The following is a 72089-nucleotide window of genomic DNA, read 5'->3' as shown; positions in this document are numbered from 1 at the left end:
ATTCAGCCAGGCGGAGAGAGGAGGAGATCTCTTATGGGGCTTGCCATCCAAGCATGCAGGTGTTGAAGATACAGATAAGACACGGGGAGAAACTAACAGAGTGGAAGCCAAGGAAAGTGAGAAGAAAGGCAAGACAAGGTAGAAGCGAGGTACAGTGAAAGTAGCAGAGGATTGGGGGGGGGGGGGTAATAGCGGTAGACCGGGGGAAGCTGACAGAAGAAGGAGGCCTTCAGCTCATATCTGTGTGCAGTGTTTCATCCTATGTAGGCCTCAGTCTCACTCAGGCCTCCTCCAGCGGAGTCCAGCTTTGAAGTGATAATGGGACTTTGGATAATGCTCAATTGCAGGTGTCCCTGGCTCCTGCTCCCTCCCAGCCTCCCAGCACAGCCCACACAGATGAGAGGAGATGGGAATCCTTTCAGACTCTGCAGATGAGGCCAATCTTTATTCTTTGTGCCTCTTTTTCTTTCTTCCCCTGTATCTGCCAACCTCACTTACTTCATCCCCCAAACTATATATATATATATATATATATATATATATATATATATATATATATATATATATATATATATATATATATATATATATATATATATAGGACAGAATATAATGAAATGTTGATAATATGTTTTGTATTCCTCTCCTTTCTTAGATTCGTTCTGCTCTCCAACTTTGACTTCTGTCTCCATTTTATTTCCTTTTTTTTTCTCCAATCGATGGTACCCCTTTCCAGTCTTTTGCTCTATCTGAGGTTTCAGATTGGTGCGGTGGCACAACAGGTATAGACACTGCACATGCACAGGTCTGCTTGCAGATTTCATTTCCAGAAGCGTTGGTAGAATGGGGCAGGTGTGAGTATACAGTGAAACAGCAGGGAATGGGAATTGATTTCATCTCCAACTGATTTCCTGTTAAACTGTGCAACACTAGGAAGGACAGGCATCTCCTGCAAAGAACATCTTCCTCACCAGGGGGCAAAAAAAAATCTCGTCAATAGGTATACAAACACACAGCGGGTCTAATGAGATCACAACCTCATGCCAGGATATCAGTAGGTGAGTATTGTGAGAAGGAGCCAATATTGGAAACAGATCGGTTCTTTCAACTGGTATGGATGCAATCCACTAAATCTGAGGTTTCTTTTTTTGTTCACTGTAAAATAATACTGTGCAGAATGTAGAATATAGATCTACAAGACAGCATGGTCTGCTTGGATTACATTTCAAACAGATGTGTGTTCACTCTCTATTCTCCAGGTGCTGCATGTTTGCCCTGGTTTCACCAGTCATACTGAGAATGTTTACCTGTGCACATAACTCATTTGAATGGATAAACAAGTCTATTTCAGTGTTTACATGAAACAAACAGACAATTGTTTGTTTGAAAAGCACTATAATGTCCAATAGATTTCGGACCATATGCGCATGTTTAATGTTTACGATCATTCTGGACAAATGAGCATAGAGCATACTTATATGTTTGCATATATTCTATAATAATAGTTGTGAATCATTATAAATCACACAGAATTTGAACAGATGTAGATGAATAATTGGTCGCTTTAGTTGGCATAGGTCTGTATGACAGTGTAGTTGTTGGTACTGTGGCCTCACAGTGTTACGAGTTCCTGGTATGAGTTCAGGCTGTGGAGTGTGCATGTTTTCTCTGTGCTCGTGTTGGGTTTTCTTCCACAGAAGAAGTGGATTAAAATCCATGGTCTTGTGTAGTATGGGTCAATGCCTGTAACAATGCCAGATATTCCTGGACATCCAACACACGACACTGTACAACTACCACCTACAGCTACTCACCAAACAATCAAAATACAGGAAAATATGATGCAATGATCAGGAAGATTCAGGAGGGGTACAGCATTTCGCACAGGCATCAGCCCATCATAAGAGACAGAGATTTGAATCAATCATATCACAATGACACAATGATCACAGGCTTCGCCCAATTAGTGACACAAACAAAAATTAATCATGAGCGAGCAGGAGAAAGTTTCACGAATAGAAACACAATGACAGCCGGTGTTCCCCTACTTCATATTCGGCACATGAAGCTGCAGGATTTTCTCTTTGTAAGGCGCAATATTACTTGCAAAAATAGTAAAACAATGAGTGGCTCCCACACTTTGGCAAGATTTGCCACCATACTTATGATTCCGTGGAGGTTGACATAACACAACAAACCATGTTGTCACACCCAAATATAAGAAATTAAATTAAGTGATGAACTTATAAGACTGCTAAAATTGTAAAGTCTGACGATAAAAATTTACTTCACAACAGCTTTGGTACTGAAACAAATTCTTCTCATAGATACGATGGTATTCAATAGCTGATGTGAAACAAGGTTAAAACAAGCTGAAACATTAAATAACTGGACTACATTTCACGCAGTGATGTTAACTTTAGTTGCTTAAGCTTTGAGTCACTGTACTCATTGGGACACTCAGCTGTTTCTTACGTAAAACACACACTTCTGCCATTCCAACTATTTGTGTGGTGTGTGTGTACAAGTGTCGGGAAGTGAAATCAATCAACATTTGACCACATTACTGATCAAAATGACTGCCTTCCTTCCCTCAATTAGATTTGTATAAAGAAAATAAAATTACATCCTCGGTGTTTCATGCAGCCTCGGGATTACATCACCGTAAGTGCCGATGTCATATCCTCTTTTTTCTATTGTGAGGCTTTGGGTTCCAAAACAGCTGCAGCTCCTTCATCTTCTGTTCATTAGCCAAGACCCAGCTTTCTGGCCATTTTGAAAACACCATCAGACATCTCACAGTGCAGAGAATCATAACTCACAAGTCCAAATGTTGAAAACTATGATCTGGCACATGGCAGTGACATGACATTTATGATAGGTTGTTTAAAAAGTATAAACCCATGCTGTCATTTTCAAGACCAGTGACAGATAAACGTTTTCGTTTGCTCAGGCGCTTGTGCGAAAAGGAAGACTTATGTAACATCCACCTGTAAAGAATTAAATGTTGCATCAGATCTGAGTCTTTAGGTTAGTAACTTCTCAAATCTATTGAGATTGTTTGACTCATACATTTAACTTGAAAATACATTATCACATATAACTACTGTTAATCAATGATGCCCAGTATATTTATTTGCTTCTTTTTTAATAAAAATCTATTGAGAAATTCATCCAAAATAGATACTTTTGTTGAAAGAAATGAACTATCTGGTCAGTATAATGTCTTTGAACAGATATTCAATGTATTATCCTCTGCACATTGCACATGAGAGTGTTTCACACTTTAATCTCTCCTTTGCATCAAGTGTTGTTAAAACATGATGACATGCTAATTTATGGCAAGATAAATCGAAGATTAAGTTAGTAAGTTAAGTAACTTTATTCTCTCAAGAATTATGTTTTATTGGCAGACGGATTAGAGAATACTTTGTTTAAATGACAAGTACATGTAATCAAAGCGTTATCCACGCAGCCACAATCAGCTCTGTTGGCTATTTTTAACAAAGGCAGTGGCCTGTTTATGGGCAGCTCAACATCAGCAACAACAAAAAACCCACAAACACTGCCTCACCAATCTCCGAGCGGACAATGAGGACTTTCTTGGCTGAGAACCAAACCAACAAACGTGTTGTTACAGGTTTGCCTCATACACCATTAACCTGCACTATCTTCACCTCATTAACCTCAAGGCAAACATAGCGTCATCTCTGTGCCATGAAGGACCTTTGAGAAGCAACTTTAAAGTCTGTGGAGTCACTGAAAACAAAAGCCCAGAAGGCATGCTGAGTTAAAAACAATAGGAATGGACCTGCTCACTGCAGACAGGCAGGAGACGGAGTCCAAAGTTCTCTCTCTCGCACGCGCACGCACGCACGCACGCACGCACGCACGCACGCACGCACGCACGCACGCACGCACGCACGCACGCACGCACGCACGCACGCACGCACGCACACACACACACACACACACACACACACACACACACACACACACACACACACACACACACACACACACACACACCAGACAGATATATAGCCACAGGGATGAGGAAGGAGTTCAACTAAGTTTCTCCTTCCAGAGGATAAAGGGATGCATCGAAAGCCTATAATTACGCACACATGCACGCACACGCACACGCACACATGCATGCACAACTAAAAATTCAGAAATCTCTTTCCATCCATTACACCACACTTTTCCCAAGCAATAGGATCAGTTTTCAATCAGAAAATATGAGGCGCTTTTTGAACTCTGTCTTTCGCTGTGTGTCTTCCGTTTGCTCTGAAAACATAAACAGCCCCACGAGTCCGGGCCCTGAGCATTGGTTGCTACAGCAGCACATCAGCAGGAGGTGGGCAAAGTGGTGTGCGCAGTGGTGACTGTGTGATTGTGTGTGTGGAGGCATAATTTTCCCTCCAGTTTGTTTGCTCTTTTTAAATCTCAGAATCAGAGACAGAGCCCGAGGCCACAGGATAGGGCTGGAACAATCATTTACTGTATGTGTGTGGGTTTGCCGGGCATGTCTGCTGGGCAATTCATGCTTGCATGTCTGTGTTTTTGTATGGGTAAAATTTGTGCTTCTTTGCAGGATGTTAGCAAGAGTTTTCAAACTTGCCTTCCCTCCCCACACTAGGGATGAAAGTTTGCGTTTGGGTCTGATTGGGTAACTTCCAATGCTGCGCTCCAGAGTCTCAAGTCCAGACCCTAACAGCTCATAACTAGAGGTTAGGCACAAATACTGTAGTCTTCCTGCTAAGCACCTCACAAATGACACTTTCATATGAAGATCCAGTGCAGATAGTGTTGATCGAAACCCCAGATCTTGAAGTTAACTGTAACGAGATGGACAGACATACTGAGAGCGGGAAACACCCAGTGCAGCAAGATTACACTCTATTGTGACTGTGATGAATGAGCTGCGTTTGTCAGCCTGATAGCTGCATTCGTAATCCACACTGCCTGACTGTACAAAGACTGTTACACACACATTTGACCACACGCTCATAAGCGGGACAACTGAATGAGCGCTATATGGGTTGTTATTCCTGGACCGGGACTGCAGCATTCCTCAAACCCTAGCTTTGAGATTCCAGTGTGTGTGTGTGTGTGTGTGTGTGTGTGTGTGTGTGTGTGTGTGTGTGTGTGTGTGTGTGTGTGTGTGTGTGTGTGTGTGTGTGTGTGTGTGTGTGTGTGTGTGCGTGTGTGCGTGTGTGTGTGTGCGTGCGTGCGTGCGTGTACATGAGGGTAGCCTTTTTCTCCCGTGTGTCAATTCCAATCTGAACCGTGCCAAGCCAGCCGTCACAGAGGAAAACTGTCGGCAGTGGCACATAGCGAGGAGGAGGAGGAGGAGGAGGAGGAGGCCTCCTTCAGCAGCTCAGCAAGTGAAATCCCTATGTGTGTATACTCATGACGGATCTAGACCACACTGTGATGTCTTATTCATACCATATCAATTCATAATGACCAGGCTAGTCCCTGATGTGAATACGTACGTACATGCACGAACACATGCGCACAAGTGAGCGTGCACATGATTGGGACGGTCATCCAGAAGAACTTGTGTGTGTGTGTGTGTGTGTGTGTGTGTGTGTGTGTGTGTGTCTGTGCACGCGCACGCTTGTTTGCTTGTGTGGAAATTTAGAGCAGCAAAGACGGTATAAGTATGTAGAGTAGCATGTACCAGACACTGGACACATAAGCATGCACGCACTTCACATCACATGCACGCCCGCACGCACGTTTAGACACAGGGACCACTGATGTCCCAGCGCCTTAGTGTGAATATTTAACAAGCCCCCAATCCATCTGTTCAATTATTCATGAAGAAGGACACAGAATCGTTAGTAAATATAAACAGTGCTGTTTCCGTCTTGCTGCATCTTTGCGCTTCTCTTTTGCACCTCTGACTCTCACTGGCTTTCTTTCTCCTTTAACTTTGTTCTTCCGTCTCTTTTTTTTTGTCCTTTCACTCTTTCTCTCTCTGTCTCTCTCTCCTGTTGTGCTGCGGTTGTGAATATTTCAGATGGCAGAGTGGTTTTTAAATTATCCCCTTTTGGCTTCCGCTCTCCTCACATGGTTTGGTCTGCATTTCTCTCTCACACACGGTCCTACTCGTAAAGAAAACAGTGACAAGCCATAAAAGCCACTTTTACCCACCGAGGAGTACAGGGGCAGGAAGAGGGACTGGAGCAAAGAGTTAAAGCTGGCCTGATATTTTTTTGGGTTGCCACCATGTCAGGTATTTCATTCAAATACAAACGTCAAGGCTCATGCGCAGCCTGTGGACTGAAAGTTGCAGGGGAAAAAAATACTCCTTGACTTAAGTTTTGTGGCAACTGGGAATTGTTGGTGTTGCTGTAACCAGTAATAAAATAGATACTTTCAATTAAACTCACAAAATGTGTCTCTGCTGAGAAACAGTAACCTTATGTTGAAATGAAACACAAATGCAAGTGAACTTGCTTGAACTTTTGGAGGTGTTTCACCTTCCAATGTCAATGAAACATTACCATGATTTTTATGGATTATGAGTTATTGTGAGCAACTTTTACTTCTTAAATCTGTGCAGCGACGTTATTTTACAGGCGGGCACCTCAATCTCCAAATAAAGCTAAACCAAATGCATTTGCTGCCGATGTAAACTGGGGAGCGGTCATTAATTTCAGTGAGCTGACCCTTTCAGAAGGTATTTTTTGGTGAGTTACATATTTTGCTTTTCCTGTGTCTGAGGTTTGCTTAATAACCGAGTCTGTAGTGTCAGCGTTTACTTCAGACAAACCACAGTCCAGGAATCAGGGTATGTGCCATTGATGGCAGAGAAAACCCCTGATGAAGCTGGGTTGCCATGGGGATTACTGGGGTCCAAACAGTTTTGCGAGAGAGAGGGAGAGAGAGAGAGAGAGAGAGAGAGAGAGAGAGAGAGAGAGAGAGAGAGAGAGAGAGAGAGAGAGAGAGAGAGAGAGCACATGGAGGCAGGTCATTCATCAGTTGAGACAAAAAGAAGGAAACGACAAGACCAGCTCAGAGCATTAACAGTCTGCCAGATGCACACACACATGCATGCAATGCCTCACACACAGATCCGTATTAGACAAACACTTAAAATCAGTCACAAAGCGAATGAAAAGGTGCATTCACATTAGTCTTTCATGCAGTCATACACACAAAGTCAAAAGTCAAAAGAGTTAATTTGCTTGCTTTGTGGCACAGAACCTTTTGGAAGACCAGAGCCAGTTTACAAGCCAATCATTGTGAGAGAAAATGAAAAGGGAGGAAAATACTATATACTGAATGACAACAAGGTGAAAAACAAGTGGGGAACACTGTGACACGGAGATGATTTATAGGTTTAATGATAGTGCACATTATTTATTCTAAACCTCCTTCCCCCAAACAACTCTTTCTTCTCATAGCGAGCTACCGTTCCCTAAGCATCCAGCTATCAACAAACACAAAACACTGCATCCCTCCAACTCAAACACAGAAATGCGGCTCCGCGGCAACACATAGTTGAAGCGGCTCTTTTATCTACACCCAAAGCCATATAAAGAACACAATCCCTTGTGTGTGCATGCCATCCACACATTAGCACACACAGATGTAATTATAGTGTTATATGGTGTGTGTTTGTGTCTAATTAGTGTTATTTACATTTCCCTCTTTTTTTCTGTGTGTGTGTCTGTGTGTGTGTGTGTGTGTGTGTGTGTGTGTGTGTGTGTGTGTGTGTGTGTGTGTGTGTGTGTGTGTGTGTGTGTGTGTGTGTGTGTGTGCATGCCTCTGTCCCAGCCAGTATTTAAGTGTGTCGTTGGAGTTAGTGCACATTGATACAACTGTCAGCCAGAATGAACTACAAACCAAAAGAGATTTTATTTATTTTAATATACAAAGATTTTTAAGAATGATCTCTAGCTATAGTTTATTCAGCTCCCCTGCAGTGCACTTTTTACCGCATCAATGCCTCCATCAATCCCCCCTGGGGAGACGCCCAAGGGTACATTTTAGCCATCACCTCACCCCACCTGGTGATGTGGGGGGAGGGTAAAGATACTGACCAATAATGAAAGTAACACCCTTTTCAAACAAGCCTGCACTGTGGCCGGTATTTGTTTGTTCACCCCCCCTCATTGCCAACCTGAGCAAAAACCAGATGCTATTCCCCGGGGGCAGCCATCAGGCTAACAGCTCTGCAATCCTCCAACTAAGCTCACCTATCCCTCTTTTTTCCATCCATCCCGCGGTCCTTCCTTCCTCCCGCTCTCCCACTGCGTAAAGACACTAATTACAAACACGGATGAGTAGATTAGAGATCTGAAGAGCGGTGGAAGTGGGATAAGGAGAAGTGAGGGGTGGCGGGATAGGGGCAACAGGTCTTTAACCATGATGGATGTAACTCTATTTTCACTGTTATTGTTCACTTATGCTGTGCACAGTGCCCCTCACCTCCGTGCCACAGTTCCAATTGCATTCTGGCTGGTGCAATCATTCATAGGCAGCTTTAACTAACTCTTACAATCTCTAATCCTTTCTAATCAATTCCAATTATCTTTTCACTGCTCCTCATGCATCAGTGTCCCTCGTATCTCTCAGGCACAGGAAGAGACAGAGGAGCGGGGGTGAAGATAAGAGGGTAGAGCTTCTGTAAACAGAAACCCCTACTGGTTTAGCAAAATACACCTCTTCAAGATGAAATTTCTATTTTGAGCACAAGTTAAAAAAAAAAGAAACTGCTTTGGTCATAACTTGTTTCAAGCTCAAGCAAAATAATTTCTTCAAGATTAAAAAGAAGTACTTCTCATTTTCTTCTTGAAAGATTTCAGTCAAACCCACCTGTGTGCAGGCTCTTCATCTTCCCTTTGTAGTGGAAGCTCATTACCCTGTAAACTTAATGACTGCATGGGATCAAGTGTTTAAAACTCCCCACAAAACAACACTCCTCTGCTCATTTAACCATCAGCCTTTTATTAACTTGATAGCTTTTCCTCTAAACTTTAATGAGAGCAACCATCTCATCTGGTCTTCTTGCTCCTCTGCCTCGCTTCCTGTTATGCTCATGACCAACAGCCGCAACTACCTTTCTTTCAAAAACCCCCTCTCTCCAGAATGAGCAAAAGAGAAAATGGAAAGAGAGCACGACCATAGGAGATGGACAGAGTCTTAAAAATGAAGAAAACGGGAGAAATTAATCAGGTTTCCAAGAGAGTGGGAAACCATCTACGTAAGTGATTCACCTGAAGGCAGGGGATTTTCACGTTAACCTTTCCTCGTTGAGATCATAACGGCAGACCCTAACAAGCTACTGCAAAGTCTCTCTCTCTCTCTCTCTCTCTCTCTCTCTCTCTCTCTCTCTCTCTCTCTCTCTCTCTCTCTCTCTCTCTCTCTCTCTCTCTCTCTCTCTCTCTCTCTCTCTCTCTCTCTCTCTCTCTCTCTCTCTCTCTCTCTCTCTCTCTCTCTCTCTCTTGCTCTCACTCTCTCTCTCTGTCTCTCTCTCTCTCAGTTGTCCGTAGATACACTCAAAAATGCACACGTAAAATAGCAGCGAAAGTCTTCCTCTGGGAGATGAGGACCTTTTAAGTCCATTAAAAGCTGCTGGCGAGAGCAGGACACGACTGTAACCTAACCGCATCCGACTGCAACCAGAACCCACGGTGTGGCCCAGACACAGCACTTGGGGATGGGGAAACATCTCAGGAAAAACCTTTGTCTTCCACTGATGTTCCAAAACTCTCCTCATTTTTTAAAGTCTTTCAGCTAATATTATCTGTCAATGAACCTCTGGCACCAGAAAAATTGCGTTACTATCAATTCCATGGCTCTGGATTGTACATTTGTTTAACTTTTAAATAATGAGCAGTCTGCCACACCTAAGAGCTTCAAGGTTTCTCTTTATTCCTGCCAAGAATGAAGAACAAATGAGTGTATACACAGACGCATAACAAATCGATTAAGAAATGTTAAACAAAGTCTCCTTCTCCGTAAACGTGGCAGAAAAGCCCGTGTTGGGTTCAGAATAATGACCATGAAGTTCGATTGGATGAAACAGGGGCGCTGTGATAGAACAATCCTCTGGCTTTTGGCAAGGCTCGCCCCTCCAGATGGACTAATCACGCTTGTTCAAGGCCATCCGCTGGTCTGGAAGGCCTTGGTCTGCTCGATGTCTGTTCCAGCAAGACAGGCAACTCAGTGCTGCTCAGTGTTCGCCAGCCACAAAGAGGTCAGCCTTGCCTCAAAGGATGAGGCTTTCCCCTAAAACCCGGGAGGGTGACTTTGGCATAATGATAGGTGACGCGAGGAGATAGTTGTGAGGAAGTGACAGATAGATTCAAGATGGTGTTAAACATCAAACAAAAGATAAACAGATGGAGAGCAGAGGCTGGGATCATGGGTTAGTAGTACCACGATGTGGATATAAGTGAGGGAAATTATTTTTCCATGTCCCACTGTTTCATTATTCCCAGATGCTCCAGGTAATCTGAACTGCAATAATGGAAGCTGGAATGATCAGCGAGCAACAGGGACACTGATTATCCTGAAAAAAGTCAGAAAAGTCTGAGCCTTGCTACGGATGAGAATAAAAGTTAAGCATTACTTAGGGATGGTCTTCGCTGCATGAGGGCGCACAAGTTGAAAGCTGCGCGAGTGTGTGCGACACGGCGGGACCAGTCTTAACGAGAACGAAACCAAAACTGTGACGACAAAGTCTGAGTGCACTGGCAGAGTGAGAGTCGGGAACTTGACATAAAATGACCTTATTATGTAAACCAGACATTCTTTTACCTGGACCCGAGTTCAAAGTCTGATGTGTCCCAAAACTCAAGTCTCACTGTCACATCAGCTTCCTGTCACCAGACAGTCCGACGGAGAAACTGCAGATGACTTGGTTTTAGATGTATGAAACCCAACATCGCATTTTTTCCAACCTATATTTAACCAGATGAGTTCCATTGAGATTGCAAGATCTCTTTTTCAAGATGGCGACAGCACCAAGATATACATTGTAAAATATACAGCAATATTTTCGCAAAGCAAGGCCTAAACATCATAAATTGGCGAGGAAGGAAAGCAGTTACACGCTCTAATAGAAATCTGCCTCCATTCCTTTCATCACGTTTTCAAAATTCATGATCGGTATCAGCTCTTGTAGCTGGAGTTCAGCCTCCTAGTTATTCCAGGCTTGTAGGGGCAGAGAACATAAAACCTTTATTCACCAAGAGCAGCGCAAACCTTGGGGACAGTCAATAAAATGATGTCATTTGAGCACAGACAATAAATGCTGGTTCCGTGTAAAACATATCTGCAAAGGTAAGAGTGTGTGAGTCTGGTCAGGGAGGGCCACTCAACTGTGTCGTATAAGATGCAACGGTAAGCTAGAACTTTGCAGCCTGGGACAAACCCATGGAGCTATGGTATACAGTGTCCAGGCAATGCAAGCAATCATACCATAACTCTGGACAAGTCCGGATCTCCAGTCCAGGCAAAATACGCGTGTTAACTAGAAATCCTTCTTTAAATGTATTTAAACCAAAGCCCACACTCATCAGCCTCATATCTCTGAACAGCACTGGTGGCTTGGTTAATACAGACAGGAAGAAGAGGGATGGCATGTGTGCTGACAGAGAGACAAACTGCTCAATTGAAATAAAATAGTGAATGTACTTACAGTCGAGACAGTGCTGGGTTCTTCTGAAAAAGTAACTCAGGAAGCTGCTGCAGTTGATTACGGTTCAGCCGCCTGCGGCAGGGAAAACGTACGATCAACCAGTGAGATTGTACGAGTGTGTCCTTGAGAGTGTAGGCTGTGAATAATTTCTCCTAGCTGCTGTAGAATCAGCTCAGCCGCAGGCTATTGTGTTTCAGTGCGCACTGAATGTCACATAAATATCCAACTGGAAGTTCAGGGGAATTAAACTGCGAGTCGGAGACAGTGCCGTAAATTATCTCGGCACAGTTAAATTACCATGTTGTGTCTACTTGAATTCATAGTTCTGCTGACTTTCACAAAACAACAAAATAGAGGCATTTATATTGAAACAGAAAGGTCACATCCAATAGTTATACAAACATGAATACATTTTAATCTGGAGGCAAACGATCAAAACAAGATGTTTTTAAATAAAATTAAGAGAAATGACTGAGCCTATGCAAGCCCAAGGAAGCACTGACAGGAAGGGTTGGCAAAGGACTCCATGTCAAACGACTAACATCCAAGACTGGCAGGCTTTATGCAAATACAACAATTAAGTCAATGAGGAACAGACTGTTGCTAATCTGTTGGAAACCACAACTCTCTCCTCTCTGAATGGCCCATTGGAGGCACATGGGAGTGAATGCAGTGACTGTGGCACAGAGAGGCTGCGGATCTGAAAGGGAGGCCTCTGCCCGGCCTCCAGACACATTCAGGCAGATGTTGGGATCTGTGCCACTCACTGTATACACTGAAAGGGGGTGCCTGCCCAGCCGAGGTGGAGACTCAGTGCATGATGGACACAAACTGAATACCATTGCTCCGCTTACACTGAGCCGTACCTGCTGGTGGGTTAGTGGCTTTAAAACATTAGAGAAATGAGCCACTTAATTTCCACATTGGTCTGGCACATGGAAATGTCTACCCAATGTTTGGGATCGGTTGAATATGAAAGACGAGGAGGAAAGGCGAGCTGCGCGCGGCCTCAAGTTTGGTTATGTAGATTGTTAATGTGGGTTTTAGATGAAGGGGAAAGACTTTTATAAGTCAACCGCCATGTCTGCATGACAGCATGTGTTCATAAAGTCATCTGCTGCGCAGGTTTCCATGTGGCTAGCACTATTGATTTACTAATGAGTGGGTGGAGGTGTGGTTGATTGTGTTTGTCTGGGTGTTTTCCCAGCCAGTTTACAAGCTGTGAAGGAGTCCTGGTGCTGTCCAGATGAGCCAAGGTCTGTGGTGGAGGAGGTGGGGGGGGGCAGGATTTTAAGCCCACATATCCCACTGAGGGCATTCCTGCCAGGCAAAGCTAATAAAAAATACTCCGGGCCCTTAGTGTACCCTCTCAGCACCATCCAACCACAGTGGAATGACAGGGAAGTGCCTCGCACTTGATACATGATGAGTTCCTCCTGTTTCTGTCATTACTCTCAACTTACACAGGCACTGGAAATGATCAAGAAGAGGGCGGGATTTTGATCTCAGGTTCAAGTTTAGAAAAGTAATACAAATGTGCTCAGTGCATCTACAGACAATTCCGGATGGTACTCACAGTCTCTCCAGCTCCTTCATGTCATCGAAAGCCCCGCGCTCGATCACGGTGATCTGATTCTCCATCAGCTGCCTGCAGAAGAAAACAGAGGGAGAACAATATAAGATATTCATTAAAGCCTGGAGACAGTCAGTATGGTTTTAACACAGTATAGGAGGTGTGTGACAGTAAGTATCTCAATATAGGTGTAGTATATTCAACACTCCCAGCTACACGGAGAGGGCAGTGGCGTGGACTGAGGGTACAGTGTGGAATCTTGGCAAAGGAAGCAGAAATTGCAGCCAGGAAAGTTTCCAAGGTGGCTCAAGTTGTGTGGGTCTGGGCTCTAGTGTGGTCCACAGCAGCAGCAGCTGGGTGGAGACGAAGCGAAAAGTAGGCAGGGGGTCAGAAAGTGTGTGGTGGGCTCCAAGGTTTTTACCACTGGCATCATCAAGTGAGTCCAAGACCTTACGTGTTTGTTTGTGTTTGTGTTTGTGTTTGTGTGTGCCTGCTGGATATTACGACTGACGACTATCGGCGTTTCAGCAAGCACATCAAGGCCATTGGTTATACGCAAACAAACATGCATAAGCACACAAACTAAACAGACTCACGCCCCTTGCCTCATTTATACTGCCAAAGCTAATGTGCAAAAAAAAAAAAAAGTGGCTCAGATAGTTTTGGAAGTGTTACAACAACACAAAGTCAGAAAGGAGAGAAAAGTGTGCAGCGGATTTCGAAGCAACAAGCACTTTCCTTCATTACGTATACAACTGTTCTGTGTTGAAGGAAACCTCTGATGTCTCCTGTGAGGCCGCGGCACACTGCAACTCAGCAGTCTGGGCTTCCTCCCCATCGAATATAAATGCTAATCACAGTTCACACTCCATAAACATGGAGAGAAAAGTGCAATTCACCTCAGATCTCTTACTCATGAATTTAGATGGAAGGGGAAAAAAAAACAACTGATGAGTTCTTTTGATTTGAGAAACATTTTGTGAGGATTGCCTGAAGGCGTATTATCTTCTGTTGCTGTGATAATTCACATTTTCTTTTCTAGTGGTTATTATGTTGCATTTTGTTTCACAGATCAACATATGCACGTGCACGTGCGCGCGCACGCGCACACGCACACGCACACACACACACACACACACACACACACACACACACACACACACACACACACACACACACACACACACACACACACACACACACACACACACACAGCTGATTGAGAAGCACTGAGCACCCCGTGCCAAATGAATGGAGCTAAATCAGCTGTGTTGATTTTAGGCTGACAGGATAGATGGCAGCTGACTGTAAAGATAAACCCCTGTTCCTGTTTCTTTCCTTCTGAGGGTTGCCCAGGGGTCAGCAGGATCAGAGATCAACCCACTGTTAGTCTTAATGCTGCTGCCCCACAGAGACTTTTCCTGGTGGCCCACACAAGCAATTTAGTGCACATATGCCATGTTAATCATGCATTATGTATATAGTTGGCTGACATTTAACAAAAAAAAAAAAAAAAGCAGCCAGGCTGTATGTGTGTTACATGTAAGTGGTTTACAGAAAAGGAAATTTCTTCATTAGAGTGCTGCAAGGAGTTGTTTCCTTCCTACTTGCCGGTGACAAGCTGGCGACATGAAGGCATTTAACCTCAACGTGGAGGCAGAAGGTGGCGCAGAGAAGGAGGCATGCATGAGAAGATGTGAGGTGGGACCAAAGTGGGAAACTGGGAAAAGAAGTAGAGTACAGGGGGATGGGCAAGTAATGATGAGGAAGTTGTCAGGTTTGTAGGAATTATGCTCAGCTTGTGTTACATTTAAAACATGTTGGGGTCTAAATGGCTTCCCCTTCAGCTGTGTTTTAGCACCTATGGCACCGCTCACAAATGCATGTGCACATATGCACACATATAGACACTTTTACAACTACTTTATAACCTGAAGTCACAAGTGCTGTTTAATTTCACCAGAAAGGGAGTCAATGACTTCACCTGAACGCGTTAAATGTGTTGAGAGCCTATTTGGGACAGGCTGCGTGTGAGCACATTTTAGGTTGATGTGTGGGAACAGAGGGCAAGTGTGTGTGTGTGTGTGTGTGTGTGTGTGTGTGTGTGTGTGTGTGTGTGTGTGTGTGTGTGTGTGTGTGTGTGTGTGTGTGTGTGTGTGTGTGTGTGTGTGTGTGTGTGTGTGTGTGTGTACGGGACAATAAATGCAACTACACCAGCCGGAACACAATGAGAGAGAAGTCCATTATATTACTGGCTGCAGTCATTCAGTAGCTTAATGTACTTTGGAGTAGACTCTTGACGAATGTGTTGCCACTTCAGTGGGTTTATGGTAATTCGAGCAGCCAGGCAGCGTAACTCCCAAAACAACCACTTTTGATGCTGCTCAGGTATATATGCAAGAATAAATAAATCCTAATGTAGTCCACAGCTTTAAATGTCTCATGATCACATATGACGGTAAATGCAGGTACTTACAGAACTCGAAGGTACTTCAGTCCAGCAAAGTCACTTTTGGTGACACGTGTGAGGTTATTCCCATTCAGCTCCCTGAAAAGAGAAAGATGCAAACATGCATTAATATATAATTCATTCTTCTCCAGACCTGTTCAGCTTGATGACTAAAGGAGCAGACAGTGACATGGAAACACATTAGTCTATTGATACTAAAGCCAAAATCTTCATAATTCTTCATAATTTATGTAAACTTACTCCCAGTGTAGTACATGCTGAAAATATGTTTGAATGCTGTTGTAACACAATTTAAAACAATTTCATCTATTACAGTATGCTGGTAATGAATTAAAATGGGAAATTTAACATTAAATCTAACTCTTTGGGGAAATACTAAAGAGACCTGGAAAAGTTTTGGTCAGCTGCTTGTTTCTCTACTTTATTCCTTTCCCACTAACACTCACAACAAAGCCCACTTCCCCCTCTGTCTGCCTTGTCCCACAATTGCTAGGGATTAGCAGGAGCCAGTGAAGGGGATTTGAGTAGGGCCACAAGGCCAGAAAGCTAAGTGCTTTGGATATAATGGGAGCCGCCTCCCTGCTGAGAGCTGGTCATTGCCACAATAGAAGGGAGTGATAAAATTTAACAAATTACGACTGGAATTTTGTTAGTTTTTCTATTGCCTTACAATGATCATTCTCAGGCCTGACAACAACATAAGTGATTTGAATTTGATAATGATTCGTCTTGACTTGCATAAACTTGACTGTGAGCCTTGACTGGTTTGTTGGATTCGATTTGGTCACAAAAATGTATTTCGTATCTGCAGATTCATATTCAACCTCAGTAGCGGAGTCTATTCTCATGACAGAGAAATAACAATGCAGGTTAAGCCTGCAACATTGCACAATCTTCCAAGGAGGCAAAAGAACTTGAAATATGCAGTTTTCCCATTCCGACGCACTTCCTTTGCATCATGTGTCCACCCTTCCATGACCCTCCCGAAGTAACATTCCCAAAAAACTGTCTGCAAATCTACACTGAAAGCTTTGGTCTCCCTCGCTCAGTCACTCTCTTGCTCTCTCGTCTAATGACCACTCGAGGGACTGTAGCACTATGCAGTACGAAAGAGAACGGTCATTATAGACAGATGGTGGGCGTGTGTGTGTGTGTGTGTGTGTGTGTGTGTGTGTGTGTGTGTGTGTGTGTGTGTGTGTGTGTGTGTGTGTGTGTGTGTGTGTGTGTGTGTGTGTGTGTGTGTGTGTGTGTGTGTGTGTGTGTGTGTGTGTGTGTGTGTACACAGGTGCATCGACAGGCCAAGGGACAGAGCCACAGGAAAATAAATAATAAACCGGGCTTCATTAGACCGGGCTCTGAAACACACACATGTGGGGCTCATTACAGGTGCTTACGCAGACACACACACATACACCCACACATGCAATCGTTATCTTCAGGGTGGTCATTGCTGATGACACCCAGACGACATTAATGGAGAGAAAGAAAGGAGGACTGAAGATGAGGAAAGAAGTTAATAAACTGAGAGGTGGCATGAAGTTATGAAAAAATTACGCACGCAGACAACTGACACCACAAATTTCTCCCTCAGCACTGATGTCTTGCTTTGTCCTGTAATAAATATCAATCCACGGTGTCTATATGCACTGCAGAGTTGCCTCATTAAAAACACTATACACCAAAATCTCTGCATGGTTGACTGGTTAAATTGTCTAAACATTTGTAACATTTTAAAATGATTTTGCACGCGTCTGGTGTAGGAATCATCTTATTACATGCACCTGTTCAGCAAAGCTGTGACATTTAGGCAACGCTCAAATGTCAGCAGCAGCCTATGATGTTTCACCTCGTCAGAATAGCCATGTTTATGACATATTTTGACCTTTACCAAGACATTTTTGGAACATACACGATGCAGTATTTTAGTAAGACCTTGGAAAGTGAAAATGGAAACTTTGAACTTTTTGCAGGTAATATCACTAATACAGAGTCTTTCTTTAGGCTGTGCATTGTGTGTAACCTTACATACAATCATCTGCAGTAAATGCCACAGACAGCTGCAGAACATGTCAAGTGAGTCTGCACTTTCTTTTTTTTTTCACACAAAGGAACGTTTACCTTATAAATCAAATCTTGAAAAAACAAAACCTATATGTATGGAGTGTTGCAACACATACATCTGATACATGTATACACACTCACATGTATGCACGTACTAGAAAAATGAATAAATGTGTATGACTGGGATGGTCATCACATTAGAACTTCTAATGAGAAGCAAGGAAACTTTCTTAATACAACTGGGATAAAAGAAAAAAATGTATGTAGTCTAGACTGTAGACTGCAGTGCTACATCTAAGAGCAGTGTGTGCCAAAAGCATATTCTTTGAAGGAAAAATCTGCTGTTTATTAACTGCAATATCATTCACCGCTGTTTTCTTTGTTTTCCCAATCAAAGACAGTTAAGAAAATGGCTTTGGAGTAGCAGCAAAGGCACGTTAACTTTTTTCATAGACAGATGTTTTCTCATACGGACTCTGCTGGTTTTCTCATGACGGTACAGCAGTTTTATTTTGGTGGCTGAAAATTATTAGGTATCATTCCGGGGTTCTGCAGCTCAGGATTTCCAACTTCATCTGTGTTCAGTCAAATCTATTCCATCCTTCGGAAACTCTGCAAGAATTCCCTCCGCTGACACACTTCCTTTAGAGAAAGTGGATTTATGACATCACTATGTGATCCTTCGCTGTCCTAAGTCCCAAGCTGATTGATGCCTGAGAGTAATTCCTAGTCTACCTTCCCTCGGGTGGACGCGCGGCAGCTTTGCTCCGCCGCACTACATCTCTATAATTCAAAGGGGGCTTGGAGCATGCCTACAATGCAGAAAAAGTCATTATGTTTATTTCTGCCAGCTGCTGGGGTCCCTGTGCCGAGCCTGTTCCAGACCTGTTTCAAATTGAGAAACATTACATCAAATGAAATCCTGAGACTGGATCGAAAAATACTCAAATGCAGCGTCTCAACAAGGCGTGCATACAGATCACATACACTCATGCACAAATATCCACATGTTTTCTGTTTCTTACTCAGGAACTGATGTGCACCTAGTGCCGTGCACACGTTGTGTTTGGGGAAAAGGAATATGTGTTTTGTTGGGAACTGACCGAAGCCAAATCATCCACACATGAGAGGGAAAAAAAGAAAAGAAATGTCAAATGAATGTAAATGCTTTGGAACAACTCATAGGTAAACAAGTCAAAAACAAGAAAAGGTGACCAATTAAAATTCTGTAAAGGAAAAGAGAAACACTGAAAAAGAACCATAACTCTCAAAATTGGTCTTGTTTAATCGTTTATCGTTTAGTCTTGTTCGTTCAACCAGAAAACAACTGGCACCACATAATTACCTCAGGCTGTGAGAAACTTTTAACACAAACATTTCTCAAAACAATGTTTTTACCCAATCTTGAAAACAGAGCTCAATCTATTAATCTGTCCATCCATTCTCCTTTTTGAGGCAGGAGTTGTTCCGAGCTGAAGGCGACACTGGGCACAAGGTAGGCTGTACATCTTCTATCAAGTATAATTCACTTTACACTGTGCTATTGCAACACTCGTTCTCCCTTGTTTCAGTTAGACACACAAAAACACTCCGAAACCGTATGATTACTCTACTTCAAATATGGGGGTTATTTTATGGATTGATTGTTTATTCACATAAAACTTGAGATGAGACGAACAAGTCAAGTCAGTTTTGATGCTGGAGAATTTACTTATCATGATGCTTATATTTGTGCAGTACAATCACTCTGTATTGCTGCTGTGAGCGCCACAGGACCATTTGTCCTGAACAGCTTTCGCCTGGCAGGGAAGGCAGAATTCAGCTGATGGAGGATCAGTATCGTGGGGCTATCCAAACTCCTCTCTGTGGAAACAATCTGATGACCAAGAGACCAAAGCTGCTGAGCCCAAAACATGAGTGCTCATTAACCACAATCACACACTGTTAATGCTATTTGACCGGACTAGTAAGCACTCTCCCTGATGAATGAGGGGAACAGGTTGCGATGCTGTGAGGAAGCCAGGCATTCCTCCTCCTGCCGACTCCGCAGCATATGGATGTGACAGCCGTGAAGCAGGCAGGTGGAGACTCCGATAAAGTCACAGAGAGAGACAGAAGGAAGGACGAGTTGCTTACACAGTGTTGTTAGCTGTCTAAAAGCAACGGCGTGAAGCAGTGTGGTGGAGTGTTGCAAGTAGCCGTGAAGTGTGAAGAGCTGACGGGCTGTCTGGGATACGTCGATGGCAGGATGAGGCCTCGAAGGCTGGGAGACGAGGAGGAGGAGGAGGAGGAGGAAGTGACCAACATATGATTGGTCAGACAAAATATGGAACAAGTCAGCACCATTTAAGCTCACCACACAGACAGACAGAGAGAGAGAAAGAGAGAGAGAGGAAGGAAGGAAAGAAAGAAAGAAAGAAAGAAAGAAAGAAAGAAAGAAAGAAAGAAAGAAAGAAAGAAAGAAAGAAAGAAAGAAAGAAAGAAAGAAAGAAAGAAAGAAAGAAAGAAAGAAAGAAAGACCACTATGACCAAACTAACATTCTCTTAAGTCCAACTGAAACTCTTCTATCCACAGTCAGATTTCTGCTCAGCTTTCACAAAACCTTTCCTTTCTATTCTAATGTGGCTTTTAAACAAACAGTTAACGTCCTGAACTGTCCATTTTTAGCTTGTGTCTGTGTGTATCATCCATTTCGGAGTGTTTACCCAGCTCCTGGGCTCCTCAAGGGCTAGTTAGTTTTCATTTTGCTCAGTCAGGCCTCGAGAGCACGATTACTGATAGGAAAGTTAAACATCAAGAAAGATCTTGCACACACATGAACCACGGATACCCGGCTCCCCCTCGGAGCCTTGACCCATCGAAAGAGCTTCTTCATCCTAAAGAGCCCCTCTCAGTTTCAAAAACAGCTACAGGTAGAAGGCCGTACACAGATCCATGCAACTGTCTTCTGCTAGTTTTACGTCGCCTTCACACCATCGCTACAACCTTGACGAGTTCACGCGACAGCAACAACCTTGAGAAGGAGATAGCTCAGTTTGTGATATCTCGCCAGTGCTGCTGTAAGCAAATATATAGCGAGGGGAAACTGGGAGACGGGAAAGAGCCGAGACAAGAGAGGAAAGTAGCACAAAGACAATTTCTGATCAAACATAGATAACTTATGACACTCTCTCAGGCTGAAGTGAATCAATTAACCATCTGTTCCCTGTAGCCCTGTGCACGCACGCACGCACGCACGCGCACACACACACACACACACACACACACACACACACACACACACACACACACACACACACACACACACACACACACACACACACACACACACACACACACACACACACACACACACACACACACACACACACACACACACACACACACACACACACACACACACACACACACAGTAGCAGAATCAGATACTGAGGTATTGAAGGCTCTTTCATGGTTTGTACTGTATTTCTGTAGTTTGTTCAGTGACAGACTTTGAGGTTCTATTGTGGCTTTGTATCCAATATGAAGGCATTTGGGCAACATGAGTGTGTACTTGACTGGAAAGCTGTATCGTATGGACCTAACATCTGCTCCGCCACATCTATTATGTTTCAGTTACTCCAAACAGAGGACTATTGAGAGAGTTTGCTTCACAGATGTGCATTGACATGGAGTAATGTGATGGATGCTGCATGTGTGTTTGAATCTGTCTGTTGGTCCGCAAGAATAAGATTTGCTCGACGTTTGAGCCTCACCCCCCCGCTGAGCTGCAAATTCACTCCACTGGCTCCTTCCAGAGATTAAACTCATCTGTTGGCTAGCCAACAGCGTTGCCACACTTACCTTGTGAAAGTAATCCGACTACTGATTACTAGTTACGAGTTATTTAACTGATTATGTGCTTTTAAAAGTAATTACGTTACTTTTTTTCATATGAGAGTGACGATACTACGACTAAGTAACGCGTTGCCAGCATCGCTGACAACCAACGCTACAAAAAATATAATTTTTCAGTCAAAACAAGGTGATTGAGTGCTTTACAATTATTAAGTATAAACTATTGTAATTATCATTTTAGAATAGTTTTTTAATAGAACAGAACAGGCTTCAGTTGTTTAAACAAATCATTTTCTAGTTTGATAAAGTTAAAAAGCTGCAGGCTCTTTTCAAAACATTTGTGGGATAGACACTTCATTAGCCTTCATTGATTTTTAACTGTATCATTATAAATTGAAAAGCTTAGCTCTAAGACGGTCCTGAACTGAGCACTGGCATGGTGAATGTTCAGACTGATGCTCAAACACATCTGGAAAGTTGCCCACAGTTTGCTCTTAGAGCGGTCTGAACAGAAGCGCCTCAACAAGCATGAAATGTGGAAGATGAAGGCGTATCTATAATGTCAGCAGAGCGTTCACTGAGGTGCAATTCTCTATCTCTCTCTCCCTCTCTCTCTCTCTCTCTCACACACACACACACACCCACACCCACACCCACACACACACACACACACACACACACACACACACACACACACACACACACACACACACACACACACACACACACACACACACACACATGCTCACACACCACACAGCATTATTTATGGTCTCCGCTATTTGATACGAGCCACTCACCCCAACATTAAGCATCGGAAGTAAGTCCTAAACCATAATCATCCAGATCCTTAGCCCCAAATCCACATTTTAACCCCTAAAACATTGCGCAGTCCAGCATTTTGGTCTCCACAAGTTACGCTGGACCCCCACACAGGTACTTTAAAGTTTCAGGCTCCACAAAGAGAGTAAGACAGGAGCAAAACACACACACCACCCTTTCTTCCCTTTCGCATCCCAGAGTCTTATGGCTATCCAGGGGGGTTAAAAGCAAAGAGGGTCTTCTGAGAGATGAAAGGTGATCTTGGTGGATTCTCCAAATTCGATTTTCACGGTCTGCTGAGATACTTAGATAGGCGTGCAAAGCAATCATGCCTGTACGCTCGTACATGCACATGCATATACATCTTACTGTATCTACAAATGTCACACGAGTAAAAAAAATAATAAAAGTGGAGGCAGTGGTATCGGATAGTGCTTTTTGACACACATATCATATTAATATGGTAGTTTTGTAGCTCTCCTGGGTGCAATTACACACCGCTATAGGATAGTTATACTCATCAGGAGGGCGAGGCAGTGGATTTGTGCGATGCATAACGACACACAGCAGCTGGCTTTAATGCGCAGCAACTAACCATCTTTCTGCACGGAAAAACAACACACTATACAGGTGTTAAACATAAATTGGTGACTTAATGCTTAAGTGAAATAGAGGATTTACGCAGCCATTAAACTACTGTAGACGGAAGTTGTAGACGATCCACTTCAGTGAGCCATAATAGGAAACGGCTCACAGAACAATAAACTCAAAAAAGCAGCGTTAGAGATTAGCATACAGTACAAGAGAAAGGACCACAGCTGTGTGTACAGGCAGTAAATTGAACTAACTCAGTCCCAGGCCTGTAATTTCACAATCCTCCACTGTGCATAAACATTCTCTGAATGATCTTCATTCCAGGCATTATCACTCCTCACAGGATTACCAGCAACGGCGGATGGAGACATTAGAGTATAACAGTACGTGACTGAAATTCAAGCTGCCCCAGGGCAGGATCCACAACGCTCCTTTATATGATAAATCAGTTAATCTTGTTTATTCATTAATTAGATGTGTGGTTGAGTTGCACCTTCACAGCTCTGCGCGGTAATCCCTTCATTAGTAATTACTTCTTCAGTTACTGTGCAAGCCCAACATTGATGGGTTTTTTTCCTCCTCCTTCTCTAAAGCTATCCAGCTCCACCCTCACCACATTTCTTTGTCTTTTCCCATCCTGTTCTCTCTACTTCAGTCACGTAGCTGGAGTTGGCAGGTAGTGGGCAGGCTGTGTTCAGTCTTGTCAGGTTAAATTATAAATCAGGTGGCCGGCGAGCTGTCTGTTGTACCAGTATGTGTTGGTGCCAAAAACACTGCAGGCATTACCTGGCACATGGATGTACACCTCCTACCTCCCACCCCCCCACCCCCCCAAAAATACATTAATGTGGTTCTCAAATCGACATCTTCAGCCACTGCTAACCCACATATGTTTACATGAATGATCAATTCTTCACTGCACACATGCAAAAAATTTAAAAAGAGACACACATATAAAAGCACATATTCAACTCTATGAATCAACAAAAGTGAACATCAGATTTATCCAAGCATGCACAACACACACATATGGTGTGCAGCCTCTACCTCCTCCATTCTGGAGGAGCTCCAACATGCCTCTGAAATCTCAACGCAAGGTATTTTCTGGCACAGAAGAGGCATTATCGGTACAACAGATTTTCAGCAATTAGATGAAGGTGCACAGACTCCAAAAGAGACACAACTCCTCCCTTTCTCATCTATGCACCAAGATCCTAAACAGCCAGGGTGTTAGGAAGACAAAACAGGGGAGAGAAGGGCTGCAGTTCTGTTTGATAACTGTCCAACCAAAAGCCAACTTAAAACCGTCACTGTGTTCAGCAAAGCAGTTGTCAATTTTGTCTTGACACAGCCTGATGTTAATTATCATTTTGATTTGCATTCTTGGAACAGCATAATAAAAAAATAAAGTCTCAGAGATAAGTGGAATAAGAGGCAAGAAAATTGACGAGGGTGATTGGATGCGGAGAGGAAGCTGAGGGGGAAGGAGCGGCCAGTGGGCCGTACACAGCAGGGTGTGATTTTAACACGTGGAGCTCACAGCCTCATTACAGGCTTCAGTTTGAAGAGTGCAGGGGTCAGACCTGATCCAAAGCCACACTGACAAGTGCAAATGGGATTCTGCTGTCTGTCTCATCAGCCTCCACACACACACAGACACACAGACACACACACACACAAAAAACGGCAAACCCCCTTTTTACACCCAGGTTAAAGCATCACTGCGCAGGAGCACAAACACACACACATTTACAAATATCCACAAACAGACGAAGGAGTTGAAGCACTTTTTTTGGCGTGCTGCTGCCTTCCTGCAGTCTGCATCCGCTCTCTTTTCCAGCTTCAATCCTACATCTTTTTCAGCACGATGCATAATTACACAAGTGATATTTATAAAACCACCAAGTTGATCCTTTGTTTTCTGGATCTGGAGTGCTAACAGCAGCAATATCAAGTTTCATTTAAGTACTTAAATGGTCCTCATAAAAAAATAATAATAATAATCTGACAATTCTTAGTTTTCTTTAACACACTCCCACCTATGGATCCAGATGTTGTACTGCACCATAAAAAAAGTTTTCATCTATAAACATTACTGCAAAAAGGACAAAACCTATTTAACATTGAATGTTAAGGACGAAGGCCACCAACCGCTGGAACATTTGTAAAAAAAAAAAAAACACAACAACGTCATTACTCATCTTTGACCCTCGTGGTGGTTGCGCTGTGTCATTCACATAAAAACAGGTTTTCCAGATACAAACACATAAATCTAGCTATGCACATGGGACCATCGTGTGGGGCTGGGGTGAGCGGTGCTGATTTGCACCAGCACCTTGATGAATCACCCTCCGTAACAACCCACAGAGGAAGATTGTCTCTATTGTTAAGTTCAACCTCTCAATGGGAATTGGTTATTTTCTGCACGACCTACACACACACACACACACACACACACACACACACACACACACACACACACACACACACACACACACACACACACACACACACACACACACACACAAGTGACACATGCACATGCACTAACTGAAAAAAAGGCTAACAACTAAGGAATAAATTACATGTGACCTTTAGGCACGCTGTGTTTAAAATGCAACGTCCTGAGCAAGTGTTTTTAGTTTTTTTTTTTTTTAAGATGCAGTGATGCTAGAACGCTGAGATCTTGGGCTGTACATGACCTACAAATGCACAAGCAACTTTTAACTCAAAAAATACTTCTGAGTAGAGGGGCAGGGAATATTTCCAGTGTGAATGGCCATTCATGTAAAAGGAAACCACAAAATGACTATGTTTCCTCCCCGGTTCACTGTTAAACCGGCGTGTGCACACATGCAACTTGGAAACATGTAGCCCGCCAAGCAAAAAAAAAAAAAAAGGTGTTCTTAGAAATTAAATATGAAAAGCATAAAATATGCAGCCAGCACGGCTCCCACTATACGAACGCTGCCTCTGACACAGGCTTTCTCTCCTCCGTTCCCACCGCATGTTTTATTCAGAGCTGGTATTCTAAAAGCTGAAATAGAACAATCTATTTCCCCTTGCACTCCTCACTTCTGATTTACTGATGAATATTTCAAAGGAATGTCAGAAAAGACAGAGAAACTCCACTCTGCAAGCCAGCGTCTGCCTCACCTCTCCCTCTCTGTCTCCCATCCTCCCACCTTTTTACAAGACAGCTACGTGATCCTCACTTAAGTCGCAGATTTGCTTAATTTTCTACATGATTTAACAATTTGTGGAGTGAGTGTTCGGGGTATGAGAAAGGGAGTCATTGGCCCAGAAGTGAACTTTTTTTTTTTTTTTTTTTAAAGGGGAGAGACAGAAAAAGAGTGACAAAGTACTGCACAGATAGAAGTTATAAAAGAAGAGAGCGAAACACATTCCTCATTATCATGACGAGCTGCGAATCTAGTTGTTTAACTTTATGTGAAACTTTACACACTGAAATTTTAACAAAAAATGTTTTTTTCTATATTTAATTAAGAAGAAAAACTGAACTGTTGTCCATCTGAAATCAAAATTCAGGAGAAAAATTGAAAACTGTAAGGAGCAAGTGTAAATAAGTAGGTTAGTAAATTATGGACACATGTGAAACGCACACATCTGCGCCGGCTCTTTTCCAGTCCCTCATGCCTATTTATACCTGACTGGAATGCCAGCGAGTGACTGACTGACTGACTGGCTGACTGACACACACACGCATGCACGCACGCACACACACACACACACACACACACAGAGAGATAGAGAGCTTTACAGGCAGGGCTATTGTTCTGTTTTACTCTGGGCAAAGTCATGTGCACTACTACAATAAAGCTGAGTGAAAACAGTGGGGGGGGGGAACAGGCGAAAGCCAGAAACGACGCAGTAAGGAACTTTATCACGCACAACCGTACAGAGCAGAGGTGGTACTCACAGTCTTTCAGTGTTGCGGGGGATATTCCTTGGCATGGTTTTGAGACCCAGTCCGTGGCAGTCTACTGTGGTGCCGCTGCAGGTACACAGGGCTGGGCAGGCATTGGCATTGCCAGTGACCAGGGCAGAGAGCATCACCACCCACATCCAGAGTGGCTGCCCGGCCAACGTGCCCATGTCTTCCTCAAAAGAGCTACCTCTTATGGGCATATTCACCACCGAGAGAGCTGCTCTTCTTTAACAAACCTTTTACTTCCTTCTGTCCACCTTTTTTTCTTTCTGCTTCGCCTCTTCCAAAGTCTTGCTACAACTCACAAGTCCACAAGAGTGATTTTATTTGTAGTGCATAAAAATACACAATGAAATATAAATAGGTATGTAGAGAGAAAACAAATGTTAATATGTTCCACTCAGCTGTGCAGCCAAACAAAATCCTTTTTGTTATTGCAGAATTCTTTTGTTGAGGGTTAGATATCCACCACAGTTTGCTGATGTTTAAAAAAAAGAATAAAAAATCCTGCTTTCCTGCTCTTATGTTCTCCTTTGCAAACTCTTCTCCTCTCTTGTCTTTGTGGAGTTGCTGTGCTCTGGTGTGCACACGTCTGCCTCTCTGTCCTCCTCTCACTCAGTCCCGCTCTGCTCTGCTCGCCTGAAGAGAGAGGGAATAGGGAAAGAGCAGAAAGAAAAAAAAGCGAGTCTCTCTTTCTCTCTCTCTCTCTCTCTCTCTCTCTCTCTCACACACACACACACACACACACACACACACACACACACACACACACACACACACACACACACACACACACACACACACACGCGCACACACACACACACACACACAGTCATCCATCACAAGGATCTACAAATAGCAGAGCCCCCCGACTCCACCCCTACCCCTCCTCTCCTCTCCCTCCTCATACAACACCCCCCAGAACCCTGCCTGAACTCACTCTCATTCCCGAGATCTCCTTTTCACTCCCTTGACTCTATTCACAATACAAATCTACTACAAGTATCTTTCTTTCCCTTTTTTTTTTTTTTGGTCTTTAAGTTTTTACCCCACTCACTTCATTTCTTTTCTCTCATGTTTGCCTCCAGGCGGACCCCCAGAGAGAGACCTAACCTGCATGACACTGCATAACCACTGCCCGAAGGGAGAGACTGCGGGGAGACCGGGCACTGAGAATGTATACAAGTAACGAAGGACTATCCACCAGGGAGCACAGGAATCAACACATTGGTCCAGAGAGTCAAAACAACTGCAATAAATAATCAGTAAGCAGGAGTCTGAACCTGCACATCAAGTGAGGCCACACAGACTGAAGCTATAGCTGAGAGAAGGGGGTGAAAAGGACGTACACACACACATTCATGTTGCCTCCGCAGATCATGAATCTCCCGGGGAGGCAAACCACAGCCATAAAAAGTAAGTCAACACTATATTTTAAGCACAGCATGAACACATAAGAACTAAGATTGGAGTCTAATTTATGCAAATGAAAAGATAAATGGCTGCAAACACAATCATGCCTGCTCTGTGTTTTCGATTGAGGAGAGCCACTGGCATGCAGTTTTTCCCTTCAAGCCAGAAGCATGGGTTCCAGAAAATGGACCCTCAGCATCGAGACAAACCGGACCTGATGAGAAGAGAAAACTAAACAATAAGCTGCATCTGCAGCTCATTAGCAACTTTAAAGGAATTCCCAATAAATGTTATTTCTGCAAAGCTTGACATTTAGCCGAAATAATGTATATATCGACTCCAGCCTTTGCTGACAGTGTACTTCTTGCATTCAGGAAACTTTTCCAAATACTGATTCACACTCAATAGATTTTATATCAGAAACTGTGCTGGATTATTACAGATCTGCACTGAAAAGTAGTTTTTATTATGCAGCATTGTTTTTAATAAAGCTAAGCAGGGCAAAACAATGGCACAGCACCAATAACCACATCCGTTATCCACCTCAATCCTGGCTGTGCTCAACTCCAGACTCCAGAGTTTCTAATCTAATTCTGCACAGGGCTTTCCTGACGGGTGGATCCCTCCCAACATTAACATCAGCAAATCACGCAAGCTTATGAACCCTGTTTAGTTTAACTGGCAAAGTACACAGGGAAAGGATAAAAGAAAAAAAGAAACAGGCAGGGAAGATCCCAGAAGAAATATTGAAGTTTGTTGGGGTTTTTGTTTTTGTTTTGTTTTGTGATGCCTCTTGTTTGCTCTGTTGCCGGATCAGTTTACAACAACTACATATGCATTTATGTGCAAATGCAGAGATACACATACCTCGGGGGGCTCCATCTGTCCCAGTAAAACTGTTAGTGCAATGTAGATCTTCCCTCGATGAATGGCTAATTAAAGAGGAGACAGTGGTGCTTAGCAGTAATGGGGGGTCGTAGTGACATCCCTCAGCTCTCACAGAGCTGTGATAGGAATGCACACAAATGCACAACAGGAATGATTCTGCTGCTCAGAAAAGCTGTGGGAGCACATGGCAGCAGCTACAATGGTCTGGGAGAGAAGAGTTGGCAAAACACAGAGACCTCATCCAAAACTAATGCAATTAAGGACTTGCAATTAATGTGGAGTTGGTGTCGCTTTCAATACTTCACAGCTCTTCTGAAGTCTGTGAAGTTGAAATAAATATTTTTGTTGAGCTCATTCTTACTTTAGAAAAGTTAGTCATGGCAACAGGTACAGGACGAACAGAGGATTGGACTTCTTTGCTTCTGTGCGCTTGACAATGGGAGCAAAGAGAAAGAAACTAAATTAGAAAATTCCACAGCATGTTCCAGACAAGAGTTATTTGTATTTCATCCTCAAAGGGCTCTGCCTCAAAGGAGAAAGAATACATCTAATGTGAAAAAAAATAATGTTGGAGTCTACACAAAATTGTATGTGTTTATGTTTAGGGTATTTTATAATATAATCAGAAAGGCTCCCTGGCAAAGGCATTCCACTACATACATAAAGCAAAGTCACATCCAGCGCAAAAGAAAACCCACAAACATATATGTCTGTGGGTTTGAGAGTACTCCAGATAATGTGAAGTTGATTACAGTCGGACAGACTCATTTTACAATCAACGTGCTCATTCTGGAGGAAGACGACTATATAAAACTCCCTCTGGAGCTGGAGCAGTAAAACAATACTCTTCCTATCGTGGAGGCTGCCTGTTGTATATTTACAGAACCTGAAGAGAAGCAGACCCATTCTCACAGATGTTTACAACATATACTTACAATACCGAGCATGCATTGACATGGACACCATAATGACACACTCAGACATTCCTGCTGTTGTGGAAAGTCGTATTCACCCGTCGCTGTGCAGCCTGTCTCTGCAGCCCTCCAACTCCTTTAAAGTCCTCACTTTCTGCATATCATCCACTAAAAATAGACAATCCCGTTCCCATTTGTGATCAATTTATGAAGCGTCTTTTGATTTGTGCATTTGCCAAAAATAGATTGAAACTTACCTTATTTGTAGTTTTGTCAGGCAGTCAAAAACAGCTCAATATCAGAACTCCCGATATTCTCAGACCCCTACTGTGTGTAATCTAATAACGTACATATGTTCAGGGCAATGTGGACGTAAACAAACCAATATGGGATCTTTTCAATGCGATCTCTCTATAAAAATCGATCTCCCCGACTACACGTGGACACCTCAAAAGAAGCCAATTTCTATGAACCTGGCAACCCTGGTGCTTTAATTCAATGAACTCAGCCTGGAGTTTAAACAAAGCTGCTAATAGGAGTTTAATACCGTCTGTCCAGTGAGCGAAAAGTTATTGAAACTATATTTTACACTTACCACGTGCTATATCTAGTGTTTTTTTTCTAAACAAAACAAACAAAAATGTAAAAATACATTTAAATTAAATGTATCAACTACATATATTGGAACTGCGTTTGTCCACCGTTCCCAGTATTCGCAGCTAAAGAGCATCCCCTTGTGGCGACAAATAAAACTACAACACACAACATCAAAAACCCCGGCTGTAAAACATACAAAAAGGTGGAAGGAAAGAAAGAAAAACAAGCTTCATGATACTGTTTGAAGCTAGCTATTCAGCTATAGCAATTATCCCTGCAGTACAAGCAAATTAAAAAAAATTCAACAAAAAGAAACCAGTCAGAATGTGGCTGTCTCTTTTAATGACAGTGAGTTGCATAGGTTCATAGAACACCAGTTACATTGTAAGACAAAGCACGCAGCAGTTGTCACATTATAAGTAAAAAGTAACAGCTTTGCAGAGTATTATTGAAACGGTAAGACATTACAGTGCCATTCAAAAGTGGCCAACTCTCTCCCAGAAAAACAACTGGATACACAGTAGAAGGCAAACATCTTCGTTTGCTGAAACGAACTGAAAATATGTAACAGCAACGCCAATAAAAACACATATAAAAAGAACCTTATAGATTAACAGCATACAAAGTTGCATAGGAATCAAAACGAGCCTGAGAAATAAAATGACCTCTCAATCTTTTCTGCTGCTTCATCCTGAGAAGGTCGCAGTCAGAAAAACAACACACAGCTTAAAGTAGCAGTAGTTTTAAAGCATCACAGTGTCGACATGCCAAATTCCCTTTCAACTACAAAAAGAATGCACAGGTTTGTCCTTTGAGTCTTTCATCATCTCACTTTCTGTTCCTTCATTTTCTTTGTACTGACATGCAAAGTCATTTTTGGAATACAATAAATAAGATAAAGCTAGCCACTCAAAATAGAATCACTTTAAGGCACATTTTGGGAATTAAATTCACAATAGCTTAACTTAAAAAGAACTTTAAAAAAAAAAGGAAAAAAAAGTTGAAAACTTGCATGTCACTTTAACTCATGTTTTGCAGCAGGTTCAAGGCCTCAGAAGAACAACACATACAACTGCAATTAAATACAATTTGCTGAAGCCATTGTAACATTTACTCTTGAAGACTGGTAAACTTGCTAAAATAAAGCATATAAAAACTCAAACTGTTGAAATAAAAAAAACAACGGGCTACACACGACCGTGCAATACAGAACACTGTTCAGTCTTTGATGAAGCCTCGAGATGATCCATTATAAACTCTGACAAAATGTTTCTCCAAGTTGCGTCGAGTCCATTCCTTTGAAACAATCAACTCAGTCCTGGAGAAGACAAAGCAAGAAAATAAGGGGGGGGGGGGGGGGGGATGAATTAGTTGAGGTTGAATCCTTTAAGCGGAGCACAGGCATCAGGCATCATTAGCAATGTAAGCAGTGCGAGGTCAGACGTGCCGGCGGTGAACCGCAGACGGAACGCCCACGAGCCAGAAAAACCTCTTCGACGCCGCGGGGAGGAAAACGACTTGCACACTTGTTGCCGACAGCTTTAGGAGTGAATTGCGCCGTCTCGCAACATCACGGGGGCGTTTTAATTGGCTTCGGTTTGGATAAAAGAATTACGGTTAAGTGTTTCACCAGACATGCAGACCATCATCGAGGAGATTTCCCCCGTCATAAAAGCCTCAGTTCGTCTTCCTGACACCCAAGTGTCAAGGACTGCAGCAGTTCGGTGCAAAAACGTTCAACTGCAACTTGGCAATTGAAGGTTTGTTACACAGAAAATATATATAGCTTATGTAAAAAAAAGAATTAAATAAATAGAAACAATACCTACTACTGCACAGTCGCCGTTTTCTCCCCAGTGGCCTTCAGTGGCGCAGTCTGGTACAAACTCTGTGGTTTGTTTTCTTTATCTGCTGATGTTTGGCTTCCCAACACCTTCCTCTGTTAAATAAGAAAAAAGTGATTAATAAGTGTGTCATGGTACTTTAAGACGCTTTAATAAAACCAAACTGGAGGTTTCTGATTGTCAAGGCAGTCTGCATTTGATTGAAACTAAAAAGTATCCATCACACTTGTCTTCGCCGTTGCAATTCATTGCATGTTTTTACACTGGATGCCCAGAATGCACAAATGTGTGTGTACGATTAAAACAAATGTGTAAATTCTTTCATGAAAGAAACATTTTACATCATTAGTACCAGCAGTTGGAAAAGCACAGAAAAGTGATTTCTATGACGATTGGTACGATTATCTCTAAACTTAAGCTTTAAGTGAGAATCAGAGGTCAGATGCGTTTTATATATATATAAATGCTTATTGAAGGTCAAACAAGCTCATAGATGTAGTGTTGCCACTTTAACCTCGAGAGCAATTTACTCAATCTATTGCCCATCTGTCATCTTTGACATGTACAACAATTTGCTGAGCAAGTTCCTGTACGTGTCAAATCTTCTTCAGGGTCAAAGGAAAAATTGTTTGTTGAAAAATAGAGCACTCAAGTACCCTTTCATTGTGGAAAAAAACATCAGCTTAATTGCCAGCAGAGTGTGGGAATAACTACAGTAAATAACTTCGCTGTGTATGTATCTGGAAAATCAAATTATCAGATTACATAGAAATCAACAAACCTTGATAATTCCACCCAAAGATCGCGAACGCCAGTGGCCCCTGCGGAACGGTGACCCCGAGTCAGCGGATGACGTCAACGCTGGCTGCTTTTCCAACTACAAAAGCAAATACTCACTTATATAAGTTGGTTACGTATGTCGTTTATCTACCCATAACTACCTGTCTGATGAATTTCTTCTTTTTAGTAGACTCGGGCATATTGGCGACTTGCTGGTAAAGCTCTCGGAGGGCAGTTTCAGTGTAACTCTGATCCTCAGACGACCTGCCGGTGCAGCTGCTGTCGGCCTCACCGGGGACCGTCCTCGTCGACGGAGAAGGCGAGGCGGCAGTTACCGCGGCCCCCGGCCCGCCTCGAGTCCCAGAACATAGCGACATGTCGTCCTACGAGTGTCGGAACACAGCGTAATCGTCAAGAGACATTAGAAATGGCGTAAGCTCATTTTAACAACATTTTCGTTTGAGAGAGGTTGAAACAAAAATATGTGGAGATGTGAATGACGACGAGTGTCATCATCAGACTGAGAAACTGCAGCTACTGAGACTGATCGGAAAACAAAGCTTGTATAAAAGGTGTGAAAGCAGCATTATAGCTAAATTAATTTGATGCGGTACCGTCTAACTAATGGCCAACAGTGAACAAGACTCACGTTTGACTGAAGAGTTTTTGAGCCGGTGAAGCAGAAGCGAGCATAGTCTTTTATATATGGAGGAGCCTTGAAGAGAAATAAACACGTGTGATTAAACAAGCAGTCCTGTTTTGTAAACGTGAATACATTTGGTACAAAGTGATTCACAAAGTGAGTCACACACATATTTCCATCAATAAAGACGGGAAGGATTACAGGCAAAACGTGGCATTTTAAAAAGAGTCACCACAAAATCAATAACTAAATGCATTCTGAAACTGGCAGCAGCAGTCAGGAAATCTGGAACGGGATATTTTCGTCAGAATAGTCATGACAACACACGGGTGCTCGCTCAACCTGGACACTTGAAGAAAAATGTCAAAGCAAATGGATGTGTAGCGAAAATGGAGCGCTTTCAAAGTGATTTCAGGAGGAAAACACAGGCCGATTGGGAACATAGTGGCTCGTTATCGGTTTGTCTCTGTGTTTCACAGTGGACTGAACGTCCAGGTACATACAGTGCAGCAGCGCTCCGTTATCAGCGTCTCACCTCTAGAACTCATTGGAAGACATTTCAGAATTCGGCTCGGGGACAAAACCTGAACAGTCGATCAAAACAAAGGACAAGGATACAGACTATGATGGCCTCTTTACCAACTTTTCAAACTTTTAACATGAAGCAATATGCATTTTAAAGGAGCCTTTAAACAAAACTTGCAGTAGACTTTTGTTTTGTTACCATCCCGATCACCTTGTAACCCTAATAATACTAACCTGTGTAATTGCATAGACCTAGATATCTTATTCATAGTTGAAGTTCTCGATAAAGAAACTTTTACCTTGAAGAGTTTCTGTGAGTGCCTGATGAGAAACGCTATCCCAATATTCAGCCTTTCTATGTTTCCCTGAAGGGCACTTGCCATTACCTACAGTGAGGAAAAAAACAACCACAAAAAAAAACTTTACTGAAGAGTTAAGAAAAAAAAAAGCTCTAACTAGGGTTGACAAACTTTCATCACTGCAGATAAATAAACAGTTGGGAGGTGGAACCAAACAAAAACGCGTACATTTTTGGGCCAGATTATATGCGGGGCAAACATTGTCGCTAAATTGATTGCAGACATCTTGTTCATCTTCTGATTGCGAGCAGTTTGGTACAGCAAGTCCAACAGCAGCTTCAACATGCTGCGGTTGGCGGCTGGGAGCAGCATGAACAGCAGCTGGAACGCCTCGATTTGACGCTCCTTGTCCGGTACGTCGCTCTTATCCCCGTTCTCATCGAAATGAGTCAACTCTGTACACAGGACGGTCACTTGTTACTTTTTCAACTCATCTTTTCGTGATTGGACGACAGGTATCTGTGCAAGGGGCGTACCTCCAATCTTCAGGTGAGCGTGATAGTGCCTGTGTGTCAGCAGAGGCTCTGGCAGCTCCCCCAGGTACGCCTTGAGCAGCGTGGCTGCATCGTTTGGGTGGAAGTCACCCGTCTCCAGGTCGATCTCTGCCCCGGCGTTCAGCATCTCTCTCAGGGCAGCCTGCCTTAAGCTGTGACCCGGCACACGGAACAGCCCCTCCACATGGAGGTCTGAGGGCCAACAAGGGGAATAATGAGGAGGGGGAGAGACGGGTGGCAGGACGGTAGACTCAAGCAGGCGCAAGAAGGCAAAAGGCACAGAAGTGAGGAAAAAGACGGAGTGAAGGAGAAACCAGGAGCAAAGTGCTTTCCGATCAATTATTGATGTGAGCACTTGCTCCCAGTGTCCACTTTCAGTGAATGACATCACAATGTTCTAGAAATAAACCATGACCTCATGCTTATTCATTGTTCTCCAGCAATGTGAAAGAACAAGTCGTGCATGTGTCTCGGCACAAATCAAGTCGATTTCCTAAAAAAGTTAAAACTTCAGGTTGGATCATGTTTATCCCTCAATAGTACTTTAATACATTTTCAGTTGATACATAAAGGTGCATGTGTCCATCAAGAAACAATAATGACTATCAAAGAAAAGTTCCCTTTAAATCAATTCAATAATAAAACTATCTATTTGCATTTTAGGTGAACCAGTGGCCAGGCCTTTACAGAGCCTGCACACAATATGTAATAAAATACTTATTTTTTTATGATTATCTCTGCTATATACAACTGCTGCACAACAAATCGCCTTTCAGGGGACAAATAATTAAGTTGAAATCAAAAGTGAAAAACCCTCCTGGAAGAGGTATGACCGTGGTGTTACCAGCAGATTTATATTGACCCAACAAAGCTCTTTGTTTTCCACGGAACTAAACAAACAATAAAAATAACAATTTCAAAATGTATACTTTTTAGGATAAATATCCCAGACCCTAACATTAAAGTATTTTCTAAGATCAATAATCCAATTCCAAAAAAGTCCAAGTGGTGAATTATGCACACACAATGCACTTGTACCTTATTTGCATAAATTACTGCACTACTGCAACATGATCAAGGCAACCAGCAAGTGGTACTGCTGAGACAGCTTTGATCGCAGCATTTAGCTTATCTGTCCTGTAGTTTTCATTGTCCCTCAACTTCCTCTTGATTCTCTGTAGGGTGCAGGTCATTCCAGACCAATCAGACGCTGTTATGGCATGGCGAGCAATGCAGTTCTGAGGAGTCTTGGCACTGCTGGCAGGAGCAGAGTCCCGCTGGAGGACAAACTCATACTCACTTTTACTCAAGTATTCAATGAGCTGATAGATCTGTGCTATTCCTTCTTCGGTTAATGGAGAACCAAACACCACTCCTTTGTCTGAAACACACCAAATGATATCAGTTATATCAGATCCTTATAGCTTCTGGAAATGCCATTCTTTCTATTTGCACTTCCCAATGTTGCGCAACATCAGATCAACAATATACAGCAGGCAATGGTGACATTACATGAACAAAAACTTGAACAACAAGAAATATGATGGCCATTGCAGAATTTTACAGGATATATATTCAATAAAAATAATTGTGTTAATTTATCCACAACTATCCAAAGCCTTAAGACCCAATAGTTTTGCCAAGCAGACCATTAGCACAAGCCACAGGAAATGAGCAAAGTGGTCTTGAGGAGAAAGGAACACTGCCTTGTCAATGTTACCTGTCAACATAATGGATTGAAATAATATAGTAAGAATGGAAAGCACTCATTCCAACCATTTCAGGAACCAATGATTTCCAGTAATCAAACACTCTGTAAATAACCAATGACAAATGATTTATCAGAAACCTTATGGCCACTACTGATTGAATATGAGGTAGTTTTCTTACCAGGACTGTATCCTTTCTTCGTAAGAATGGTTGTATTGTACCAAGACTCATAACATCTTGTGTAGCAGCTGCGTAAGTTTTGCAACAGAAGCTTGAGATACACAGGTTCCGTGACCTATTGCAAAGGCTTTAAAGTATTTGGGATATACTGTACAACTGAACCGACAAACTGGCCGTTAATTAAAAAAAAACACTGGTTCGAAAAACAGGTGCTCACCTTTGCGTCTGAGGAAGTTGAAGGATCGTAGGAAGCCACTGGAGGAGGCCACTCTGGGCTCAGACTCCCCGATGAGCTGAGCAAACTCATCCCCGGGGAGATCGATGTGTCGGGTGATGTTGCTCAGAACCAGCTCGGTGAAGACCTGCGGACGCTCGTGTCTCAGCCTCTCCACGAAGAAGTCCGGGTTAAAGACAACAGAGTGGCTCGGCTTTTCCTGGCTGGTAAACACGCTGCATGTTGTCCCCCTAACAGACAGAAACGGAAGTTCCACTTGAGACTATGTGGAAAGCACAATGCGTCGACACACAGCGGTGCAAATGATTTAGTCGTCGAAGAATTAAATACATCAACGACGGACAATCGTTGAATAACCTGTTGCTAGGAGCTAATGCTAGCAAATGCAGACGAGTGTCAACATTATGATAAAATGGGCAGCCTTGAATCACACTGATCATTTGCAATACAAAAGAAAACGTCTGTCACCACGTCATATCTTTGGTATTCTCACTGAATCGACAAAGAAAACCAGCAAATTGCTTTACCTTCTGTCTAGTTTGTGATTATTTAGGGAACAATTCACCGTCGCCATTTTCGTTTTGAATCTTCCGCTGGTCCGTCCGGAGCCCCACCTACTTTATTGTGATTGGATGATTTGTTTTTTACGTCACAACAATTGCATTTCGTGTTTTTATGCCCACCGGGGTCAAATAAATAAATAAATAAATAAATTACAATAATAATGATACCCACTACTTAAATTATAAACACACAATAAATAAATAAATAAATAAATAGATAAATAGATAAATAAATGTAAAAATTGCTGAGTTCCCTCTTTTTGTTTGGTTTTGTTTGTTTCATATTGTGTGATTTACATTAAAATAACTGATGTGGTGCATTGAAAAACAAATATGATTTGTCTTTTCGTCCAACAACAAGAAGCATTGATACTCAATTGATCTTGTGCTTTTCCTCACCTTACAAATGCGTGTATAATAGTCATTCTTATGTAAAGTGAATGAGGAAAAATCTCATGGATATTCACTCTGATTATTTGAGGGAAATGAAGCATTAACTGTTGTCTCCGTATTGATTTATCATTCATGCAGACTCTTTCACATTATAATTATTCATTTGATGTGGGTTAATGTATGATTAAAAAAAAAGAACCTGAAATCTTCTCAATGTCCACATTGTGTCCTCTTAATCAGCTTCTGTCTAAAAGCAAATGCCCACTGTGTTTATATAAGAGGAATTTTAATGAACGGTGTTGGCCACCTCATTATTCGCCATTAAATAATATTACTAACAGATCTCCTGAATTCAATGAATGTTTTGGCTGTGTGGATTGTTTATTAATGATTTGTTGTTACTGCAAATAACTCAAATGGGAGCTGTGAATTGTTTACACAATACATTCCTAAAGTGGACATGGTTTGTGCAAAAGCCACATTTTCACCAAACACAGAAAGTCTGCAAAGGCAATTATAACAAAAACCTGCTGCAGCTATGCAACTATGATGATAATTCAAAAAGCTGTTCTCCTGAATGGGGCAACAATTAACATGCCAGCAAGATACTTTAATTAACTGTATTTATAGATGGTTCATGTTGGCGTCACATATCTTCCAAAGACTACCAACTTTAATGTCAGCACATTTCCAGATTTGGTCTCCACATTAAAACAAATACAAACACATTACAGATCTGATAAAAGCAAAACATTTGAACAACGATCTTGATCACCATATTTGAAGCACCATATTAATGACATAGTAATATACACGTTTTGTCAAGGGACTTTTGGAAAAGTAACATCATAATGAGCGTAGCTGGTGTTCATGTTGAAAGAGTTTTTCAGGCTCATCTGTTTCTCTGATTTGACAGGTTTGTGACTGTAATCTTTTGCTTTCCAGTATTTTCTCTGTTTGCTTTAGCATCAGTCCTCTCCCTGACTGTTGCACTCGCTTCTTCTGTTGAGCCTCTCTGCCTCAGCCAAGACATGTTCCCATACTTCCAGTAGCAGTGAGGCCTGAGCCTACCCAGAGTTCTCCAGCATGCTCTTCGAAATGTATGGGAAGAAATACAGAACAGGAGCGGGTCCAGAGCTCCGTTGATGTACCACAGGGGAAGTGACAAATAGGATTTCAGGACTGTGTAGACAGAAAGGACTGTGTCCGACCACACAACCACATAGACTTGCATCAGAGATGAGGCGATGTCTGGAAAATTGCAAATGAAAAAAGCCAACACAACTGCACCTGGAAATAAGAAGAAAAAAAAACACATCAGATACTGATTACTTGTTTTTAAAAGTAACTAAATTAGACTACAAGTTATTTTTTAGTTACTTTCAGCAGCTGCCAACAACACCCCTACCTTCTCGAAATAAAAATGACAACTGGTTTAGCTAAAAACTCAGTGCTGATCACTGCCTGGCCTCCTGCACCATGTTTATACATCTTTTAACCTTTGACTTACATTCTTTGTTGTATTTTTGCCTGACTCATGATCAGATTTTTACTATTACTGGTATTTATTTACTTGGCGATGTAGTTTTAGATTGTTGTTGCCCTATTTATTAATTAATTTATTTGCACTACCTGCTGCATTACTGTATAACTTTAATCTGATTACTGGTTTGGAAATAGTAATGCATTAGATTACTTGTTTCTGGACATATGAGAGTAACACTTTTTCTTTTTGTTTACATCACTCACCCATTAGTTTCAGAGCTCTCTTTTCATTCGAAAGCAGTTTTCCATGCTGATGGCACTGGATGTCTCGTCTGCCCTCCGGATTTGGACCAGGCCGCATCAGACCAATGTTCCTCCTTTGACTAGCGTTTCTCCTCAAGTAGAGCAAGATGAGCATGTAGAGAGTAAATATAGAAACCAGTGGTACCTGTAAATAGAGAGGCAAGTTGATCACCAGTGTCGAATGCAAACCTGTTAAAGACAAATTGTCGCACCAGAAAGAAGAACCCTGCTCTGAGCAGTAAAGCTCCTTTGTAGATGTGCGCTGGGTCCGGCTCTGTCATCTCACACATGGTGGAGACATGGAATGCATCTTTGTGGGAAGTGGCTGTGTAATCCAGGATGCAGGCTCGGGCCTGGTCATATACCATAGCAAAAGGTATGGCAGAGATCAGCGAAATTATCCATACAAGGAGAAGACATGGCAAACGGGATTTCTGTGGGAAAGGAAGAAGAGATTAATAGGCCAAAAAAACAGGAGGAAATCCACAATTTTTCAAATCAATTTTCCTTGAAACAAAGCATGTGAGGCATCAGAGAGGGGTGCAAGGGCTTTAACTACCCACACTTGCTACGGCCTACACTTACTCTAATAGCTTTCATATCCTTTGATGCTAACCCAGGGGTCAGCAACCTTTATGAAGTTTCAATTACAATTTAGGATGGTAAACATTTCATTACATTTTCAGCTGTTTTTGTACTTTTCTTTAGAAATCCTTGTCATTGTAGAGGTTGGGTTTTTTTTTTTTTTGTTTACTCACTTTTAGGCTGGAAACGGACCACATGGTGTGGCAAATGGCTGCGTAACGCTCGGTGGTGAAGGTCACAATAACCCAGCTTGTGGTGGCACAGTACAACTGGCGGATCATGAAGTACGCCTTGCACACGGCTGAGCCCAGACGCCATGGATAGCTCTCCCAGTAATACCGGTACAAAGTCACTGGGATGGTCAATAACTGCAGGATGTCTAAAATGTAAATGATTTAAAGCAAGTGAATGATTTGACTGGTTTGGAAATGTTGAAGTGAAAACAGTTTGTTGGAGTACAGTTTACACATTCTCATTATAGTCAAAAAACATTACTGAAATTAATTGAAATAGAAGTGATTCACAAGACTGAAAAGTGTTATTCGCCTGTTTATATTTGTTTGCTTTGTCCCACTTCCATTTTATTTGGTGTTACCTCTGAACACATGTGGTGTAATATAATGTGTACACAGACAAAACTTAAAAATATTTATAAATCATATATAATCACAGCAGGTATGCACAGAATTTATTAAGGGGAAATGTCCATGAAGACACTGCCTCAGCCTGGCTCCACATGCATATTATCTTCCATGGCAACCGCATAGCAACCTTCCTCAAGCAGAGTAAATTTTTCCCAGGGGAACTGATTCATATGACATTTTAAAAATCATTAAAGACTTTCAATATTAACCATACATCTTCCTTGATCATGAACTCTCGTTAAAGTAGTGACAAAATGCTCCAAGAGTATATTTTAAAGTTCAAGTCAGTACAGAATATAAAGTATAGGAATCATTTTAACACAACAATTATTATCAAAATGATCAATGATTAAGGTATTCCATACATAAGGTACGAGGCTAAGGAAGTTGGAAGTAATTGTAATTTTCAGGCTGAATTAAATCAGAATCACTCATTAAGTGCAATTGTGTGTACCTGAAACAACCAGACTGAGCAGGTAGAAACGAATAGCACTGACTCTCATATGCGCATCCATGAGGAGGGTCAGCATGCTAACACCATTGAACAAGACCTGTGGAGAATTTGCAGAGGATTTAGTGGACAGATGATGGTTCAGCATGGTGGTCCTACATTACCTTTCTATAATTACTTTCATAATAATTTGGACTTGTAGTCTGGAAAAAAGAATATTCATACTCCAAACAAGAAGATGATGCCGTAGAAAATGGTCATTGGAACAGCAACTGCCAATGGCTCCCTTTGGGTGACACTAATGTCAAGCGCTGGCATTTCACTTGGACTGACGTTACAGCTAAAGAAGAATGAAATCTGCTCCTCTGAGGTGTCCATTATGAAGCTGCAGTCTTGGCACTAGAAAGATGGTATAAACAAATAATAGATTAATTCATGATTAAGAAGTATTTATAATATAGATATAGCGCTTCACTTCACAGAGTGCTCACTTTCAATGCGAAAAAGAATGTTCTTGAAATGTAATTTGTCAGTAAAGTCTTATATTGTGGTACATTTATGCATATGTGTCAAAGCGAATATAATTGCCTTCTTAAAAGAAACTTTAACTGATCTCTGAGTAATCTGGAGGTAAAAATGCAGCATGACTGTAGTTGAAAACATGCTTGAAATGTTTTTATTGTAGTAAGATCTTACATGAAACATTTTGATCACCAAGAATACAACATTTCTATGATTAAATTGTTTTACCTGATATTAAATGTATACAGACGTCTAATAAATATCTAAGGTCACAATTCAAATCCTTTATTCAATAAGAGACACATCCATTAGTAAAAATGAGAAGGAGATAAACGTTAGAGATCAGCACGAACCCAAATAGTCAATAAAAATTGATTTTCCTGGACAAACATATTTTCCACAGATGTCACAGACAGTCTGTATTATCAAAGCACAAATGATTATGTGTTTATGAAAGGAAATTGACTTGTCTCGCAGAAGAAAAGGTTGTAATTCAGGGATGCAATAATTGTCCATCCAAAATCCCTTAAAATAGAAATCTGGCCATTCTTGATGAAAATCTGACAAAACACACAAGCAGTTAAGCAACCTGCTCAGACACACTGCAGTGGTGAAACTTGTACAACAGAAATGCATGCACACACACTCACATGCAGTGCAACCTGTTGCATTATCAGCTTTGAAATTCTACATTAAGAAAACTCCAGTGTTTGAGTCCCAATAAAACATAATGAAATAATTGAAAGTAGAAGAGAAATTTAGACTCACCTCCTTGAGGGAAAAAGGGAAAGAATACAAACCAGAAGCTTTCTTCACTGGCAAAAGACTGCTCCTTGATTGTCTCCCTGCCACCACTGGTGACTCTCCTAATGCTCACTCCCTTGGAGACCTGCTCACTAGAATCCCTCCCTTCTCCATCTCGTTCTGTTTCAACCTCACACTCACATATATGAGACAGTAGGATGAGCTGCTATTACCAAAGATAGTTATTGACATTTTAATCTGATCTGTATCAGATTCCTCAGGAGCACCACCTGTTTAACAGGAAATGTTCATCATTTCTCAAAACACTACATTACAATCACCAGAATTAACAGCAAAGCTTGAAGGATTTTGGAGTTTTTGACATAGAAGAGGTTGACATGTCATTCACCTTTGTGAACATTAAAAAGACAGCAACTATGATTCCAAAACTTATATCTATTTACAATGAAGACAAATAAAATGTGTGTGTGTGTGTGTGCGTGTGTGCGTGTGTGTGTGTGTGTGTGTGTGTGTGTGTGTGTGTGTGTGTGTGTGTGTGTGTGTGTGTGTGTGTATGTGTGTGTGTGTGTGTGTGTGTGTGTGTGTGAGAGAGATGGATCTACAAAACAAGATGGTGGATCACAATAAACTACATTCAGCCTGGTGGTTATCAGAGAGCAGGAAGGCTGTCCTCAGTCTACACCATGTGGTGGGAGAACAATAGAGAAACTTGTTTTTAGCATCTGTTTCCTGTGTGTTTCTTTTAAAGACCCAGTTCTAGAATGATTTTATGTGAATGTGATTTGCTTTGTAAACCGTCAGGAGTCGTCAAATAGTGTTCAGTGTCATGTGTGATGTTGTCTTTGATGTGATATGTGTAGGATTGCGAGTTAACAAGTTAGTAAAGCAAAGATTGGCATGCAGATCCTGTGTGTCTGTGGCAGAGCTAACATTGGTGGACAGGTTAATAACTTCTAATATCATTATCAATAGAACTTAATTACTGTATTAGAATCAACACATCTTCAAAACAGTTAAACAGTTCTATGCATAGCATCAGGTTTAACTAATCTCAGGTATTTGCCCAGTTGTTTGTTACCACTTCCTTGATGTCTTTGAAGAAGGAGTCTGGTTGTTGTTCAGGCTGGAGAGAAGAAGACGAAGTTGATGATTCAGGAGCAATCTCTGCAGAGTCCTGGTTGTTTCCTTGTCCAGACCGGAGGAGCTGGCCACTCGGGTGTGTGGTGCTTTTCCTGGTTATCGAGGGAAAGGCACAAAGAGGTTCTGTGAGGTGTCGTTTCCCAGGTCTCGCCATGGGGAAACTGGTTGGTCTTCCCTGGTTGATGGGAGATCAGACACTGGGTGTTGGTCTCTGGATCGGAGGGAAGTTCTGACCCTCGTGGTCAGGTCAGAAGAAGAGTTGAGGCCTCCGTTGCACTTCCTCCGTCGAAGAGCAGCAGAAAAGCTTCAAGAGGGAATCTCTCTGAATGCTTTTGGTAAGGTGGGGCATTCCAAGGTGTAGAAACCTGGAAACCTCCACCAATCGGTGACTGACTGAGTGCATGCGGGGGAATGTACGGAAACAGCAGCCCAGTGAAACATTATGGTGATGGCGCACCAAGTGGAGACAAAAATCAAACAACCCTTTTTTTCACACCTTTTTTAAAGGTGTGAAAAAGACGTCCCTGCAGGAAACCATGCAGTGGAATGCTCAGTCACAGTCCTAGGAGTCAGACTTCACATGTCATAAAACTTATATCATGACAAATGAAGATTAGCTTTCTTAGATTATCTTAGAAATTAATTACTTTTTCTGAGGTCTTGTGAGATCCCAACAACATGAATTGACACAAACTCATACCCACTGGCAATTCAGTCACTAGTTAACCTTAATCAAGCAAAATCTTCACCTTGTGGTTCCTCCATCAAGTAGACTAAATGCTTAGAACTTGACACAAGTCAGATTTTCCCATGTTCCCACCCTATGTATCCTTAAGAAAACCTAAATCTTGGCCCTTATAGCACATGGATAATTTGCAAAACTGTTAGTCTTCTACCAACATATATGCGAGTGACAAACAACACAAAATCCAACACAAAGGGTGTGACAAAGACTTTACAGCACCAGAACCACTTTATAGCACCACTTAATAGATTGTTCAGTTTTTTGGAACCACGATTTTGCAGTTTATTGCTCCAAAGAAAATGATGGACAGTACTGATTGTCAAATCAGTACATGGGCCAGTTAGGTCAAAATGGCCGGTTAGGGCAATATATACACACTATAGCTCAAAAGATATAATAACATGTTGGACCACTATTATCAGGTCAGAAATAACTCTTGTAAAGGAAAACGGTGATCACTCAGAACTGTGTATTGATTTTCATCCACAGTTCTCTCAAATAACTGAAGTCCTTCTCGGAAAATGCTTTCTAAAGCATAGCAGACCTGCTTTCATGGATCCATTCAGTTTGGATTAAAGTAGTGTTGAATATAATCAACAATGGCATGTGACCATATTTGATTCCACATTTCTGGAAAATAAGCTAGGCTGTTTTTATTCCAGGGTGCATTTATCCATGTAATCAAGGTTTGTGCACTACAACTCCCATTTCTGTGTCATGGCTGAAATGCTCATTTGAGGTTTCATTCATTCAACATTGACATTTTCAGCTGCACTTCAGAAAGATTGACACTTGTCTTTCCTGAGAGATGGCATCTCTTAGCAATCATCTTCTGCATCCAATGTCGGATAACCGTAGGCTTTTCACAGCTTTAAACACAGGTGTCTCATTTGCATTTGAACCAACAGCCAGAATTTCTTGTGACTAAAACCTTTTTAAGAATAGTCTTTCAAGAATCATGTGATATTCTGCAACTCTTTTTTAATTTTTAATTTGTAAACGTGGCACTGACATCCACTATCATGCCTATTATTGATTGCAGGGCACAACAATCATTATTTTCAGGAGTTGAAATATTTTTGTTGGGAAATTATCTGATTAAAGTTGACTTGTTTTCATTAGCACACTGACGGAGACTCTAAAGGCTGAGCGTTACTTCTTTGCTGACACAATGCAGATAGTCCAATGTCTATTCTGAAGTTCTGTGTCAGTTATCTACTGTGGTTGGTAGGTTCGAGTTTCTGAAGCGTTTCTTGTGGATACGGGACAAAACCAGAAAAGCAGAGTACTGAAAAGAATGTCGTCGAGTTGACCAATCACAGCCCTTGTGCAGATGAAATCCAAGTGCATGGATATAAAGTGTTCCTTATATGCAGTATATGGATGAGTAGTGGCAGTCCTCCCTAAAGGTGACAAGGGCAAGTAGGTTGCCTGAAATGCAGTCCCCAAAAATTATCCCAACAATTTTCCCACAAAAACATCAGCCAAAGAAATGTGAAGGCCCAAAATGTGGTCTGAATTAAAATATTTAGACTGAAACTGTTGCGTTGCATTGAGAGAAAAAAAAAAAAAAAAGGTTTCTCATGAGTCTCCTGATGAGAAACGTGTCTGGCAAAACCTGATGGCACTCCTCATCAACAAGGTGGTGGCTAAGGCATTTTCAGCACATAAAGAGAGATTTTACCACTCTTAAAACTATGGAGGACAAATTTGGAATTCTGTCAAATTCTCAAGCCCTCCACACATAACTAAACAATACGTTAATAGACTGTGTGTGATTGTGGGGCCTGGGGAACTGATAAAGTCAGATATCAGTTGTTTGTTTGTTTTTTGTTATTTTTTGTCCTGCAGACAAGTACTGTAGGTAGGCCACAGCCATTTGTAGTAAACCAAACTAAAGTCGGTGATTTTAATCATTAAAATACCTCCATCAATAAACTAATAGACGTCAAAGCACTGGATTCAGTCATTGATGTGTCGACTGTCTATATTTGAGATGAGAAGATTTACATTCAAACAATTCCACAGGCTTGATACTTAATATTCAATCTTCAGAAAACTACAGTACTACTTGCATAGCAGTGGTGCAAAGATAGAGGGCTTGGTATGAACATTGGAGAATAAACAGCAAATAAAACATAAAACAATTTATTATGTCCAGATCTTCTATCATCATGATTTGTACAAGTATAATTTTGCAGATGTACGTATATGTTGACCTTCACTTGTGTATGTAATGACTCACACCTTCTATTTCTTGTCATACAGACTGAACAAATGTGTGCATATGTAAAACTATATATTTTGACATATGCGATTTGGATTGTATAGTTAACCGAAAATTCACCAACTAATTGATTACCAGTATTTGTCTCACTGTATCAGTAAAATTCATTTGAATGATTCGAGAAAGATCATTTTACACAGAGACACACCGACACGAATGATTGAGTTATAGATGTTTAGCTAAGGCACAATTGTTTATTGAATATAATATATGTACAGTACATCTCATTTTTGTTTGTTTAAAACATGTTTTAAAAAAAGTGATCTTATACCCAGAAAAAAATATGTTACACTAATAAAACCATTCAGATAAGACATCATGTACATTCATTATATGATTCCTTGTTATTGTTTCCCATAAATAAAATAAACACAAAAAGAACCAACATGTAAACAATCATCTGTGCATAATACATAGATCTCACATAGATCTATACATTCAATTTAGAGCGATGTATATTGGTTTCGTTCTATCCCAGCATCCTTCGCCATGGCATAGAAATGCCCTTTTTGTGAAAGCAGGTTCTGCGGGGAATCAAACTCCACAATTTTACCTGCGTCAAGCACCATTAACCTGTGAGGGAGGAAAACAGACCAAAATATAAACTGGCTGTCAGTGAAAACTTATACGCGGATAAACAATCTACCATTTGATAGAGACACGATGACATGGTTTGTGGTATAACGCATATGAGGACTAAATTAAAGTTAACGTTTGTGAATTTTCGAGGGGCAATTTAGAGTCACCAAGAAGCTTTTAAAGACATGTTTTGGATAGTGGGAAGGAACACAAAACCATGCACACACAGGAAGAGCATGCAAACGCAGCACAGAAAGGCCCAGCCTAGAATTTAACCTATAGCATTCTCACTATGCAGTGATATACAGTTTTCATTATGCCTTAAAGGTGTGATATTCCTCTTTAGCAAATCAAACAAATATGATGAATAAAGTCATACATTGTGCTCCTGAATCCATCTCCTATTTTCTTGAGCTGCTTTTGAATAAATAAAAAGCTACTCTCATTTTAAGGTTCACATTTTCTTTTCATGTGTGGGATTTGTCGAATCACACAGCTGCAGCCACAAAGCCTTTGTTGGATCACCTCACAGACACATACTGTCTCACACTACCCCATTGTTTGAGACAAATACATGAAAAGGATCTCAAAACAATGTATATAAAAACACCTAAATAGCCTGAACAAAAATAAATTCATAGAGCTATGATAAGTAAAAAAGATAGACGGTTCCTTGATAACTCACAAATTACTATCTGCTGTGTTGTTTATCTGTCAAATGCTTTTAATATCAAAGGATTGTGACTATGTATTGTCTTGCTTAATGACAAGTATGCAGAATGTGGTTACAATGTGTTTACAGTTATTCGGGTTTTTCCATTGTTTAATTTTAAGGTGTTTTATATCTTGTCCATTTTTTGGTCATAAATGTTTGACCTATACAGCAGCAAAGGAATACAATTTATTGTTGAGGTTATTAGTTTCTTTTTGTTAATTCACTTCATAACATTTGGTATCTTATGTATGCTGGCACCATGTTTTCAAAACTATGACAGATATTAACAAGTGAAAAGTATAAATATTATGCTTTGTGTGACATTTTTAACACAGAAATTAGGAAGAAAGTGGCACTAAACGGGAATCTGCTCCTTATCAAATCTCTTTAAGGATTGTGAACATACCTGGAGCTGTCCATGACACTCTGCAGACGGTGGGCAATGGTCAGAACGGTGCAGTGTGAAAACTCTTTACGAATGGTATTCTGAATCAAATCATCTGTCTCCAGGTCAACGGCTGCCGTGGCCTCATCCAGAATGAGGATGCGAGACTTTCTCAGCAGTGCTCGAGCAAGACACAGCAGCTGCCTCTGTCCAACACTAGAAACAGGTCGATTCACATTATTGACAAACCGCATGGTCTTAAAAGTAATTTACGCAATAAAGGAGACATTTTTGAGCACATCCAAACATCCAAACAGATCAATAATAAGGTTTCATTTGGTTTATGATAGCAGAATACAAGAGACGATATGAGCGGTCGTCTCCCAATCGGAAGGTTGCAGGTTTCATTCCTGTATCTACATGCCGAAGTGTCCTTGGGTAAGACACGAAACCCCAAATTGCCTGGGGAAATGTAGTGTGAGAATGAGTAGTGAGTGGTAGTCGGAGGGACCGATGGCGCAGATTGACAGCCTCGCTTCCATTAGTCTACGTCCGAGCAGCTGTGGCTCCATACCTAGTTTACCACCATAGAGTATGGAGTGAATGAATAATGCAATGTAAAGCGTCTTTGAGTGTCCAGAAAAGTGCTATATAAAACCTATGCATTAGTTTGTCAGTAGTTTGTTTTGAGTCTTTCTTTGTTATTGTTAGACCCACCTGAGGTTCTCTCCCCCTTCAGAAACTTCATGTTGTAGTCCTTCTTTCAGCCCCGCTGTAAATTCCTTCAAATGAGAGAGCTCCAGCACTCTCCAAATATCTTCATCACTGAATTTGTCAAATGGGTCCAGGTTCATCCTCAGAGTCCCACAGAACAAAACTGGATCCTGAGTCAACAGATGTGTATAAGTCGGTGTAGCTTTTAAAGCTTAGTTTGTCCATCTAAAATTGTTTGGCCTACCTGTGGTATGATCGTGAGGTTTGATCTCAGGTCGTGTAGCCCCAGTGTAGCAATATCTATACCATCAATGAGGATCCGACCTTCAGCAGCTTCAATAATTCTAAACAAGCAGTTTGTCAGACTGGACTTTCCAGCTCCTGTACGGCCCACGATACCAATCTGAATGCAAGTTAGAAAAAAATTAAATAAACATGGAGTAAATATAGAGGCAAACACATTCTGTCAAGATATCACGCAAACTTGATTAATTTACTCAACATTTGATCCTAGTGAGTTTGTACTTTCAAACACATAAAGTGAAACAGTAAACAGCTAATGAGTTTGTGAAGTCTGAAAACACCACTATATCAGCACAAGTTTAACAAACAACCTGCAGTATTTCTTTTCAAAGTCCAGAGTTCGTGAAGGTTACTTTCAGCTCTGCTTTGATGTTGATATTTACTGAGCTGCAACTGAGGCCAAATTACAGTCGGTCAAATATCAGAAAAGATCAATGACAACAGGTGAAATATGACAAAAGAGGAACACATATGTATATTGTTTCTTTTAGGAGCTCTGTGTTTACCATCAACTGTTCATTAATTTAGTTAGAGAATGTTTTTTTCCTTTGACACAACTGGTTTGAATGTAACCAAAGCTTATTTTTCAAGTGCAACAATTCTCATCAATATAATACTTTGGGAAATATTACTCAATATGTCATCTCTGACACACACACACACACACACACACACACACACACACACACACACACACACACACACACACACACACACACACACACACACACACACACACACACACACACACACACACACACCTTTTCAGCACTGCTGATGTCACAAGTGATTCCATGCAGCACCAGGTCTAATCCAGGTCTGTACCGGACCTTGTAGTTTTGAAATTGCACCCTTCCAGCCTCCGGCCAATTCTCATGTGGCCGAGTGTTTGTCACCCACTCAGCCTGTAAAAACAAAGAACCACAGGATTGATGTGTGACAGTGCATAAGCTTTCAAGATTACTCTAAAAACCTCTGTATATTTTATAACCAAGTGCCCAGATATATTGAGAACATTAAATTGAATGCATGATAGGCCAAACAATGCCTACATTTCACAAATTCATGATGTTACCATATGAAGCTTCATTAAAACTGTTAAAAAGTCATCATATGCAGTATATTCACTGAGTACTTTCAAAGAAAAACACAGGAAAAATAGTTTTCCGATTTATAATCTCAAGGGTGTATCAATCACAATTCAACAGGAGCATATCAAATTCAAACAGACATACAGAATTCTTTTGTAATGTGAAGAACCCTTGTTTCAACGTACCTCATTATCAATTTTGGTGTATTCACTCACTCTCTCCACAGCCACAATATTAGTCTCCAACTCCGAGGTCATCCTCACCAGCCAGTTTAGGGTCTGTGTTACCTGCATCAACAAAACCCCCACAGGAGATTTGTTGTTAACAACCCTATGCAATACCATTACCACTCGAAAAAAAATAAGCAGTATCACTATGTGTAATGACAGTGTGCCTGTACAGGGAACTCACATTAAGTGCATAGGATATAGACAGGCCAACCAGGCTGCTATTAATAGAATCTCTGGAAAGGACGGCAAACAAACTGGCAAAAAACACCACCAGGTTTCCAAGGAACTCCAGACGGATAGCCAACCATCTGAATAAATAGATATGTGCAAATATCACCATACAGAAAAACATCGGAAGTATAACATGCTGTAGAGATACATGTGCTGTAAGTTTAATAGCAAACCTGTTTGACACGATCCATGGATAGACAGTCTTGAGATTTTCATCAATAGTGATTTCATTATGTTTAAGAAACCGTTCTTGATGATTGTAGGCTCTTATCACTGACAGGCCCGATACTGTCTCTCCAAAATGGGAGTATATAGGTGAGCGAGAAACAGAGTCCAGGCGACGCAGCTGTCTTGAAGTAGCTACATAAAAACGCTATATGTGGAAAATACAAACAAAAAGAATTATCATAAGGGTTTGAAAATTCACCAAGATTTTTTTTTCCTTCTGCTATCTGGTTCAACCTACCTGTACAAAGTAGTAGATTATAGCCAGAGGAATGAGGATGATGGTAAAGAAAGGGGTGGCCAGACAGATGACAAACAGTGTCCCCAGTACACCCAGCAGACAGAGCAGCCAGGACTTGAAGGAATTAGGAACAGCCTCATCTATGGTGAAAATGTCCTGCAAGACCAATGTAGGCATAATTAGTCCTTCAACTAACCTGTGACAATACTTTCTCTTAGACTACATTGCCTAGTGACAAGCTGTTATCCATTAACACAAAAGGAAACTCTTCATTTTTGGATGATGAACATTTTATCGTACGCTGATTTGGACTTTTGAGAGAAATGGCAAACTGCACAAACAGAAGAGATCAGGTTCAGAATGCTTTAAGGGCTTTAACTATGTATGTGATCTTTATATCCTAGTTGGTTCATCGGGAGCCATTGAATCTTAATAATGCTACTTTAACAAGTACAATGAACAAGCACTTTGACTCGAAATATAACAACCATGACACAATCAAAAGATTAAATTAAACGGACTGAATGTAACATTTGAGGTCAAAACTGAAACTGGGATTGCAACTTTTGAATGGAAGGAATGCACGCACACGCAGAGTAAAGAAAACACATGAACCCAACCTTTGCGAAGCGATTGACAACTCTTCCAATCGGTGTAGTGTCAAAGAAAACCATAGGAACCCGCATTATGTTTCTCAGCAGCCGTGAATGCAGGATACGGGACGCAGCAACACTCGCATTGGCGAGGAGCAGCGTGCCGAAGAACACAAATAAACCTGCAACACAGTCATATGCAGTTATTGAAAACAGAAATAACAACACTGAATTTTTACATTCCCAAATGCTAAACAATACAATTTTATTTGTACTAGAAATCCACAGATAGACATGTTTCACTGTATTAGGTAATGCTACAGCCACTATTGTTAAGAAAATATTTAAAAGATAGTTTATAAAAGCACTAAAGTTTAATACAAGTGCTAAAACATTGCAAAAAAATTAAAGCACCTCTTTGGACAAGGACTTTAGTGTCTTATTTTCTGTGTCTGGAAAAGATGACTTTCGACACAAAACTCCTTGTCAAGGAAAACCATGATATTCAGTGTTAAGATGTTGGCTCTACCATGGTTTACATATCCTCATGAATCCCATAAGATTAAATATGTTTTAGACTTCAGGAGGCATCATTACAGTGTATGGTGACATATCAGCTAAAATAAAGTTGAATTACATTAAAGGTTAACTTAGCTCCTGTGCTTTAATCTGCTATACACAGCATGGACTGAATTGTATTGTGGGAATCTCAAGTGGCAGGAAATGTACAGTCTCATGTGCAGTTATTGGCAAATTAATGGTGTAGCTCCAAAATGGACTCACTGACCTCTGTCTTAGTAATGCACTGCAAAGTTGGGATTGAATTAGTCTGAAACTAAATAAAAATAAATTCATGTGAATAGTTCACTTACAGCATTAGAGTACATAGCTGTGGCTCTGCACAAGATTGTTTATAAATCACAGGCATTCCGATAGTTCAGAGAACATAAGAGAGACATCCTTCTTCTAAACCTAAAAGCATTTGTGAGAAAGGATTGTGTATTTACCCTGAACCACTCCCAGAGCTCCGAACACTCCCACTCTCAGATCCCTCATCGATGAAGGGTATGTCTTGTTCGCGTACTCAATTGCATCATCAGTCCAATCACTTAGCCACACGTTCTGGCCAATAAAAGCTACATTCTGAATGAAGTAAACCAGGAAAACCGTGACAGTATATCCCCACCCCATGGCTCGCAGGTACTGGAGGAAGACTGTAAACTTCACCTGTACATCAAGAAGAAGAAAATACATTCAGGACACAACATGTTGTTTTACACCCTAACTTTGTACCATTTGTGCAAATAAAGAAACAATTGTTGCGTCAGAGCAGAATCCTATTATACCTGTCCTGTTTCCATTGTTTCTTTCTCTATTAGTTTCTGGCCTTTCTTAAATTCATCGTTTTCTGTTTTTTTCATAGAACTGTTTTTTCTTCGTCTGATGCTAGAAGAAAAAAAAAGAGCAAAATTAGAATGACAAAACACTCAATTTGCTCTGAATAGAAAAAGAACCAGAGAATAGAGTTTTTCTTTTGTATGGGTCACCTATAGATTACACTCATACCTGCTGTTACGCTGGCTGCGGCGGATACTGTTTTCTCTCTTCAAAGTAGAAGAAACCGTGTCCTCCAAGGGTGAGTCAGGATGAGTGTCCTCAATGTCAGGGAGGAGCTCTAAGTCTTCTATAACCTGGCTATGGCCTGAATAAATATCACATAGTGTCTCTTATGTATCTGCAGAACAAGCACTAATGTGTATATTTGAAGTCATCATGAAAAACATCAGCCTAAGCTTTAGGTAAAATATGAAAAAGGGCAAGTGTATCAAAATGCATTGCGGACTCCATGTAGCGTTAGACTCCATTAAGCAGTAAAAAGGTTGTAATTACCTGACTCTGACTGAGTTCGGTTCCTTTGCTCTTTGACATATGTGTCAAGAAACTCTGAGAAAGCCCCTCTGCTGGCACGAAGGCTGTTGTAGGACCCGACCTCCGAAATTACACCATCCACCAAGACGACTATTTCATCAGCATAAGGCAAAAAGCTGACTCCGTGAGTCACCAAGATACGAGTCTGTAAAGCACAAAGACACATTGAAGAGAAAAACAAAGACATTGCATTATATATGTAACATGTTTATTAAATACTTTATGTTTATTAAATAGATAACCATACGGAGTCTTTTCCAAATATTCCTTGACTGTATCAACGCATAAAACACAAACCTTGTTCTGGAGTATTCCTTTGGGACCAATAACTTTATCGAAAAGGTGCTTTCCTACATGAGAATCCACAGCAGACAGCGGATCGTCTAATAGATATACATCAGCCTGACTGTAAGCGGCCCTGGCCAAGCTCACACGCTGCTTTTGTCCCCCTGAGAGGTTGATACCCTGAAAACAAACAAACACACACACACACACACACACACACACACACACACACACACACACACACACACACACACACACACACACACACACACACACACACACACACACACACACACACACACACACACACACACACACATTTTATGTTTTATTCAGGGAAGCTCAAGCATATTCAACAGTAGTACAGCCCAGCCTAGTTTGAATTAAGGAACATTACATTTAATAGATGGTGCAGCAGAAAATTTCAATAAAAGTTTTAATTTTTTTTAAAATCATACCTAATTAGGTTAGAAATCACTTGAACTGAACACTTGAACAATCCATTTATCGGTCTGGAAATTCTCATTTGCAGCAGGGATCTCAACACAATGGAAAGAGCAATTGCTTTGAGAAACCTAAATATCACATTCAAGTCCTTTCAACGTGAAACACTCGACAGCTCACCTTTTCTCCAATTTCAGTGAGGATACCTCCAGGCAGCAACTCCAAGTCTGGTTCAAGGGCACAAGCATGTATTACTTCATTGAACCTTGTTTCTTCATTGGGATAGCCAAACAAAATATTGTCCTTCAGAGTGGCATTTTGGATCCAGGCCTGTTGTGGCACATATGCAAGAGAACCCTGCATAGAAGTACAAAATAAGTCAGTGAAATCAGTTTGACAAGTGAGTGAAATACATCAATCTTGATACATAGTCATCACAATAATAGCATTAATAAATGTAACTGAAATATTATGTCCACAATAGAATCATAATATTGTTCTGAGTGATGAACATTAGTGTGCATTAAATTTACAACCGTACTGCCACTGTGTGACATGGAGACAAGAATAAGGCGTCACCTGAATGTTGATAAAGCCTTTATTGCTGTGCATTTCTCCCAAAAGGGCTGAAATGAGAGAGGACTTCCCTGAGCCGACAGCTCCCACCACTGCCACTAACTGACCGGGTTTAATTTCCAAGGACACACTGGAAAACACACAGAGAATCCTAATTTTAGTATTGGAAAGTAAAATATATAATATGAGTATGTGTCCAGGCATACTTTTTTAGCAGTGGCTCAGCATCTCTTTCCCAAGCAAAGGAACCATCACGTATTGTAATAGCAGTGCCTGAAAGATAGAAGGAATAGAAAAAGGTGAGTAAATAGAGAGCCAAGCTATTATCTAAAAATGCTAAGTAAATGCCATGGCTCAGGGGAGGAGCAGGTATGAATAGTAAAGGTTAACATACTGAAACTGGGGTCATTGGTCACAATGTCAGCTTTAAGGTCGTCCCCTGACAGAAACTTCTCCAGGCGCTTCTTGGACACTGCTGTCTGAGGTTTCAAAAAGCAGGTTAAGACATCAATTTTCACAGATTTAAAATTTGTGAATGCCAAGTTTTTCATTCTCCTCTTACTTGCACAATAGCTGCAATAAGCAAAGGCAGCATGGACAAGGGGAATCTGAGAATGTTGAAGAGGGAAATCGAGGTGAAAGCTTTCTCTGGAGTTAACACGTTGTCTGTACTGATGCTGACGAACACCGCAAATGAGGCCACAGAAACCTGCAAAAAAAAAAAGAATGTGTCTAAAATAGATTGGAAAGATCACCTCTGATAAAGTGCTCCCCTCATCCCCCACCTGTATGACTCACAAATGCTGGCGCACAGGTGAAGAAGAAGGTGGAGACAGATGACAGGTAGGCAAATTTCTTCATGACTTTCAGTTCTTTATCCCTGATGTCTTCCACCTGTGTCTGGAAAGATGGCTCCCAGGCATATAGCTTGAGAATCTGGTGAAGAATTGGTGACAGAGGCAAGAACATGATGATAAACTGTATCGTGATGGGCTTCAAAATGACGAGACAGAGGATTATTATGATCTAAGGCAATGGTTACAAGCCAATAAATCCTTGGTGGTGATTGGGCTGATAAAGATGTACCAATGCACGTTTCACACAAGATAGGTCTCTATAAATGCTATTCATAAATACGAGCACTCACCTTGATCCCATTGAGTACTTCATTCATGATTTTTAATCTCTCATCTTTAAACTTCATGTTTTCTATCTGAAAGGGAAAGAAAAGTATAATTATGCACTAAAATGTGACTCAATGCTAACCACAAACACACAATTGCAGAAAAGTTAATACTAGGTAAAACACATCCAAGTGAAGTGTTCAAATAAAATTCTTTTATATGGTTATTGAATGCTAATTTGACACTATTTTGCCACATTAAAAAGGATGTTAAAAGCAGAACATCTCCTCCTATTCAATGTTGACTTCTCAAACAATGGCAAATTCTGACAATGACGCTACTTTAAAGCATCTCCGCTTTGTTTGTATCATTAATGCTGCACGCACTTTTTATCAAGTGAAAGCAAAACAGCACTTGGGCAAAGCTTTGGCAAAGCTTATCTGTTTACAGAGTTACTGTAATCTCCTGGTAGTTGTTATGAAGACTTTGAACTTGATAAAACATGGTGGAATAACAGCCCCAGTTGACTTTGGAGCTAAAATTGTCACTTCACACTGGACTTAATGCGACTTGGATGTGTAGCTCCTTCACTCTTTCTCCACACTCTGGGACCAATGCAGTTCTGATAAAACAGCTCAGAATACTGAGCAACAGTCCAGTTCTCATCTGATCACGTCAGCTTCAGTTCATTTCTGATTGGTTGGCAGTCTTCTCAAGTCTGCTGTCACCACTCATGCTTGTAATTGCTGTTCTACCAAATGTTGTGCTTTCATTTCATTCAATTCCCCATGAATCATTTGTTAGTGAGCTCTCTTTGCGGAGACAACTCTTTCTGCAATAACATACCATAGCGTCATTTCATTGTGGACACCTCCATTATTACACAACCTGCCCAGGAGACTCGTGCTATTTTCACATGCAAAGATACTGTTGTTTACATCAAAGACTGCATGCTTTCTCTACACAATTAAAATTTAGCTGACCTGGAATATTCTGGCCTTGGCAGCTAGAAGACCATTTATTGGCACCAATAGCACCATGACAGCCAGCCCTGCGAGGACAGATGGTCCTAACTCAATCCACAGGAAAGCAATGGATATGACGATCTGCAGAGGACAGGACCACAGCAGGTGGATGAAGTTGGTTACGTCATTGAAGCGCTGGGCATCTGCCGACATCAGGTTCACGGTTTCCCCAACTGTTGACTCTTTACGAGTGTCATTGGACACCAACAATGCCTTAAAGAAAAGGAAAGAAAAGAAATGAGCGAGAAAATCTTTAAATAAAATTACAATAAATAAACATCTTTATTAATCTTTATGATCTTCGATGGAAATTGCAGCCGGAGGCAATCAATGCTATAGCAATCGATAAACACGGAAGTAAAATCATTAGTGAGAGCAAATTGTCCGATGCAGTCTGCAAATACCAAAAGTGCAGTTGATGCTGCTCCTGAGCACATGAAATTAATTCCCATTATACGATGCTGTCATGAATGTCATGAATGGCACAAATCTCAATTCCTGACAGTGAATCACGATTTTGACCTGAATTATATCTGGGTACACAAATGGGTATATATATAAGGCTCCACACACACCGTAGTCATTCTACCATCAGCTGCTGAACAGTTCACACGTTCCAGATTGAGCCTCATCCAGAATGTGACAGGGATGATGGGAAAATTATATTTATAATCCATCGTTCCGATGTGTAAACACACCTTAAAACCTTCTTTCAGTTTTGGCAATGGTGTGTCTTTGTGGTCAATACCTTTTTGTAAATGGCATCCATGAGGGCAGTGCGAACTTTCATTCCCAGCACAAAGCAACGCTGAAAGTACTGCTGCAGGAACAGAGACTGCAGAACTGCCACCACCAGCAGCAACACTGCATACATGTAGCCTTCCCAGACATGCCTGGATTTGTCCTGAGTAAAGGAGATCAACAATCTGAAAAGATAAATAAATAACATTTTATGATATGCCATCACACTTCCAGCATTTGATTACAGTGATGCAATCTTGACTGCGTCAAATGCTTGTTTGTTTGTTTTATTAAGGACAAGATAAAGACATTGGACATGAAAGAACAAGCTAAAGACTTTGGACTTCTATGAAACAAGCTATACTATAATGGATCTCCTTTTGGAAATTATTCCTCAGGTTCTAATCCAGCCTATTTATAATTAACCTTAACTACACACACTGTGAGGAGTGGGCTGGGAGCAGAGAGGGTCAACGTCCTTGCTCAGGTATCCACAGTGGTAACCTGTTGGCAGCTTCAAATAAGAAATGTACACATTTTCTTAACATATTTTGATGAACATTGCTGCATGTCAAACATAATCCAACAAACTAAAATGTTACTTTGAAGTAGGAAAATCATTGTTATTGTCAACATACACAAGAGCAAAACTCTCAAAAAAATGAAAAATGTCTTCTCGTCCTGCTGTCATGACCGGACCTTTGAAGAGCACACAAGTTAGCCTTGGTCCACATTAATGATTGCTAGCATGACACAACCATGTCTCAGAGCAAATATAGGAAAAATCTTGTGACTGATAATGGGTTTGTTAAAATAACAAAAAACAAAACAAAATGAAACAAAACCCATATCTTGTGATCAGAAAAATGCTAATTTACATGAAAACATCTAATGTTATTTCTAATATATATATATATATACAAAGAGAGAGAGAGCAAGAGCAAGAGCAAGAGCAAGAGCGAGAGCGAGAGCGAGATAGAGACATTTTTTAAGCACAACTGATACATAAACATACTTGTGCATTTATCTGCAGTTTTTCTGACTTACTTGAGGAGTTGAGGACTGACAAAAGCAAGTAGGTCCTGCAGAAGTTTGAAGAAAGCAGATTCAATCAGAATCCATTTAAAGGTCTTGTAGATGGTTGAAACCAACCATGAGTTAGGATAGTCTTCTTCCTCCTCTTTCTTTTTCTTCTTCTTTTCATCTTGTTTCTTTCCTTTTTCCTCCTAAAAGAAGTTTTTGTGATGAGGCACACAATGTACAAAAAAACAAAACAACAACAACAAAAAACACCTGAAGAAAAAGAGCATGCACTGTCGATTTATATTGAAATGCAGCTCTTACCATCATCAAGACATCCTGACTCACACCTTTCCCCAGGCCATTAGAAAGGCCTTTTTGAAAACCTTCCTGCTCTGCTTTGTCTCTGTTTGAACACTTTTTCAGCTTGTTTTGGTATCGGACCTGAGCTGCACCCAACTCAGATTTCATGTTGGACTGGAAACGCTGGCTGATGTATGTAGTGGTGTCGGCCTCACTCAGATCGAACATGTCCTCCTGAACCAGGGCCTTTTTATAGCCTTTTATCGCCATGCTGAAAAAAAAAAATCATAAAAAAAAAAAATAGAACTTGTGTAAACCAGTTGAATTTGGGTTAGGAGAATTTGTGACAATATTCCTTTTTGACTGTCATGTCGCTAGTTTACCCGGTTATCCAATTGAAGGTTATTCTGCTTAAAAAAGCAGCAACTCTTTCAGGATTCTGTAGGGGGGAAAAAACAAACATATTTTGAATTTACAGCTGGTTTGTGGTGAAGGTGCAATAGATAGCAGTGAATATGGATTTCACTGTATCAAAAAGACAAAATAAATCTACATGGATGTGAAGGTACCTTTTTTATGTGCTTGCTATCCTCTGGTGAAACATCAGCAACAGCAGAGAGGATAAGGGCAAACAATTCCAGTCCAAAAGAGATGTAGAAAAGGCAGAAACGAGGAACATCCGTGACCTTTCCCTGGTGTAAAAGGTCATTATGAGCAATTTGTTGAAGGGTGAGAAATACAGAGTGTTACACCATATTTAAAGATATTTGATGTCTTTTATCATACCTGCCTGAGTGCCTCTCTTAGGAGGGTCTGAAAAGGAAAAATATCACAAAGAACAAGGAGCAACCAGAAGAGAAAGAGAGCAGCCGAGTCTACAGCTCCTTCCCTCCGCCTCACTCCTTCCTGACACAAAAGAAGAAGGATCTAACAAAGAAAAAAGAAAACAGATGCATGTCACAATATGTCTTATTGAGCACTAAAACAAAGAGTATGCATAGACAATTATCCATACTTACCCATGTGACAGCAAACAGCACAGGGTTCGCATAGTATACAGCAGCACTTTTCTCTGTTTGCGTTGAGTCTCTGTTCGGACCGTGGTTCTCTGCTACCGTGATTGCCAAGTATGCTATGGCCGTCAGGAACAAGAGAGACACCAGAAGCTGGGGGACAGACAAATGTGAATATAGAGAGTGATGTAACATGAAGTTTGTCAGCAGTTTTAATACTCCGAGTGGTCGAGTCTCACAGCAGAGCTGACATGAGACGTCTCCATGATAAAACCTCAAGCTGTGGCCATTGAAGGTGACTTGGTCAAACTTTAAAGAAGCTGCTCATAAGGGCCGCACAATGAAGTACTGTTTAGTCCTGGTCTGTTTCGAGGTGTTTTTATGTGGAATTTTCTCCCACAATCCAAAGACATGCTTGTGAGGCCATCTGGTGACTCTAAAGTGGCTGCAGGTGTGAATGTATGTGTGGGTGTACTCTGTCTTTGACTAATTATCAGCTCAGATAGAGTTCAGCTCTCCATGACCCCAGGCTGGGTGAAGTACACATGTAAGATGTTAGTACATAATCCTATTGCTTTATTCTTTTTTTAGATCCTTTTTTTTTCTTTAATTCACATTGTATTAGATTTATAGCTTTTCCAACTTGTCGTGTATGACAATTAATGTCCACCAGGAGTAACCTTTGTTCTCTATCTATATATGTTTTGTTTTGATTTTCTGTCTTGTACTTGAATTTTTCATATATTTACATTTGAAAACTTGTGTAAATAGGAAACACAAAATTCTTAACAGAATCAGATCATTGACCACATGGAGTAGAATATTTTCATAAAGATGTTCCCATGCTTCGTGATTTAAAAGAGCTTTTCCTCCTGTATTACATTATAATTGCAACTGTGTGGTTGTTTTTATTGGGTATTTTGTTGCGTGCATTACCTGCTTGAAGAGGTATAGCTTGGACATGTGTTTTTTGCGTGTGCCTTTGCAAAGGGAAACCAGGTGTTTGGGGGCACAGAGCCACACGAAACCCAGCGGGATCCAGACGAGAACTGTCTGCTCCAAACATACTGGGAGATCTGGAGCCGCTTTGTCCACATATGATGCATTCTGAAGTGCAAATACAAACACACACACACACACACACACACACACACACACACACACACACACACACACACACACACACACACACACACACACACACACACACACACACACACACACACACACACACACACACACACACACACACACACACACACACACACACACACGTTACATAATCAGGCTGAAGGATAATGGTAAACACCCATTCTTTACAACCTAGTCTAGCTATCACAGTATAATAAACCACATAGATGACTTGCACCTCTGTGCTCAGAAGGGACCTCTATGTGATTAAATCCTGAGTCTGTGCTTATTGCTGGACATATGCAACAGCATAAGTAATGTGCCTTTTAAAAGAAGGCAAAGATGGAAAATGTTCAACTAATAATGACAGCATAAAAAAGGGAAAGCAGCAGATACATACAAAGCATAAATCAAGGTATGAACAAATGACCTAGACACTTGTGAAGCTTTTAGCAGACTAGAGCATTTATTAGCATCTCAAACTCTTCATATTCAATTACACCATATACCGGTAGCTTTCTGATGTGCATCAAGCCTGTCATCAAAAGAAATATATATTTTTTTATTATCCAGGAGGAAATTTAGCAGGCAGACTGCTATTTGTATGAATCCATATTTTCTATGCTGTACAGGCAACATTTGTTAGTGTGAAGTGTATTTTATTTGGTAAAATGGGGACTGCATATAACATGTATTTCATTTTAGATAAACTTTTTCTCAATTAGTTAGTTATTTGAACAATGAATATACATGAGAAAATGAAAATATTATTTACTTATGCCCATTTATTTATTACTAAGCACAAGCGTTTTTTTAAACATGATAAATCATAAGGAAAGACAGCAAATCATTCAATTTTAAAAAGCTTAAACTTGAAAGGTAATCAAATTGTTGTAAAATGTGAAGTTGCATTTACTTGATCATCTATTTAATCTGTGCAATAATGTTTCAATAAACATTAAGCAACTAAGCAACTAAACTTTATAGATTTCCCTCCGTTTTGTTACATCTACACTGAACCCCATAAAATTGAAAAAACAAACAAAACAACAAAAAAAGGACGGCAATGTGACAATTTTTAAACTATGTGACCACGGAATATGCTGAGTCATATGTTGGGTGAACACATAAAAAGTAAAACAAACTTTTAACATGAAAATACATAAAACTATTCTGTGGTGTGTAACGCAGGTAAAAGTGGTAAAGAGCTGGAAATCCTTGGCCTGTGTGAGGAAGCTTCACTTAACTCTGTTTTTATTTCAATCCTACAACTAATTTGTTGTAAATGATGGAAAAAAAAAAAACTGCGAAAACAAACACCAACAACTTGAATGTTCACTTGACAGACATCTGTAGTGTTATATTGTGTTGTTATGTCCATTCTCTTTAATACTCGCCTTCACACTTAACAATTGTTTTGTGAAGGTTTCTAATCATGGGAATGTGTCAGATTATAGCCCTCTCTCCTTTTCATTTAATTCAGAAGTTCAATATATATCAGGGATAATGAAGAATCATTCAATATTTAGAACATCTTTGCAGCCAAATGAATTGAACTCACCCAGAAGACAGAGCCACAGTACTCTTCTAGAGCTGCAGCACACATGGTCCACAGTGATTGCTTCTGTCCCGTGAGACAGCAAGACGCCTGTTGTCCTCCGGTCTTCAGCTACTGGGGCCAACTCAGAGGCTGCTACCGTCTCTTCTATCCACCCACAGGGCTGAGACAATTGTAGGATGTAGCTTTGAAGGACTTTGATCCATGAAACTTTGAAGCTGAAAAAAAAAAAAAAAAAAAAAATTCCCCCCTCCCTGTGCAGTAAAAAAGAAACAACAACCCGTGAGCCACTGAACTGCCGCGAACAGCTACAAATTAACAAAAGTGCTCAGTTTTGTGTAATGTGTTTTGACACAAAAGTCTGTAGAGATTTGTATACAAAACGCCCATAAAAAGTCCTCCTGATAAAATCATATGAGGTCAAAAGTCACAACAAAATGAAGGTTTACCTATCAACAGGAACTCCTCGACCCTCACGTGTATAGACTTGGACTCTGCATCCAGTTGTGAATCAGTGACGGAAACAACTCCATAAGCAGAATGACTTGCAAAACTGCAAGCAGTTACCCTTGTGTTACACAGGACAGCCCACTAAAAGGAGGGAATGTATTGAGTTAAAGGGGAGTGGACTCATTAGACCCCCTTTTCCTGTTGTTTGGTCGCAGCATGCCTGGCTCTCTCTATGAACTTGGAGACATTTGTGGAACTTGAGTCAGTTTTAATCATCCTGATTATATTTAAACAGTCACGCATTGGAATGAGGTTGTGGAAGCACAATGTGAAGAGATGCAAATTGTCACAAATGATCATTAACCAGGGTATATCAGGAGGAGGGAGGTGGGTTGGCTGAACAGTCCTTTGACTTGCCGTGTATTACTGAGGGGGAGGGCTGGAGACCAAAACCACAATACATGCTGTGAGAGAGTCAACTAAAAGTTGACCACATAATACTCTTTGTGCTCTTTATGTATCTCTCTACACACTAAGGAACAAACAAGGGCAGTAAGACAAAATGTTTTTGTGTTTGACACAAGACAAAGAGTTCTGTTTTAGGTTGGGTTTTTTTTTCTTCTTCTTTTTTTTTTTTTTTTTACTTTATTTTAGATACATTATGAATGACAGACAAAATTCCTCAGATTCAAGCAGGACAAAATCTGGGAATGGGTCATCAGTCTGTAAAACTGTCTTATAAAATAGAAGAGCTGGAACTAAATCCCTCTGAGCAGAATCAGAAAGAGAGTGCATATTACACTTGATTCACTGCACTGGCAACCCATGTGTAGCAGAATCAATTATCGAGATTCTCTTGTTGGTTCTTAAAGCTTTGAATCGTCTTAGTCCATGGTATCAATTAACTTTGCTTTTAGTCTGCTTGCCATCTCAGGTCCTCAATTAGAGCAGTTTTTTTTTTTAAGTTAGGGTTTTTTGTTGTTCAAGCCATCTCTTTACTTTTTCTATTGTTTATGTTTAGTAAGCACAGAATTGTATTTATGTTGCACTACATCTTCAATACTTTAATGCTTATTCTTCTTCTTTGAATTACTTTAATATTTTACATTAGTTTTTTCTTTTTCTTGTTTTTATCTTCATTTCTCTTTGCCATGTTAGTTAATGATGTTGCTGAAATGTGCAAATAAATCCTGCTCTCACACTGATGTTTGAGATCATCTGTGTTCCAGCTGGAACATACATGATTGGACTGCTTCTGCGGTGTCATATGACCCAGTCTATGTGTTTGATGCGCACAAATAATGACAGCCCAGAGAGATATCCAGAAGTCTTCATATTTTTCACTATTTGCATGTTATACCTTGTTTGAAAGTTTGCTTTCTCTACAAAAGAAATATTATGTTCATTTTATGATAAAAATACAGCCCCTTAAAAGTAATAAACAATGATGCTGTGTAAAAGGTCCAACATTTTATCAGCTACATTTATTTCTGGGTTAGATATATATTATTATATCTGTTTATTATCTTTGAGAGAGAGAGAGAGAGAGAGAGAGAGAACTGCTTATATTAGTACGTTTGAAGCACTTAGTGTTGAGTTCTGTGTGAAAAAGTGAGATACAACAAAGTCACGCGCTTTGTCAAAATAATATAAAGTCATTGACTCCACACTACATACAACTACATATAAACAACACACTATGTATCTACCAATCTGTTTAAAGTTAGCTTGTTCTGTTCTCAATTTGTTTTTTAATCTTTTTAATCATTCTTTGTCTGACTGCTTTTCTTTGTTCTTCTTTGTTTCTGTTTTGTATGTTTTATTTAGTTTGTCTTCTTCTTTTTTGAGTTTTTCATTTTCCCCTAATTTGACCTGTTCATCCTTTTTGCGTCCGTGTGTGTGTGTGTGTGTGTATACATAGAATGTATATATGTGTATATATACATAAAGAAAAAAATAAACTAAAAAAAGTGAGATACAATCAATGTTTATGTGATCGATTGATGGATGGAAATCAACAATAATGCAAAACGAACACATCAGCATGACAAAGGCAGATTAGCCGAGTGAGTTATATATTTTTAAAAACCCAACCTTTGTTAGTGTGAGCAAGGTGTGTGAAAAGTCATCTGCTGAAGGTGATGATCTCAAAACAGATTGCTCAGACCGTTTGGTGGTTAATCATTAAATGCTTGATAACACAACATGGTCACAATCCAATTGCCCTGCATGTAAAGTTTCAAGGGTAGTTGTGTACCATGTGATGGGAATGAATGCATGATTAACTAATACTGCAATCATCTGACTAGTATACCTGTGGTTTCTTGATAGATGATTATTAATCTCGCATTGATAGTGAGCACGACCGATGACTACTAGTATTGAGTCAGCCAGACTGTGATACAATAAAAATGTAATGATGAGATGAGGGAGGGCTGAAAATGATAAAAAAATAAAAAATAGACATCAAATGAACTGAAATTACAGGCTTGAAATGAAGCAAGTTTTATATGGACAATTCCCCAAGGAATCATAGATACAATGGCTGCTATTCAAATAAGCATACAGCTGTCTCTAATTTAAATACTGACAGAAGCTTGTCTTCTTTGATGCAGAAATAATTAATTTTGCTTTCACCATCGAGCAGCATGTTGACTATATAGTTCCACATTGTTGTACTGAAAAATATTGAACTCCTTCACTGAATATAGTAAGTAATTACTTAGCAAAGTGATTATTAAACTGCAGAATCATTGTTTTGGTGTAGCTGGGTCACGTCAGCTGACTTGTCAGCGGCATGTGGGTCAGTCAGAAGTTACATCAGTGACAAGGGAAGAAAATGTTAAATAGTGAATTAATGTTTACAGCTCATGAAAGATTCAAACTTACAAACTATTAACAGTGAAAATAAGTAGCAACACAGCTACTATATTACTGCATTATAATTGTGATGCCACTTACACAGATATCTCTTTTACGCTGCAGACAAAGTACTGAATTAGTCCAGGAATAATGAGGTGCCAATTTGTTGGAGTTCAGTGAAATCTAGACAACAGCTTTGGATAATGTGTGAGGCGACTGTCAGCTTGTGACAGACATTTCTTCATTTAAATTTCAACAAGCTGTTGTCACTGTATTAATATCTCAATATTACTAATCAGTTCCTGTAAAAAAGAAACAGTGAGGTCACAGAAATGTGTTGATTCCCAAAACTATGGTCATGTGATAAATATAAGGTGTGGACATCACACAACAAGAGCAATCACACATTTCTGACTTCTGCCAAGGGTAAACATGGATGCAGGGAAATTACTAAAATATAATCCACATCCAGATAAACTGCCTCTATTCATTTATTTAGTTTGGTGAACACATGACTTTGTTTCATAATTTGAAAGAACACAAGATACAACAATATATTGCTCAATGAAAATGTTCTATTATAACAATTATTTTTGATCAGCACCTAAATTTAATGGGTTCCTTCTTTGATCAAAATTCACCTGTGGACCAATTTCTAAGAAGATCCGCTCATTAGGATTGGAAACATCTTGTTATATATAACCTCCTTGGCGGAGGTAAATAAATAAAATGTGTTATGAAAGTTGAGCAGAATGTCTTTCAAGCTGTATTTTATTGACATAATTGTATTGTGACTCAGCTCAAGTTGTCAGGGTTTCACAAGTCAACATTTGTGTTTTCCTGAGTTTTCCCATCGGCTCATCTGAGGCTTCATTTATTTCCTGACAAGATACTGCGGCTGCAAACTTTTTTTTTACCCATTATATTTCAAACCATCATCATCACAATATTGCGACATAATATAGTGACACTGCATGAAACAGTTGTGATTGACTAACTTATTATCTCCCATACCAGAGGCACAGCCACTGTCATGTGATCAGCTTTACTTCATGACACCAAAGTCCATTGAGCTGTGACTTCATTACCACCTGATGCATTTTCTCACAAGATGAAGTCACTTTACTATAGCGTCTTTAATATGGAGAACTGTTTCTACCTATTCTGATTTTGTCCTTTGTTGAAATAACACCCTCGTATATCTCATAACCAACTAAAATAAAACATCTGAGGCAAAATCTCCAGTATGATTTATTATTTGAAGCAAAGTAATAAAAATACACATTTAAAGATTGGGAGTAGTCTGACAAAATAACAATAAAACAATGTGCACTGATGAAAAGTCCCAACATCGTTTTGAGTGTGAGCAAAAAGTATCAAACCATGTTGTCATTGGCAAGACAATCAATTACAGAAGGGCATAATTTGTATCAAATTCCCCACTGTCAATAAATGTTGCCAAAAAATTTTCAAATGAGCAGAGCTTTATTATTAAGAAAAACAGAAAATAGTGAATGTGTGAACCAAACTGTGAGGTCTGTTCTCACCATTATATTGTTAAGATTTTACTGTCTGACATTGTCGCATCCATTTTAGATAAAAAAGTATAGTTTATATTTTCAATTACCTTCATAAGCTCAAGTTGTAGTTTCATAATGAGAAACTGGTCATTCATTCATTCAGCCTTCGAATGCCTTTTCAGTCTGAATGTTGTTGTTTTTTCACTTTACCCTGAGTTGATAATCAGAATTACACATATAAAAGCAGGAATACATTTACAGATCTTTGTCCACATTGACTACATTTTACTCTTTTACAAAAGCCAACAGCTTTCTTCACAGACACTGGTGAAAGGCTTTCTCGCTCTGCACAAAAGGACATGTAAATTATTCACATTCTCCAGCTCTTTGTGATACTTTGACAGACTGATCTGTCCCTGAGGTCCAACATCAAAAACATTATTGATCTGAAAGTTTGGTAAAAAAAAGATTCTGACATGTAGAAACACAACTGACCACCCATCAATCTAGTGATTTCTTATGAGGCGTCAGGATTATCAAGCATGGGTTCAGAAGGTGTTTCTGGCTATTGCATTAAGAGTGCGGACTTTGCTCACATCTGCCACCTTGAGGCCGTACTCAGGTGCTGAGAAAGCAGCTCCCATCGTCACACAGGTGTTCCTGCACATGGAAATAATATGAGGTGGTTTTAAATTTCTTGTTGTTTCATCTCCATGCAAAAACCCAAAGTTTGCCCAAAGCAAAGACCCTGACAAATCATAGGTTAAGAATAATAATAAGGTTGAACACAAACCTGAACTTCATTGCGGAGTCCTTACTGGAGCGGGCTGAACAGTGAAACTCTTGAGCTCCTGACCCCTCGATTATTCTCTGCAAGTTTCGGTCTGTGATACCTCCTCCTGTAAACACATTGGTAGGTAGGTGAGTGAGTGAACAAATGAAGCAGACACTGAATAAATAAAGCAACGAGGAGGAATAGGCTTTAAAGGCACTGACCTGGCATTATAGCAATTCTCCCTTTAGCCTGTTGAGCGGGTAATAAGAATAGTGCGATTGACCAAACTGCACAAGTCAAGTCAAATCACATTAATATGTCTGAATGTAAACATGGACATAAGCCGTTAGTGAATACCTACTTGATCAATGAGCCTTTTAATGAGAGGAAGTCCCTCCAGAGCTGAGCTGTCACAGCCGCTTGTCAACACGCGCTGAAACCCCAATGTGACCAGAGCCTCCAGAGCAGATGCAGGGTCCTGAACCATGTCAAAGGCTGCAGTAAGATCAATATCTGCTTCATTACATGGGCTCAAACTGTTCTATTCACTATATATATAGGCAATGATGAAAACCCGCTCAATGATTTTCAGTCCATTGAGAATATTGGAAAGAAATGAAGACTTTCAAAGGATTTACAGGGGGGGAAAAAACTCACCTCTGTGGAAGGTGACAGGCAAAGGACGAGCAACCGCTGATGAGCGAGAAAGAAAAATGAAAGTGTCAAAGAAGCTGGACATCCTGAAGAGTCTTTTATTCAATGCTATTGGTGCTATTCTGGAATGAGATCTGAAGATTATTATACCCTCTATATGTATGTCGCATACATACATGTGAAGATAAAAAGCCTGTACTTGGGTGGATATGTGCATAGTAGGGTTAATATACTAATATGCAGGTTAATATATTTTATGATATTGAGCTTTGTTGGGAGATGTCTACATATCTAACTTCATTATCTGCACATCAAAATGTATATGAAGGTATTTCACAACATTTTTACAATGTTGACCTGATTGGCACTCTGGGGGCTTTCCTGAGTGTAGTTTGCTTAAAACATTTCAAATAATGCAACATTTAAGATTATGATATTATAGAATGTTCCTCCGTATAAAATATAAGATATGTGGAAGGAATTTAATCTCTAAAAGTCCAACATACACTTTAGTGTGGATGGCTTCCTTTCGACACTGGATTATATGAACGCCTGGATTTTGTTGTGAGTGTAAACCTGTGAGGTCAGCAATGACGAAAAAGGCTACAGGGTAAACTAGATGGTGATAAATGTCGGGAGGGATGTGTGATAGATGTAAGTGTCCAAGTTCAGCTGATTGGGAAAGAAGACGATACAATTGGAGGTAGCAGAGTTACGAGTGTTGAGTTCCCACTGGGAGTGAGCAGAATGGGCGGCATTGAGAATGAATATACTGGAGTGACAGTGTGGTGGGAAATGAGACTGAGATCGTTTGGACAAATAGGCAAGAGAGATGCTACCATCATAATCTGAAGATTGCAGAGAGAGAAGAGGAAGGCCAGTAAAAAGGTTGTTGAATGCAGTGCGAGGATATACAGATGATTACTGTGAGGAAGGAGGAGGGTATTCAAATAGATAATCTGAGTTGTGTGTGTGTGTTTCTTTGTTTTTTTTAGTTTGTTTGTTTTTGTGCCCAACTTTGCTTCAACTTTGGACTTTTTTTATTGAACTACACGCCACCTTTTTCTGTTTTTGACACTCATCAGGAGTTTCTATCTTGTGTTCAATGTTTTCTGACGAAGAAATGTTGTAATGACTGTTGGCATGGAAACCACTTGGCCCAGTTCCTGGAGAAGATTGCATTCCCACTGTGCAGTAAAAAGATGACTTGTTTTCTTCCCCCAAGACAATAATCTTTGTCCAGGATTTACACTCCTCACTCTCATCAGTGAAGCTGCTGTTGGTCCATAGTTGCACCTACTTATTGTGTTTATATACTCAACTGTTGTAGGGAAGTAAAATAAAGTTTCTTAGCCTCCAATTAGTTGGACTATACCTCTCCCTTCTGTCGATGGATTGTTTCACACAAATCTAAATGGCAACTCATAATTAAATCTGACACATGCATGCATAAATTAATGCTGAAATGCCAGACAGCTGTGGGATCCATTTAATAGCCAAGAGTGTTATTGTTTTTGAGCTCGCGTATGTTCATCAATATTCTTCTACATACAACAGACACACAACGTTCCTCAGAATAAATACTGACTCGGGTCATAATGAATTATAAGAGCTGCATCTGAGAAACTGAAGACTTTGTTTGGAGTGGTTACAACGTATTTTGATTCTAAATGTGTTGTTGTTTTTTTTAAATACATGTAATAGAGAAACCAACAATACCCAATAACTCCATGCAGAGCTCTGTGTCCACCCGTCCATCCTCTGTGAGGGCTCCCAGCACCAATCCATCTGCTCCTTGGCCTTTCATCAACTCAATGTCCTTCCTCATCACCTCCACTTCCTGATCCGAGTACAGAAAGTCTCCCCCACGAGGTCGAATCATCACATAAACTGGAATCTTGACATACAGTTTCACTATCTGTAGAAGGCCTGCAG

The 72089-nt window shown here is 40.6% G+C and overlaps 5 protein-coding genes across 5 annotated transcripts in view; all 5 read right to left on the bottom strand.

The window, feature by feature from the left end:
- Positions 1-27195, bottom strand: part of slit1a (slit homolog 1a) — a 92983-nt gene extending 65788 nt beyond the window's left edge. Inside the window, exons 1-4 of the mRNA XM_080507626.1 lie at positions 26964-27195; positions 15715-15786; positions 13242-13313; positions 11666-11737 (exon numbers count right to left, since the gene is read on the bottom strand). Coding sequence (XP_080363752.1) covers positions 11666-11737; positions 13242-13313; positions 15715-15786; positions 26964-27172 — 425 coding nt within the window. The 5' untranslated portion in view covers positions 27173-27195. The remainder of the gene's footprint in view (positions 1-11665; positions 11738-13241; positions 13314-15714; positions 15787-26963) is intronic.
- A 5417-nt stretch (positions 27196-32612) lies between these two features.
- LOC308138604 (rho GTPase-activating protein 19-like) lies at positions 32613-38128 on the bottom strand (the record flags this gene model as incomplete). Its single annotated transcript, XM_080507797.1, has 10 exons — positions 32613-32723; positions 33410-33505; positions 33570-33791; positions 34058-34123; positions 34876-34962; positions 35104-35330; positions 35412-35621; positions 36730-36810; positions 37537-37784; positions 38082-38128. The coding sequence occupies 10 exons, from the start codon at positions 38126-38128 to the stop codon at positions 32613-32615; spliced, it is 1395 nt and encodes a 464-aa protein (XP_080363923.1).
- Positions 38129-39402: 1274 nt separating this feature from the next.
- Positions 39403-42356, bottom strand: LOC308138341 (pyrokinin-1 receptor-like; the record flags this gene model as incomplete). Its single annotated transcript, XM_080507424.1, has 6 exons — positions 39403-39800; positions 40260-40443; positions 40511-40732; positions 41057-41262; positions 41982-42078; positions 42204-42356. 6 exons carry the CDS (start codon positions 42354-42356, stop codon positions 39403-39405), a joined length of 1260 nt encoding a protein of 419 aa, XP_080363550.1.
- Positions 42357-47714: 5358 nt separating this feature from the next.
- On the bottom strand, positions 47715-60609 carry abcc2 (ATP binding cassette subfamily C member 2). Its single transcript, XM_080508152.1, has 27 exons — positions 60575-60609; positions 60213-60462; positions 59916-60094; positions 58876-59053; positions 58086-58340; positions 57126-57191; positions 56777-56914; positions 56541-56687; positions 56373-56457; positions 56185-56251; positions 55982-56108; positions 55583-55759; positions 54971-55138; positions 54635-54818; positions 54311-54446; positions 54091-54190; positions 53752-53971; positions 52772-52926; positions 52152-52307; positions 51859-52058; positions 51636-51762; positions 51410-51511; positions 50895-51038; positions 50075-50233; positions 49834-50000; positions 49138-49332; positions 47715-48010 (listed from the first exon to the last, which is right to left on the bottom strand). Exons 2-27 carry the CDS (start codon positions 60459-60461, stop codon positions 47881-47883), a joined length of 4011 nt encoding a protein of 1336 aa, XP_080364278.1. The 5' UTR covers position 60462; positions 60575-60609; the 3' UTR covers positions 47715-47880.
- A 7881-nt stretch (positions 60610-68490) lies between these two features.
- cutc (cutC copper transporter homolog (E. coli)) overlaps positions 68491-72089 on the bottom strand; it is a gene marked incomplete at its 5' end in the record, with an annotated part of 4527 nt that continues 928 nt past the window's right edge. The window contains 6 exons of the mRNA XM_080507519.1: positions 68491-69385; positions 69519-69624; positions 69722-69749; positions 69862-69995; positions 70158-70193; positions 71874-72083. Of these exons, the coding sequence (XP_080363645.1) occupies positions 69274-69385; positions 69519-69624; positions 69722-69749; positions 69862-69995; positions 70158-70193; positions 71874-72083 (626 nt within the window). The 3' untranslated portion in view covers positions 68491-69273. The remainder of the gene's footprint in view (positions 69386-69518; positions 69625-69721; positions 69750-69861; positions 69996-70157; positions 70194-71873; positions 72084-72089) is intronic.

Source organism: Blennius ocellaris, assembly GCF_963422515.1.
Source record: "Blennius ocellaris genome assembly, chromosome: 13".
Lineage (NCBI taxonomy): Eukaryota > Metazoa > Chordata > Actinopteri > Blenniiformes > Blenniidae > Blennius > Blennius ocellaris.
The sequence above is the reverse complement of the archived record's forward strand: the minus strand, read 5'-3'. Positions and strand labels throughout refer to the sequence as shown.

What these genes read in the sequence shown, in the direction of transcription:
- abcc2 (XM_080508152.1), bottom strand. Translation starts at nt 60,461, where the DNA reads ATGGCGATAAAAGGCTATAAAAAGGCCCTGGTTCAGGAGGACATGTTC. An exon ending in TCACCTGTGCGCCAGCATTT is followed by an intron (nt 56,688 to 56,776) that starts GTGAGTCATACA and finishes TTTTTTTTGCAG; the next exon opens with GTTTCTGTGGCCTCATTTGC. An exon ending in TAATCTACTACTTTGTACAG is followed by an intron (nt 52,059 to 52,151) that starts GTAGGTTGAACC and finishes TTCCACATATAG; the next exon opens with CGTTTTTATGTAGCTACTTC.